Consider the following 70,732-nt stretch of genomic DNA (forward strand, 5'->3'; position numbering starts at 1 on the left):
AAAAAAAAAAGGGCAGGGGGGACTGCAAGGCTAACATGACTCCAGATACATTTCAGGCCCAGCGAACAACTTGACAGGAAAATGGAGGGGGCCAGAGGAGAGGGAGAGAGAAAGAACAGAAAGCTGCCCATACACTCTCTCACACACAAACACACACACGTACACACACGAGGGCAGGCTCAAAAATGCTGGTGAATGGTTTGACCCTTTGAGAATTCCCCAAGTCCTAACTCCAGAGACGTGAGGAAAAGACGCAAAAGCCTGTTGGTTTGGGGCGTTCCTGAGGGAAACGACGGAGAACAGGGTGAGGGAAGCGTGTCTCGCTCCCCCGAACCCCACTCCCCACCCCATCCCCTTCCCCGCTGTCCTTCTCAGCACCTCTTGAATGAGAATGGACGCGGATGTGGAGATAATGGACAGAGGCTGTTTTGCCATCACTCTATAGGCACTTGTGTAAGGAATGTAAGCTCTCTGGTGAAATCCTACCCGCTTGACACTCTGCTCCCTCCCGAGGTCACCCCCAAGCTAGCTCCCTACCACGCTCTGGCATGGCCCAGCTACCTGGATCCACGCCGACAGGGTCCCGGCTGAGGAAGGAAGGAAAGACGGAAGGAAAGAAGGAAGGAAGAAATCACCCCACGGTCCCTACGGCCTGTTCCAGAACTACCGTTTGTGCTCAATTCCACTGATGTCTTTTAAATGATGTGGTCAACAGAGAATTTTTTTGCATAGCGTATCGGTGTCTCAAAATGCTCCTTGAGGGGAGGGCTAAGGGACGCGGGGAGGGCCAGCCCTGTCTCCATCCCATGCGGGAGAGATCGCTAAGGGACGTCTACCAAGGGAAGCGTCTTCACACGGACAACTTGTTTGCATCACGGGAACGGAACGGGGGAGAGCTAACTGATGATGGCGCACCAATTTTGCATCTAGCTTTGGGGTGGTTCTGCCCAAACCTCTATGATTTGGTTTGTAATAGAACCAGCCTGAAACCCCGGGGGTGAGGACTGGGTCCGAGAGATCCCTGGGTAGTGGCGGTTGAGGCGGGGGTGGCGAGGGGGGTGACGAGAACGCTGCACGGGCCCCAATTTTGTGGTCCTGCCTGCTCCAACATCCAGAACCAGCTGGGGCCATGCTGAAATGGCAGAAGGCCCAAGCAGGGCCGGAAGTAGTTCTGGGCCTCCCATCGGGTTGGCACTCGCACTCCCCTGCAGGCAGGTTCTCTCGCACTTGGGCAGTTGTCCCAGTGGACTGTTGGGATGCGGTGTTCCAACAGTGGTCTGGAACACCTGGACATGGGAGTGAAGCCCACAGAAAGTGCAGTTGTGCCCCTCTGCTGCCTCAGTCGTGACGCCCGAAACCTGAATTTGCCACAGAGATTGGGGGAAGGATGCGGGGAGGGTGGCTGGAGGGGTTCCAATCTCAGCTGAGTTTTCAACCTGGTCCCTTGGGATCCATAGGACCCAGAAGACAGGCCTGGCCTGTGCTGGGGTCTTCCTGGGGAGTAGATCACTTGGATCTGAGTCCTGCCCCGAAGGCCCGGGTAGGGATTCTGGAGAGCGCCTGTGATTTAGTCTGGACTTTCTGGAGTCCTCAGGGCGATAGAATCCTCGGTCCCCTTCCCCTTCCAGAAGAGAAATGGTGGCAGGGTCATTTCCAGGTCCCGCATGGGTTGCACTGCAGCTTGGGTGAGAACTGGGGTCTTGCCATCAGCCCCCATCCCCATCTGGGCAGCCACAGGCCATGAGCGGTGCCCAGAGACGTGCCCAGGTGGGGAGGCCCGAGGGAAGGCGCAGGGACGTCACCTGGTCTCCCTGCGGATGCCCCCAGTGCCAGGCTGGGGCGCCTTCTGCTCTCCCTGGAGGACTCTGCCCTGCCTCTTTACCAATTATAGAAAAAGGGAACACACATGCACACACACACCCCTCTCCATTTCCCATGCATGAAACTAGGAATTTAAAAAAAAATCTATTTTGTGTAAACAACAGCAAGAGCAAGCAGCAAAAGCTACTGAGACCATGTGCAGGACATGCTGGAAACTGGGCACGTCATCAAGAGAATGGAGAGCAGTGTGTTCCAGGAAGGCAGGGATACGTGTGCTATGCGCAGGGAATGGCAGGGGGAGGAGGGAGAGGGAGGAACCAGAGGGCCGGGAGAGAACATCCCGCCCCCATAGTGACTCGGGAGGGCCCCTGCCCTGGCAATCCCCTCCCCGAAAGGACAATCGCCTCCTCCCGCTCCGCTGGGTGTCCAGGATGAAAATTCGGAGGAGGGGAGGCTCATCTGAAGATTTTGGCAATGGACTCAAGTTACTGTATAAAAATAACATTTAGTTTTCTCTTTTTTTCTTCTTTCAGACGTATCTTTTGTTCCAAGATATCCCAGAAAAGAAACGTTCAAATGGGGGAGACTTTACTGCCATGGGACGTGGGGGACCCAGGGGTCAGAAATGGCATTTTAAATAACACGAGGAGTGGCTGGGGGGCGGTGAGGGGGCGAAAGGGGGTCGGTGCACAGGGGAGAGAGGTTCAGTGTCAGCAGCTATTCCACCTGTCGCAATCTGAAAGTGCAAACGTCTTCAACGGGTTTTTAACCACCTTGAGACGGGGATCTCAAAGCAACCACGGACGTGAACACCAGCTCCTTCGGATGCAAAATAGCTGTCACCACCACCACCCCAGCTCCCAAGGGGTCACGTGGGGTTTGGGGGCATCCCCCCCCCCCCCCCCACCTCCCACCACCCACCCCGGAGGGCACAAAAAGATGGCATTTCTGCAGCAGGACAGCGAAGGCACTGGGGCGCCCACGGAAACGGCCGCAACGGGGTCGGTCGGCTCTCCTCCGGCCCGGGACGGAAGGAAGACGGGGTCGTGTCAATTCTGAGCTAAGTGCCGTAGTGCCTGACATCCGGAGGGGGCCGAGAGGGGCGGGGAGACACACCGGGGCCGACGGGTCAGGAGGTGGGGGGCGACGGAGGACCGGAAGGGGCAACCCAAAACGCTAGTGTTAGAATTTCCCTACGAACTGCAGATTCCGATCCCTTTCAAACATCTCGTATCCTAAAACATTAGTTTGGGGTTGGGGCTCTCTCTATCTTTTTCTTTAGACAAATCTACTCTTTTTCCGATTAAGGCGCTAAATATCCTTCCCTCCTCCCACCCCCTTCCCCAGACCGACACCTCCCGCCCCACCCTCTCCCCTCTAAAACAACAAACCCAAACCTACCGGCATCTGGTGGGGGCGGCCAGTGGACCTTAAAGAGACCTCACAGCCCGAAGTCTTTAGTATTGCATTGGAAATGAAAGCCTGTTGGCGATGGCCCCTCTCCCTTTAAGACCTCTCTGTTCGCTGGGTCAGGGGTGGATGTTGTGAGAGACGGAGGAAGTGGCTTTTCTGGTCTCAGACTGGCGGCGGCTGGTCACTGGTGGTCTGGCTCTCCTCCCTCGCCTCCCCCAACACCCCCACTCCCAGCCAGCGATACGGCTGTGGCCTGGGGAATTCTCTCCTTAGAAAATGAGGTTTCCCCAGGCCCCCCACCCCCCTCAGCCCACCCCCTGCCGCGCACCCCCTCCCCCCAAAGCCACTTCCCGGTGGTTGTGTCGTGATGGCTCCTTCGGGTCTGAAAGCTTTCTTCTCTCCAGTGAGGTAACGACGTTCGGCCTTTCAAGCAAAGTACATGGTGCGCAAAGTGTCCTGGTGAACCTGCACGGCTTTGGCCAGGGCCTGGGGGTCCCGCCCGTTGCTCTGCCCGGATATGTGGCTGCCCTCTCCGCTGGGAAAGCAAGCGGGAAAGAGCCCTCCCGCTGTCAGCCGATCTGCTCCCGGTCCGGGGAGACCTGCCCCTCTCTCCCGCTCCTCACCTCCCCTGCCCATCCTTGAGCTTCAACGCCCTGAGTTTGCTCTGGTTTTCCAGCCGGGGGCCGGAGCAAGATAGTAATAATGATAACTAATAATAACTCTGGTATTTGTTAAGCGCTCACTGTGTGTCAGGCAATGTACTAAGCGCTGGACTGGATACAAGCAAATCAGGTTGGACGCAGTCCCTGTCCCACGGGGCGATCGCAGTTTTAATCCCCATTTTAGAGAAGAGGAAACGGAGGCAGAGAGGTGAAGTGACTTGCCCAGGGTCACACAGCAGACAAGTGGTGGAGCTGGGATTAGAACTTGCAACCTTCTGACTCCCAGGCCCTTGCTCTACCCTCTACGGCACGCTGCTTCCCATAGAGTCTGCCAAATAATGGCCTCTGAGCAAGGAGGAGATAACCCTGGAAGAAAGAGTCATCTCCAACCGTTGGCCTCCCAGACCTGTTTCTGAACCCTCGGCTCCTACCCGCCTTCTAATAATAATTGTGGTATTCGTTAAGCGCCTACTATGTGCCGAGCACTGTACTGAGTGCTAGGGTGGATACAAGCATCAGGTCAGGCATTGCCCCTGTTCTCCCCAGGGCTCACGGTTTAAGAAATAGGGTGAAGAGGTATTTCAACCCCATTTTACAGATGAGGAGACAGAGGCCCAGAGAAGTTCCGTAACTTGCCCAAGGTCACACAGCAGGCACGTGGTAGAGCGGAGGATAGAAACCAGGGCTTCTAACTTCCAGACCCGCTCCCTCCAATGGGCCATGCTGTTTCCCAGACACAGCGGCTCCCTCCTTCATTCATTCAATAGTATTTATTGAGCGCTTACTATGTGCAGAGCACTGTACTAAGCGCTTGGAATGGACAAATCGGCAACAGATACAGTCCCTGCCCTTTGCGGGGCTTACAGTCTAATCACTCGCCTTTAAGGCATGACTAGAGGTTATCTTCACCTGGTAGCTCTTCAAAGTTCACCCTAGTCGTTCTCCCAAACTCCAGCCCAATCCATACCCCACCTCCTTCCCCTGAACCTCCTCTTCCCGTTTCAGAATCTGTGTGGGCATGTTCAGCCAGAGTGCTTGCCCTGCCTTCTCAACAGACTGTGAGTCTAAGGCCTAGGCTCTAACATGGACGCCAAGCACCTTCTGGCCAACGCTATCCACCCCATGGGTCCAAAGGCTTGTTGACTGACTGGCTGACGCTCCCCGAGGACGACCAACTGAAGCCAGATCGAGGGAGAGAAGCAACGTGGCCTAGGGGAAAGAGCAGGGGCCTGGAAGTCAGAGGACATGGGTTCTAATCCCGGCTCTGCCACACGTCTGCTGTGCGAAGTCACTTCACTTCTCTGGGCCTCAGTTACTTCATCTCTAAAATAGGGATTAAGACTGCGAGCCCCATGTGGGAGCTTGACTGCATCCAACCCGATTACCTTGTATCTACCCCCGTGCTTAGAACGGTGCTTGGCACAATCTAAGCACTTAACAAACAGTATTATTATGATATTACTCGTTGTGGGCAGGGAATGTGTCTGTTTATTGTTGCATTGTATTCTCCCAAGCGCTTAATACAGTGCTCTGAACACAGTAAGTGTTCAATAAATAGGACTGAATGAATATTATTATTAGAGCGGGTGACTGAAGTCAGCTTCTGCCCAAACCGAGGCCCCACGTCCCCCACTTGCCCCACTCCTCACCTGTCATGCTCCTTGTCCACCAGGTGATAGCGGGCCCGGAAGGCCACCAGGCGGGCATAGTAGGCAGGGGCGGGGATGGAGACGGAGCGTGTGCAGCGCACGTATGTGTGGCACAGCTGGTAGGTCAGGATCTGCAGCTCGTCTGCCGTGAACCGATTGTCGTCCCAGAGGACGTAGTAATGGGACGGCCGGCTTGTACCCTAGGAAGGACGGGGATGGGGGAGAGGAAGAGCATCAGGAAGACGTTCTAGGAGGTCTGGGCTACAGGTCTGAGCGCGTGCGTCCTCGTCTCGCCGCAACCGGCCGACAGCAGCGAAAGAGCTGACCCCATCGGGATGGGGGAGGTGAGTACTTGGGATTGTATTGACAGAGACCCCCCGACCTGGCGCTCCAGGCAAAAGCAGGTTGCCCAGTGCATTAAATATACGCCCGGTGGGTGGCTCCTGGTTAGTCGGAGGGGTGAGAGAGGGTGGGGAGAAAGGAGGGAAGAGAGAACAGGAAAGGAGGAGGAAGAGTACCTGAATGCCTGCATGACTGCACAGGTAGAAATCAAACTCGAAAGGGTGGGTGATATTGGTGTCCACAGTGGTTCCTGCTGGGATGTTTCCACTCTTCCCAATCTGTACAGGGGACACACAAGATTGGCCCGACCCTAATGGGGACCCACAGAGGTGTTAACCACCATCCGGCCCGTACCCACTGCTTGCCTCAGCTCCTACTCCATGAGGGTGATCTTAAAGCAACCTTGCAGAGAGTCACCAGCCTGGGGCCCGCAGAATAGAATGGGGAGTCACTGATTTGACAACACTGACAATTGTTTAGTTCTCATCTGCAAAGCTGGGGTATAACAGGTTTTCTCCTCTGGTAGGTTGCCCGCTCATCCTCCTACCGGACACCTGTACAGATTTTTCACCTACATCAGCAGATGTACCCCAATATCCAGCCCCAAATTCTCTGGAAGGCAAGCGGGTGCTGGGCTCCGGAGGGATCTCAAAGACCAAGCAAAGGGGATCACACTGGGCTCACACTGACCAGGGCCACAGAGGTACCTGCCAGGATGACCTAGTGGAAACAGCACTGACCTGGGAGTGTGAGGATCTGGATTCTAATCCCACCTCTGCCACTTGCCTGTTGTGGCTCACCCTGGGCAAGTCATTCTCTGTCCCTTAATTTCCTCATTTATAAAATAGGGATTAAATACCTGCTCTCCCTCCTACTTAAGCCTGTAAACCCCATGTGGGACAGGAACTGGGTCTTGTATCTACCCTGGCACACAGTAATAAAAATGACAACTGCAGTATTTAGTAAGCGCTTATTATGTGCCAAGCACTTAATAAGATAATCAGGTATCATACGGGGCTCCCAGTCTAAGAAGCAGAGAGAACAGACATTCAATCCCCATTTTGCAGATGAGAGAACCGAGGCCCAGAGGAGTTAACTGGCTTGCCCAAAGTCACCCGGCAGACAAGTGGCGGAGCCGGGATCGGAACCCAGGTCCTCTGACTCCCAATCCCGGGGTCTTTCTACTTGGCCGAACCACTTCTAGTCAGGACTTAAATACTTATTTTGGCGGCAGGGGCGGTGGTGCGGAGGACAGCTGCTCACCCTCTCGTTCTTATCGGCACAGAAAAGGCGTGTGTGGTGGCGTTTCTGGACAACGATGTAGGTGATCCCGGGTTGGTAGTCCTTCTCCAACTTGATGCAGGCGTCGCGGATGGCCAGCAGCTCGTAGTGGAGGATCTGGATGGGGTGTGGTGGAGGGAAAGAGAGATGACAACAGAGGAATCCCATGAGTTGCTCAGGTCTTTTTTCCTGATGGGTCTGTCCCTACTTCTGGCTTTCTATTTGCTCTTCTTCTGACTTCCACTCTCTGTATTTAATTTTGGTCTGTCTCCCCCGCATTAGGATGTCAGCTCCTGGAGGACAGGGAATGTGTATTTTGCTTCTGCTGTACTTTCTCAAATGCTTAGTACAGAATCTAGCTCTCAGTAGGCTCTCAATAAATGGCACTGAGTGACTGAATGAGAGACCGTCAGAGCTCCTCTATAATCTGTAATCTCCTTGTGGGCAGGAAACGTGTCTACCTTCTTTACTGCACTGTATTCTCCAAAGCGCTTTGTCAGTGCTCTGCAAACAGTAAGTGCTCAATAAGTACCACTGATTGAACACCAGGGATCCCGGGAGGGAAGAGGACAAGAAAGACCAAACGATTTTTATTGAGTGTTTACCATGTGCAGAGCGCTGTACTAAGTACTTGGGAGAGTACAATATAACAAAGTTGGCAGACATGCTCCCTGCCCGCAAAGAGCTTACAGTCTCGAAGGGATCAGTCTAGAAAGGACCAAGGACCAACCAACCAACCCCCAAAGACCACTTTTATTTTAGACAGAATCCCAGTCCATTAGCTCCTTTCCTTATTAGGCTGGATATCCCTGGGTGTCATCAAAAGTGGGGTTCCTTCAACCAATCCGCCTGCCGTCTTGTAGGTATCTTAGAAAACTTCCATTAGCTGCTCCTGCAACTTTCTCCCTCTGGAATTTTCTCTATGACTGGCAGCTGGTCCCCGGGGTAAACAAACTCTTAACCTTCCTCCCCTCCCCCACAGCTGCTTACAATGCTCTGTACCCCGTGGGCACTCAACAAATAATCAATCAATGGTATGCACCGAGTGCTTACTGTGTAAAGAGCACCGTACCACGTGCTTGGAAGAGTACAGTATAACAAAGTTGGTAGACAGGCTACTTGCCCACCATGAGTTTATAGTTTAGAGGCGGGGCGACAGACATTAATATAAATAATTTACAGATATGTACATAGATATGTAAAAATGAGAAACAGCATGGCCTAATGGACAGGGCACAGGCCTCAGAGTCAGAAGGACCTGGGTTCTTATCCCAGCTCTGCCAACTGTCTGTCGTGGGACCATGGGCAAATCACTTTACTTAATAATAATAACGTTGGTATTTGTTAAGCACTTACTATGTGCAGAGCACGGTTCTAAGTGCTGGGGTAGATACAGGGCAATCAGGTTGTCCCACATGATCTCTGCGCCTCAGTTCCCTCATCTGTAAAATGGGGATTAAGACCGTGAACCCCGTGTGGGACCCGGGCTATGTCCAAGCTGATTAGCTTGTATCTACCCCAGCACTTAGTACAGGGCCAGGCACATAATAAACACTTAACAAATACCATTAAAAAAAAGAATGTCATGGATTGATTGAGGAAGACGGAATGCCACTCAAGACCCTGGGATTTCTCCTCAGCTCCTTTCCTGATCTCTTACCATGGTTTGGTCCCCACTGCGACAACAGGAGCGAGTTTTTCTCTTGCTGGGAGACCAGAGCCTCGGGGTGCTAGGTGGGAGTGTTACTGGGGGCCTCTTGCTCACCTGGGGGAGCTGACCCTCAGGGACTCCATCTCGGTAGAAGATGATGCGGGTGGGTTTGAAGCGGGTGGATTTGTAGAACTGGATGAGCAGCTCCCGCACCATGTAGGACAGGTCCTCGATGATCTCCTGCCGCGGCCGCTGGACGCGCACCGTGGCGCAGTACCGGCTCGGGTGGGCGTCCATGCTGCCCACCACCTGCCGCACAGACATGGCCGTGCTCGGGGACCAGCTTAGCGCACCCACGACCTCATCCCCCGCCTCCTCAGACTCCCGCGCCCACCACCCCCCTCAGGCGACCGGGCCCCGGGAGGCTGCGAAAGAAGGAATACGGCCATGGGGGAGAGGTACCGGATACCACAGAAACCAGGAAGGAGGGTGGGGAAGGGGAAGGAACAAGGAAGGGAGGATCACTTGGAGAGATAAATGGAGCTTGTTTCCCTTTGTCCCCATGGGTACCCTCCTGACCCAACCCACACCTGCCTCTGAAAGCCAGTTATAAAAGACCCCCTGGCCCCCCAGAGCCAGAGTCCTCCACACCAGTCTTTGTCACTCAGCTTCAAGTAGGGTGACAACTGAGCATCACAGACTCCTCCACCCAACGGTTGGACAGTCTAGGCAGGACTGGAGTTTACTTTTCCCCCTGGGGACACAGACCCTCCAGGGGTGCGTGGGCCGGGTCAGGAGAGGGAGAGGAGGAATAGGCCAGCCGTCTTTCCAAGGAACTTGGTCCTTGTATTTGTTACTTCTCAGAATCCGGGAGCGGGAGGGAGATGGGGCCTGGTTGCCTGGCAACCGACTGAGGTGAATCGGAGAGCCCCGGGCGTCAAACCGGGGACCTAGGCCGAATGACAGGGGGTGGGGGTGACACAGAGGCCAGAGAAGGGGAGGAACCGAGCCCCGAGTGAGTCACTGGTGAGCTACGCAGAGACCCCGATTCCACTGGGGGGAAAAAAGGAGGAAGCAGGAAATGGGCTGTAAAAACAGTGAAGGGGGTCCTTCCATCCCCTCCAAGGATAGAGAAAGACATCACAGGCTTTTCAAAAGCGAGAGAGATTAGGCGAGGCAGCTGATACAATTTCCCGATGCCCAGGTGCCAATTTCACGCAGCCTCTGACTTATGATGCACGGTGCCAGCTCCATCTTCCTGCTGTAACGCTACTCGGAGCTGGTGGACAGACGCCGTTCAGGCGCGCATTTGTGGGATCTTAATTTCTGATAAGTGGAAATCAAGAGTTGGAGATGTTTCAGACTCGAAGGAATACTCCCCCGCAGTGGGTCAAGAACAGGACTCCCATTTTGTTTTTTTCGTATTTGTTAAGTGCTTACTGTGCAGCAGGTATTGTATTAAGACCTGGGGTAGATACAACCTAATGAGGTTGGGCACAGTCCGTCCCACATGGGGTTCACAGTCTGCATCCCCATTTTACAGTTGAGTCAACTGAGGTGCAGAGAAGTGAGGCGACTTTTGCCCAAGGCCTCACAGCAGACAGATGGCGGAGCCAGGATTAGAATCCAGGTTCTTCTGACTCCCGAGCCCATGCTCTACCTACTAGGCCACGCTGCTTCTTATTAGAAGTACCGTCCCCACGTGCCTTGACGTGTTGTGACTTCCAGTGCGAGGAACACCTGGGGTGAAGGAAGAAGGCTGGCTGGGGAAATGCCACCCCTGCAGATTTGAGAAGAGAGACCCACCTCTAGACCATAAACTCGTTATGGACAGGCAATGTGTTTGTTATATTGAACTCTCCCAAGAGTCTAGTATGGTGCTGTGCACATATTAAGCTCTCAATAAACACCACCGACTGACTGACTGATCTGTGGGGGCAGAGAGAGTGGGCATCCGACCCAAAGGCAGAGGGAGGGATGTAATGAGCTCTGAAGGCTCCTGCTAGCTGTCTTGTGTTTTCTGCACCTGGCTGAAAATCTGGGGTCTGGTCTGGCCTGACCTGGTTCCTGTCTGTGCCAAGTCCAAAGAGGACTCTTCTCTGGGCAAGCCCAGCTCCCTGGTGCATCAGCTGAAGCCCCACCAGACAGGAAGTTAGCCCAGGCCAAATCGGAAGTGGCCTGGATTTCATTTCCAAGCGGAAGGTGAGGGAGGGGGCGGAGGAGGAGACACTTGCAATTGTGCCCGTGCCTCGGTGCCCCCAGATGTACGTCTTGGATCATTTCTCATTTGTCAAGTCTCTCTTCCGGTTCGTCATCGTTCTGGGTTCAATCCTGCAGCATCCCCCTGACTGAAATGGAGGAGGGGAGAGGCTGCTAAGGACCGGTTAAACCAGGCCTTTGGTCAGCCAGAGGCAACCGGATCATGTGAGTCCTCAGGAGGCCCGGGGCGGTGGTCTAAAATTGCGAGGCTCAAAACCAGTCACCCCTTTGCACTGCCTTGGTCCCCCTTGCCACAGCTCAAGGGCTGAATCCAGCATCCCTAAAACAGGAAGCCAGTGCCCGATTTGGGGGCGGGGGAGTCGTGTGTGTTGAGGTGGAGATGGAGAAGGGGAAGGGGAGGGGCCGTTTTTCATGAAGTGTGGGGACTTTTCTGCCCCAAGGTGACCTGTTTGGTTGGACGATCTACCGGCTTGCCCCGAGGACATTATCACCAGCTTCTCCACTTCAACTCTGCCAGGCAGCCGGCCTTCCCGGGCGGCCCCGTTCCGGCTGAAAAGGTGGGAAGGGGGCCGGCGACAGACGGAATGACCCAGCAGCGGCCCAGAGGCCGCTGCGCTGCAGGAGAGAGCGGGGCCGGCCTGACACACACACCCCACCTGCTGGCGGCTTCTTCCACTCGCCACAGGGACACATTTCACAGTGCTCTGCACACAGTAAGCGCTCCCTCTCCCAGGGGCCGAAAGGGTCTCGCCCTCCAGCCCCTGGCCCCAAGCCGCTCTCCTTGCTCTTGCTGCAGCACCCTCCTCCCCACAAGGGCTTGGGGTCACAGGCCACCAGCCCGAGCACGGAGGGAGAAGAGAGGAGAAAGGGACTTCGGGATGAGGAGGGGGGTGCCGGACAGCGGTGGGGATTGGAGACCCTTGGTCATCATGGGGAGTATTTCGGCGGCGACCACGGGTCCCAGGATAGAGAAGCGGCGAGGCCTAGCGGATAGAACTCGGGCCCAGGAGACGCGAGAACCTGGGTTCTAATCCCAGCTCCATCACTCGTCTGTTGCGTGACCCCGGCCAAGTCACTTCACTTCTCTGTGCCTCCGTTTCCTCGCCTATACAATGGGGATTAAGACTGTGAGTCCCACGTGGGACAGGGACTGTGTCCAACCTGATTTGCTTGTATCCAGCCCAGTGCTTAGTACAGTGCCTGGCACAGAGAAAGTGTTCAACAAATACCACTAAAAAAGGTCATGGGAGTCAAGATACCAACCTTCTAGTCCCAGTTCTCCTGGTCTATGGCCAAATCATTTAACCTCTCAATGAATACTTCCTCATCTGTGAAATGGGGATAAGATACATTCTTCCTCTATCTCTTGGACTGTGAGCCCCACAAGGGCCGGGGATTGCATCTGACCTGATTCTCTCGGATCTTTATCAGCCATAGCAAAGCGCAGTGCTTTCCTACACGGTAAGCGCTTAATAAGTTCCACGACAACAATAATTAGCATTACGGGAGGCGATTTTCTTGGTTGCGGGGTGAGGGCAGGTTACTCACGGCGGTGATGGAGGGCTTCTTGCCGTCTCCCGCCGGGGGGTGGGTCACATCCGCCCCCAGGAATATCACGGGCTGTTGGAAGACGGCGGAGCTGAGCGGGGAAGAAACAGAGGCTGTGAGGGGTCTGGAGCTGCCTGGTCCCCCACCGCAGGGGCTGGGCCCAGGTAGAATCCTTAGGGCCTGTTTGAACATGCCAAGACCCTCCCCAACAATTTTAGCTATCGCTTGGCAGGATTAGCCCTTTAGGTTGCCCTCTGACCCTCAGGCCCAGCCACCCTGAAAATCCCCTTGGCAACCGGAATGGGTTCCGGGAGGTTTGGCGGGGGGATGCTTAGAGGAGATACTAGAGTAAAGGCATGTGGGAGAAGAGAAACAGAGGCTGTGGGGAAGTCAGAACAGAGATGAAAGCGAAGGCGGGGGAAGAGAAAGGAGAAGAGCAGGATGCTGGGGATGCCCGGGAGGGAGAGAAGGAGGGCCTAAGGGGATTTCTTTGCCTGTGGAGCCTGGCCGCAGAGCAGAATTGCACTTGCAGCATAATGATCAGACGTGTCAACATTACTTTGGGGTAATGTTTGGGATGACGCGCAACTGGTGTTCTCCAAGCTGGGCCCTGGCCCCACCCCTCCTTCTCCCCTGAGGCTTCCCGGTTTTCCAGAGTATGTGTTCCCTCCTGCCTAATGGGCCCAGGAGAACGCTGAGCAGAGCCTAAACCCCTTCTTCTCCAGGTGGCATCCTGGGAGCCGTGACTAAAAAAAATGGTCGGTCTCCCTGGGTTGGGTTGGAGTCGAATGGATCTGCTGGCGTCGACCCCTTCAAAGCCCCTCCCTGCCCCAGGCCTCCCTCCGGCCTGCACCCTAGTCCGGACAGATGGCGGGGAGTGGGAGAGCCCTGGCTGGAGGCTCGAAGCTTTGAAAAGAGGAAGAAAAAAATATCCCAGCCTAGCAAAGTCTTCCCATCTCCCCTCCCCTCGGCTTCGCCCTCACCCTCCCTGGCCCCGGGGGGCCTCTTGGCAACTGCTGGGACCAGACTGGGCCCAGAGGCTGCTGGGAAGTCGGGGGCAGGGACACACTCTGTGGCAAGGGGAACCAGCCTGGGGCTCCCTCTAGCTAGGCTTTGTCTTCTTCGCCCCTCCCAGCCTCCCACTTCATAAATATTAAATCTCCACCATCTGCAGAGGCAAGAGACAGAGGGAGGAGACAGGAGAGGGAGGGAGGGAAAGGACATGGGACACACACACACAAACACACACACACACACAGAGCGCCACTGGCTGGACTCCCTCCTCCAAGGGGTGGAGGGGGAAAAGGAAGTGGTTTGAATGCTGGTGGCATCTCAGGCCCTGGGGGACACAGGAGATGGGAGCCGGGTGGCAACCCTGGAGTTCCAAGCTCAAAAAACATCAGAAGTGGTGAGGCACGTGGCAGGCAAACTCCCCCCCGCCGTCTGAGTCCAAGCTCTCTGTGTCTGGAAAAAATCAGACCAGCTCCCTCCATCGTTTACGTTCCCTGCTTATCCCCTCCTAGGGCATCGGGTACCTGGAGCCCCTCACAGAGCAGCACAGGCCCCCGATTTCAGGTCCTTGCTGAGCTGAAAGGAAGTAGCAAGTTCTCGGCAACTCGTGCTTTGATGCTCCCCAAAATTTGTAAAACCAACCCTTCTACGCCCAAGTCTGGCCCAAGGCCGGAGTCCCAGCTTAAGGCCAACTTCTTTGCACGGATCCAAGTCCACATTTCTGGGGCTCAATTTGGGCTAGTACCTCAGCAGGATTCTCCCAGCACCTGCCTCAGTCCCCCTTCCCCGCCTCCCTCGACGGGACCCTGGACCCCTATCTCTCTTTATTCCCAGTGACCCTCCCACGGGTGGCCGGCTGAGCCTCGGGAAGCTGGTGAGGCTCTTAAGCGCCCTTCGGGAAGGAACTAGGTGAGGTCGTCCCCGGTGACGGTGCCTGGAAGGAGCAGGGACAGTGGGAGAAATGGGGAGGCCCTACCGCTGATGGGGGACCAGGATGTTGTTGATTCCCCCAAGCTTGACGTTGATCTTGAGGCAGAGGTTGGAGAGGGTCTGCGGGGAGGTCTTCACCACGTTCTTCACCTGCACGCACTGCGTGGCCATGCCCAGGAGCGTGTCCCCAACACGTTTCACCTCCGCTGGGGGTTGGAGACAGAGGGAGGGGCCTGAGTTTCCACCTCCTGCCACAACTCCAGAAAAGCAATCCCCTCTGAGGTAGACGGGGTGGCCCGGGGCAAGAGGTTCTACAGTCTGGCCCACACTGTCCCCGGCCACGAATCAGGATTGAGAAAACCGATCCTTCCCGGCCCCCAGGGCTACCAGCTCCTGTCCCGGACTCCACCTCCCTTTAATAATATTTGCGGTACTCGTAAAGCACTTATGTGCCTATCGCTGTACTAAACACTGGGGCAGAGACACAACACATTCAGGTCAGACACAGTCCTTGTCCTATATGGGACTCATAGTCTAAGAAGGAGGGAGAACAGGTATTAAATCTCCATTTTACAGATGAGGAAACTGGCACAGAGGAAGGGAAATGACTTGTCCAAGGTCGCAAAGCAGGAAAATGGTGGAGCGGGGATTAGAACCCCAGACTTTTGACTCCTAGGCCCGTACTCATTCCACTAGGCCATGCTGCTTCCCTCTCTTCTTTCACCTTTAGGTCCCAGCCAGCTCCAGGAAGCCCTCAGGGATTACCTGCATCCATTCTCCAACCCATAAACCCAATACCTAGCTCCCTCTTCCTACTTAACCCATTCTTTGAACCGTGTCTGATCAGATAACCTCATATCTACTCCACAGTTTAGCAGGTATTAAATTTCAAAACTATCATAATTATGACAGGATAAACACAGGCAAATAGCATTATTATTATTACTTAGTGGTAACTAGTAAATGCTTGCCTATGTGCCAAGCAGTGTGCTAAGCACCAGGGTAGTTATAGGATTGATAATCATATGGTTCACAGTCCACAATCCTCATGGGGCTCACATGGGTAGGAGGAATGAAAGGCAGGTATCTCATCCCCATTACAGATGGGGACACTGAGGCCCAGATGGATGAAGTGTCTTCCCCAGAGACACCAAGGAGATCAGGTGCAGAGCTGGAATTTGAATCTAGACCTTTCACAAAAGCTCCTCTGCCTCCTGGAGACTATCCAGTGATCCCGGCCTCCCCTCCAGCCAACCCAGAAGAGACAAAATCCTCTTGGCAACTTCACCCTTTTCCGTCCAGTTCTCCGGGCAGGGGTCTCACCGTAGACGGGGGTTTTCCCCGGAAGGATGACGATGATGAGCTGGAGGCCCGAATAGGTGTTCTTTAGGTGGCGGAACATGGGCTCCACACTGTCGGCGCCCTGGGCGTATTTGCAGAAGCACGGCTGGCCCTGGATGGGCATCCCCGCGTCCTTGGAGATCTTGCGCAGCTGGTCCGTGAAGTTCCTAGGGTGACACAAGCGCTGTGAGACGGTGGGAAGGTCTCTACGGGTTGTCCTCCAAAGCTTCCAGGGTGTCTTACGGAGGGCTGTCAGTCACCCAGGGTCCAGATTCCCCGGGAGCTGGGAGCTGAGGTGTGGCCCTGCCAGGCTGGGTTGGGGTGGGGGGCCGCTGACGACCCTGGGGAGGATGGCCGGAGGCCAAGATCAATTAGAGCAGCTCTGGCTCCAGCCAAGCCACGGGACTGCCCCGTGAGGCACGATTTAGGGGAACGAGATGCCCGGCATCAGCCAGGGGAAGACGTGTGGGGAGACCCAGAGCCCAGAGAAGCTAATGGGAGACCTGGCCCAGTCCAGTCCTCGTGCCCCCTGGCCCCGTCTCACTGCTCCTTACTTCAGCACTTCCTCCCGGCATTGCTTCTGGGGCGCAAAGCAGGCGATGGCCCAGACCTTGATCTCAATCCCATTGTAGAACTGCTTTCCCCGCATGTCCCACACACCCTGGTTGGGAGTGGCGATGGCACGGTTCTGTCAGAAAGAAGGGAAGAGGCCTGGTTAGAACCCTGAAGGACAAACCCGATTCCCGAAACCAGAGACCAGATTCTCTCCTCCCCCTGCTGCAGGTCCCACTGCCTCCTACCAGAACCCTGAGCTCAGACCGGAGGGCAATGCAGGGGGATAATTACAGAGGATATCAATATCTGGGATTTAGTTTAGTAAATTCCCTGCTAGACTGTTAGATCCCTGAAAGCTGGGATCATGTCCGCTGATGGCCCCCCACCTCGGCATCGAAACGGAAGCTCCTCAACAATGGCTTTAGGCCCCCACTCGGCTCCTATCTTACCTCGCTGATTTCTTGCTACAACCCAGCTGGCATACTACACTCCTTTCAAGCCAACTCGATCTCATCTATCACTTGATCTCATCTATCTCATCGCCAACCCCTTGTCTACGTCCTCACGTCCTCCCTCTGGTCTAGAATGCCCTCTCCCTTAGTATCTGACAGACCACTACTCTCTCCATCTTCAAAGCCCTTCTCAAATCACAATCTCCTCCAAGAAGCCCACCCTGATTAAGCTCTCGGTTCCCCTACCTACACTTACCTTCTGTGTCACTTCCCCATCTGCCCTCCCTTCTGCATCACCAAAGCACTTGTGTCTGTAACCCTTAAGCTCTTTGATTTTTCACCCCGGCCCTACAGTATTTCTGTAGATATCCAACTGTAAATTATTTAATGCCTGTCTCCCTCTAATAATAATAATTATAGTATTTATTAAGCGCTTACTATGTGTCTAGCACTGTTCTAAGCACCGGGGTAGATAGAAGGTGATTGGGTTGTCCCACGTGGGCTCACAGTCTTAATCCCCATTTTACAGATGAGGTAATTGAGGAACAGAGAAATTAAGTGACTTACCCAAGGTAACACAGCAGACAAGTGGTGGAGCCGAAATTAGAACCCACGTCCTGACTCCCCAGCCCAAGCTCTTGCCACTGAGGCAATGCTGCTTCCCTCTCCAGCCTGGAAGCTCCCTATTTTTTTTTTAATTGTATTTGCTAAGCACTTATTCTGTGCCAGGCTCCATTCTAAGTACTGGGGTCGATACAGAATAATCAGGTTGGAAAGGTCCCTGTCCCACATGGGGCTCACTATCTTAATCCCCATTTGACAGGTGAGGTGACTGATGCACAGAGAAGTGAAGTGACTTGCCCAAGGTCACAGAGCAGACAAGCGGTGGAGCCGGGATTAGAAACTAGGTCCTTCCAATTTCCAGGCCCGGGTTCTCTCCTCTAGGCCATGCCGATTCCTTGCGGGCAGGGATCATGTTTACCTACACTATTGTTATTTCCACTCCCAAGCTCTCAGGACAGTGCTTTGCCCACCGTAAGAGCTCAATAAATACCACTGATTGATAATTATACTGCACTTTCCCAAGTCCTTAGTTCTTAGTGCTCGGCACGCTGTAGGTGATCAACAAAATGCACTGTTTGGTTGACAAAACCTTCCTCCCGGCCACTGTGGGCCTCCCACTGCTCTGATGCAAGCTGCGGCTCCCAGCAGCACCGGCCTTTGGCAGCCCCTTGCCCCCAGCAGCCCCTTTGCCCCGTCCCTCCTTACGCCCTCCCACCCCCGCTCACGTAGAGCCGCCCACTCACCCGGCCCCCATACTGCAGGATCGGCGCTGGCAGCACCCGGCCCGTCACCTCCGTCATATCGTCCTTCACCTTGATCCCAAACTCCTGGATGTAGGGGTCCAGGTTGTAGCTGGCATTCTTCATCTGAGAGGGAGACGGAAAAAGGGGAGTCACCACAGCCGGGCACCACCCGGTCACCGGAGGCCCCTGGAGAAATCGGGCAGCTGGGGAGAAATCAGGTCGAGGGCCTAAAACTCTCTGCCTCCCCGACTCGCATTTAGGTTTCTCAGGGACTCTGTGCAGCGGGGAGGGAGAGGACTGTGTGGGGGTCTGCTGCATCAGACTCTGGTGGGAGGAAGCAGGGTACCTGAGTGATGGGGGTCCAGCGGGGCACCACGAGAGGGGTGCCGCTGGACATCGAACCCAGGGTTCCCGGAGCTCAGATCCGGACCCTCGTCACACCGCCTCCTCCCTCCCCAAGCCGCCCCCACCCTCACCCGCCCCGGGGCACTCGAGATCCCCCACCTCCCCCACCCACCAGACGGCTGATCTCTTCCTGCCTGTCCGGCGCAGACCTCGCTGTCGCCTTGATCATGGTCGACGTCTGATTGTCCGTCAATTTCTTGATGCAGCGCTGTCCTGCCACAATGTTACAGACCTGGGCGCCGGGCCCACACATTAAACGGGGTGGGAACCCCACGGCCGGCCCCACGGGCCCCCCCCCCCCCCCCCCCCGAGGGGAGAGGGCGTAGGGCGGGGTCCGAGCACGAGGGCTCACCTCCAGGGGCAGGTAGGTGTGTTTCTGCTCCTGGCCCACCTGAAGACACGGTAGGTGGGGATACTTGAGCTGCAGGTTGTATTTCTGCTTGAAGTACTGTGCCACTGTGCACTCCACAGTCTGCCCACTCTCTAACTGAAGGGGGAAACTGGAGGGGGAGAAGAGGTACAGGGAAGGGAACCACAGCCCCGGCCAGCCCCTCCCCACTGCCCCCCGGCCCCTCCACAGACTTTCTCACCGAGGAAGCCCACTCCCGGGAAGAGAGCGTCTAACCCTGCCCCAACTGGAGAAGCTGAGGGGACACCACGTTGGGGTGTGGAAGGGGAGGCAAAGAGAGGGCATGGGAGGTGGGGGAGATTGCCTCTTCCTGCGAGTAGCTCCTAGAAGGAAGTAACACCCTCACCCTCCCCTAGCTGCCACCACACTGAAAGAGCACAGGGATGAGTGGAAGGCAGTGGGTGGGTGGCACAGAGAAAGCCTGGAGAACAAAGGGAGATGGGCGGGCAGAGACAAGCTCAGGACAGGCAGGGGGGTGGGGGATCGGAAGCTGGAGGCTGGAGAGGGGTGAGGGCAGGAGAACGGTGGGGCGGGGAGGTGAAAGGACAAGGGCCCCGGGCCTGGATAGCGCTGAGGCTGCTGAGCCGGCCCGGGATGGGAAGGGGAGGAGGGCACCCGCCCCAGGCTGAGCTGAGCCCTGAGGGGAGATTGGGAGGCTGGAAGGTCCACATGGGATATCAAGGCGGCTGGAAGGGCTCGGTGGGGGAGGGCGGGGGAGAAGGGAAGGGATAGGAGAGACTCCCCTGGTTAGACAATTTAAATTTCCACTCCAATCTGGACTCACACTAAGCCTGGGGCGGACCCCCACTGCCCCACTGGACCCCATCTCTGGGGCCCTCAGGGAAGGGATGAGTCACCTGGGGATTGAATCTGTCAACACCCCCTCTCCCCCCAGGGGAGCCGTCTGAGCCCCCAGGTACCCCCTCTCCCCTGGCCGCCCCCCGGCCCACTTTCCCAGCTACAGAAGGGCTCAGGAAGCTCCCTCCCAGGGTCCGAGCCAGGGCCCCGCCCGCTCCTCGCTTACGTCTGGTGGCTGGCAGGCCGGCGGGTGACGTTACACACTCGATATTTCCGCTTCATCTGCCCACAGTGCGTCACCTCTACCTTCAGGCCTAGTGGGGCCAGGGGCGGGAGGAATTTAGGCGGCTCCAAGAGGGGGAAGCGCCCGGGAAGGTGGATCCGCTGGCTGCCGCCCGCTCCCCACCATCCCCGGCGCCCCGGAAGGGAGTCGGAGGGGTGGCGGGAAAGGGGTCCTTTAACCCCGTGGGGAGAGACGGCCTCCCTGCTTTCCTCCCCCGGCCCCCAACCTGGGGCTGTGTCCAGCCCAGACTTCCCATCACCTTTGATCTCCTTGGTGAAGCGGACACGCTGGGAGTCAGTCAGAGGCTTGGGCTGCTCGTCAATGTTCCGGATGTCCAGCACCTCACACATGAACTCGATCACTGGCTGCGCCTTATAGAAGGCCGTGGCCGAGACTGGGGGCGGGGGCCCCGGCGGGGGTCAGGATAGGCTCTGGAGTTTGTTCCACGGCTCCCCCCGACCCCCGGCACTTTCTGGCTGGGGTGAAGGGGGTGAAAATGGGGAGGAGCCCCTCCACCTGGGGACCGGGTCGGGGGAAGGGATCCGGGAAGAAAGAGGGAAGAGAGAGGACGTTGACCTGAAGGTCAGGGGAAAGGGGAGGAAAGATGGCAGAGGAGAGATGCCCTTCTCTCTGTCGAAGCCCGCCGCTCCGTCCGCCCCCCGGGTAAGAGCCGACTGCCCCAACCCCGCCGGGCCCTCTCACCATCGATGTTCAACATCATCTTCCACATGGCTGGGCGAACGGACTGGTGAAAGCCGAACCAGACCTCACGGCCTCCACCCAGCGGATGGTAGTAGCCCTCGGGGGGTGAGAAGAAGGAGCGGCCCACGGGTGTGTACCTGTCAGCACGGGCAACATGCATATGTGGGAGGGAGGGGGCGGCCACAGAGTCGCTCAGCACCCGCTCTGATCTCCAGCCCAGCCGTGCGGATACTCACAGGCCCGGCAGAGAACGGGAGCCTAGAACTCTGATAGCAATTAGTAGAGAGAGCACTCCGTGCCGTGAGTCAACTCTGCTCCACTCCAACCTACTGTAGGACCTTGGGCAGTCGCTTACCCTCTCTGGGCCTCAATTTCCCCATCTGTACAGCAGGTGCAGTAATCCAGGTTCCCTTCTCACCCCATACCCGGGTCTCCCTCTCCCGCCTGGGTGCTTGGGTCCATGGCTGAAGCCATCTCCCTACCCCCATCTCCCATCCATACCATGGACTCCCAACACCTGTAGGGGATCAGTAAGGACCTATGCAGTGAAAATGGAGCAGAGATTTTGTTTTCCGAGAGAAACCCAGTGGGGAACTGGAATGCATTTCCCACATGCAATCGGGGCTGGAGAACCCAGGAGAGGGCAGGTAGTAAACACCTCTACTTAACTGCAAGGATGGCGTGCCAGACTCCCAAACTAGATCCCCCATCTCTGGCCTACCTCTTCCCCACCCCAGGGCACCCAACAGGGCCTTCCTCGGGTACCCCTTCCCCCCGCCCCGAGTACCTCATGGATGCCAGGTGGCGCATGGCAACGTCCAAAGCCTGCACAGACTCGAGGGGGACGGGGATCTGGCCACTGACCAGCGCCTCATGCAGCATACGCCAACTGACGATGGCCATCCATTTGATGGAGACCTTGAAGATCCGGTCCTTCCCCTCCCCTGGGATCGTCACCTCAAAATCCACCTGCCGGAGACACCACACCAAGCATCAGGCTCCTGCCTGCCCCTAGGCACTTCCACCAAGCTCTCTTTTTTTTAATAGTATTTGTTAAGCGCTTACTATGTACCAGGCACAGTATTAAGCGCTGGGGTAAATATAAGCTAATCGTGTTGGGCAGAATCCATGTCCCACATGGCGCTTGCAGTCTAAATCCCCATTTTACAGACGAAGGAATTGAGGCACAGAGAAGGTAAGTGACTTGCCCAAGTTAACATAGCAGATAAGCGGCAGAGCCGGGATTAGTTCCCAGGTCCTTCTGACACGCAGGCCCGTGCTCTATCCATTAGACCACACTGCTTCTTGTCTTGTTCTCTCGCCCCCCTAAACCCCAAAAGATGTTCCCTGATCCAATGCAAACGTTACTGTCTTGAGCTAGCAGGCCTTCCCAGGGCCATCCCGAACATTCCCCTGCCTTCAGGCAGGATAGTCCCATAATAATAAATTATAACTGTGGAACTTTTTCAGTACTTTCTCTGTGCCAAACCCAGAGGTAGCTACAAAATAATCAGATCAGATACAATCTGTGTCCCACACGGGGTTCCCCACACTGTGTCCCCACACAGCCTATGGGGGAGAGAGAACAGGTATTTAATCCCCATTTTACAGACAAGGAAACTGAGGCCCAGAGAGGTGAAGTGACTTGCCAAGGTCACAGAGCAGCCATGTGGAGGAGCCCCAACCCCCAGGAATGGAATGGGGGAGTCTCTCGAGCTCCAGAGAAGGAGACACTTCAACTTCCTTCCCTGATTTCTATTCCAGCATCTCCCTCTCCTCATTACCAGGTCTTTTCCAGACTACCCTTAATCCCACCTGCTGCAAAGCAGGTTCTCCTTAATATGCTTTCTTTATTTGGAGGTTAGAAGAGTGCAGGAGGGAGGTGGGACCTTTCACACTCTGAGCCACACAAAACCAAAATCCAGCTGTGGTTTTTTCATCTCCAAACCTCCCCAATCCCGAGACCTCTCCAGGCCCCTCACCCTCTCATTGCCGATGGGCAACGCCGTGACCGTGTAGATGTTCTTCTTCCCATCGTACACCGGCTTCCGGTCGCCGAAGATCTGTGGCTTGAAGTGCTGCACCATGTATTCCACCACCTCCCTGCAGTTCGGGGGGTGCGGGGGAGAAGAGGGGAGAGAGGGAGAAAGGAGCTCATAGAATCCTCAGGCTAGAAGGGCCCTCGGAGGGTCGGTTCGTCCAGGTCCCTGCCTCTGCGCCTGGGGAGAAGTCGGGATGCATGAGTCGGGGAAGAGGAGGCAGACCTTGACTGGGTTCCTGATCCTTCCCGGACCCCCGGGATAAGGCTACTTATGCCGAGATTCTTACAGACTATTTCAAATGATGCCATGGATATATCTACATCCCACCTGTGGGAGTCCCTCAAGGCTCAGTTCTAGGTCCCCTTCTATTCTCCATCTATACCCGCTCCCTTGGAGAACTTATTCACTCCCACGGATTCAACTACCATCTCCACGTGGATGTGATTCTCAAATCTCCATCTCTAGCCCTGATCTTTCTTCTTCTCTGCAGTCTTGTATTTCCTCCGGCCTTCAGGACATCTCTATTTGAATATCCTACCCTCAGCTCAAACGTAACATGTCTGTAACAGAATTCCTCATCTTCCCATCCAAACCCTGTTCTTCCCCCTGACTCTCCCTTTAATAATAATAATGGTATTCGTTAAGCATTATGTGCAAAGCACTGTTCTAAGCACTGGGAGGGATACAAAGTGATCAGGTTGTTCCAGTGGGGCTTGCAGTCTTAATCCCCATTTTACAGATGAGGTTACTGAGGCACCGAGAAGTTAAGGGACTTGCCCAAGTTCACACAGCAGACAAGTGCCGGGGCCAGGATTAGAACCCCGGGTCCTTCTGACACCCAGGCATTTGTTCTATTCATTAGGCCATGTTCCTTCTCTATCATTAACTGATGCTCATTGTGGGAAGGGAATGTTTCTACCAACTCTGCTATTTTGTACTCTCCCAAATTCTCAGTATAGTACTCTGCACACAGTAAACGTTCAATAAATATGATTAATTTATTGATACTGGGCATGGGACCCTCATATCTTAATTTTGATCTGGTACTCTTCACCTTTTTCCTCACCCCAGAAGACGTGAGGCTTGCTGTAGGGTAAAATTAGGAGGATTGGTTGTGGGGGGAAGGAGAGAGACCTTCTAGCGGGAAGGGACTGAAGGGGAGGGGCCAGAATACTTGCCTTACCTGTTGACTCTGCGAGGACACTTGTCTGGCTTGATGTCCACCTCATAATGGTAGACGTCAATCTTGGGGATGTCCACCTCAAAGTAGTTGGCCAGAAGTTTGATGGGCTTCCCTACGGTACCTATCCCGGGCCGGCGCGGGGCCTGGAACACCTGCTGCAGGGGAGGCAGGTAGGTGCCAGCAGCTATGGAAAGAGAGAAAGGATAAAACATGCTAACATCAGATCAAGGTCAAGATCCCTGAGGTCACTGGGCCTGCCATCTGCCCCCTCACCCAGCTCTCTCAGATAGGGGCTCCCTGCACCAGAGGTTTTTGGGAGGAAGAAGCCTCCCGTAGTTCTGTGTCTCCTGCCCTTTTGATCCAGATGTTTAACTTCAATCCCTCTTGCTGCAAGGGATGCCCATTTCCTCTTAGAATGAAAGAAAAAAAAGTTTCCCACACTTTTTTAGAGACTTGCGTGGGCCAGAAATCTGAGTTCTGATTTACTCTAGAGTCCCCAGGGAACACTAAAGCAGACTGGAAAATAGCCTGGGTCAAACCAGGAGAAGGACTGAACTCTTTTCTGGGAGGCATTACTCACCAAGAGCAACTGCCCCAGGGCCTAATGGGGGATGTAGTCTTGGCAGGTCAAAGGACTCCTAACTCATAAGACCATAAAAAATGCCATTTTGAGGTCAATCATTGGTTCACTCAGTCAACAGGATGCTTGGTGAAATAGTGCCCGGGACAATGGGCTGAAACCCCCGAGACCTCTGATTCAAACTTCCAGAGAGTTGTGGGGGGTCTGGGAGTCCACATGAACCCAACCCAGACCTCTCAGACTCGGAATGGAACTTGCAAGGATGCATAGCCTACTCCCTCCATCTCGGGATGAGCAGATCCACATTCCTGGCAAAACTGAAGACCCTCAGCCCTTCCAGAGAGGGCCACCAAAGTAAGGAGTGAGGGAGGAAGAGTGGGGTTGACCTGGGTTTTTCAATCAACCAGCAAAAACCTGGGACTCAGACACAATGTCAGTTCCACTGATTCATTTCACTGAGTGGACCACGGGCTAGCGATCGGAAAAGGGGTAGAGGAAAGCTGAGACAGGAAGGACTTATGTATATATCTGTAATTTATTTTTCATATCTGTAATTTATGGATTTGTATTGATGTCTATCTTCCCCCTTCTAGACTGTAAGCTCTTTGTGGGCAGGAAATGGGTCTGCTTATTGTTGTACTGTACTCACCTAAGCACTTAGTACAGTGTACTGCACACAGTAAGAGCTCAGTAAATACAACTGAATGAAAGGAAAGTTGGGAAAAGGCAATTGGGGTAGGGTCCTGTTGGAAAAGGCAAAATGAGGGTGGGGTGGGGAGGATAGATAGCTAAAATGGAGAGGGTAGACAGCTGAGGGAGGGGGGAATCCCCTGGGGATGGGGGAAGGATAGAGGAGAGGCCTTAAAGGGGAAGAGACTGGTTGGGAGGGAACCAGAAAGTGGAAGGAACTAACAAGAAATATGTCTGGGTTGGTACAGAAAGGCCGCTTTATCGATCCCTCTCGGCCAGCTCCAACATTTTTTTTATGGTATTTGCTAAGTGCTTAGTGCTAAGCGCTTACTAAGGGTCAGGCACTGTACTAAGCGCTGGGGTAGATATACGCTAATCAGGCTCGACACAGCCCATGTCCCACATGGGGATCACAGTCTTATTTCCCATTTTACAGATGAGGTAACTGAGGCCCGGAAAAGTGAAGTGATTTTTGCCCTAGATCACACAGCAGACAAGTGGCAGAGCTGAGATTAGAACTCAGGTCCTTTTAATTCTCAGGCCCATGCTCTTACCACAGGGGCATGCTGCACGGCTTAATGGACAGTGCACAGGCCTGCGAATCAAGAAGTCACTTGTCTGCTGTGTGACCTTGGGCAAGTCACTTCACTTCTCAGAGCCTCGGTTACCTCATCTGTAAAAATGGGGATTGAGACTGTGAGCCCCATGTGGGACGGGGACTGTGCCCAACCCGATTTCCTTGTATCCACCCCAGCGCTTAGTACAGTGTCTGGCACATAGTAAGCACTTAACAAATACCACGATTATTATTATTCTCTCGGTAGACACGATTCCTGCCCACTTTGCTCACTCCTCCACAATATGACAAACAAAAAATGGACATCCTCACTTTAGCCCGGCCCCAGCACCAGGCACGGAAAGATCTGCGTTCTGCACCCCCCCACCCCCGCCCCGCCGTCCATCCTGGGGGAATTCCCAGATAGTTGGGGGAGGGGGAGGGAAGAGAGAAAGGCAGGCAGGGTCAAGAATCAGGCTCAGACCTCTGCTATCTATTTCCCTTTCTCTTCTCTCCCATGCCCTGCCCAGAGCAGCGGCTCTGTCCCCCATCTGCACAATGGAGGGAGGGGTATCGATTCGGGCTCCAAGAGAAGGCCCCCTCTGGGAGATGGGGAAGGGGAACTCTAGGTCACGTCTCCAGGGCCCCGGCTGCTCTGTCTTCCTTTCTTTCCCCCAGCCCAGCCGGGGAAGGGGGAGGTGGGGGGCCGGGGTGGATGGGCGGGGGGGTGGACCAGAGGGGAGCAGTTGGGCTCTGAGGCTGCATTGTTCTCCCTGTGTGTGTTTTTTTTTTTAATATATTTCACTTTAGTCCAAGAGGCCAGACACTTGGGACCTGCAGAGAGAGTCATAAATCTGTCAGGCGCTGGGATGCTCATATGGACGCACATGCACACAGAGAGACAAACGCAAGGGCACGCAGGCATCCAGAGTTCAAGCAATAAATGCACCGGGAGCTAACATGGTGACTGGGATCCATACAAGGCCGGGGAAAGAGACAATGGAGACAGACCCCCCAGACAGGCCTCCATCCCTGCCTCTTTGCGGCTCAGTTCACTGATTCTGGGAACCAAGCCCCCTGTCTCTCCCTCCTTCCCCTGGGAAGCCCCCCGCTCGGGGCCATCTCGCCTTTCAGGCGCAGAGAATGGCACCTATCCAGTATCCATCCCCATTTTTACAGATGAGGTAATTGAGAAGAAAGTGACTCGCCCAACATCCCACAGCAGCCGATAATAATAATAATGGTATTTGTCAAGCACTTACTATGTGCCAGGCACTGTAGTAAGTGCTGGGGTGGACACAAGCAAATTGGGTTGGACGCAGTCCCTGTCCCAGGTGAGACTCACAGTCTTGCATCCCATTTTACAGATGAGGTAACTGAGGCTCTGAGAAGTGAAGTGACCTGCCCAAGGTCACCCAGCAGACAAGCGGAGGAGCCACGATTAGAACCCATGACCTCCTGACTCCTCATTTCCCTTCTTTGGCAGTGGCACCAGCCCACCACCAACCAGCCCCAATATCCGGTCCCTGGTTCCAGCCCCCAGCCCCAGCATCCAGCCTCAGTTCCTTCATCTGTAAAATGGGGATTGAGACTGTAAGCCCCACGTGGGACAGGGACTGGGTCCAACCTGATTTGCTTCTACCCACCCCAGCGCTTAGTACCGTGTTTGGCACATAGTAAGCGCTTAATAAATACCTCAATATGGGAAGCAGCATGGCGCGGTGGATAGAGCATGAACCTGGGAGTCAGAAGGTCGGGGATTCTGATCCCGGCTCGGCCACTTGCCTGCTGTGTGACCTTAAGCAAGTCACTTCACTTCTCTGTGCCTCAGTTACCTCATCGGTAAAATGGGGAATAAGACTGTGAGCCCTATGGGGGGACAGGAACTGTGTCAAAACCGATTTGCTTGTATCTCCCCTCGCGCTTATTACAGTGCCTGGCATATAGTAAGCGCTTAACAAATACCATAAGTATTATTATTAATGATCATTATTATATTTTAATCATCATTATAATGATTATTAGTCTCAGCCCCCATCCCCTGGTCCCAGGCCTTAGCCCTAGCCCCGGAGGAAGGGGAGGGGGCGAGGGGTCAGGCAGAGTTCGACACAAAGGAAGGCCAGGCCGCCCCCTCCCCCATCCTTGTCCCCTCCCCTGGGGGCGGGGGCGAGGGACCGTCCACACAACTGGCCATTGTGCCCCGGGAGCCCGAGACGTGACAGGCGGAGCCGGCCCGGCCAGACACCCACCCGGCCAAGGAGGAGGGGCAGGGGGCAGCTGCCTCCCTTCCAGGCCTCCCCCCACTGGGACCCCCCAGCTGTCACCCACGCCTTGGCCTCTCCTCTCTCCACTCCAACGACAGGAGGGGGTTAAACCTCCGGGGGCTGGAAGGCTGGTGGGGGAGGGAAATAATAATAATAATAACGATGGTATTCGGTAAGCGCTTACTGTGTGCCAAGCACTGTTTTAAGCCCTGGGGTAGACACAAGGTCATCAGGTTGTCCCAATTGGGGCTCACAGTCTTAATCCCCATTTTCCAGATGAGGGAACTGAGGTACAGAGAAGTGAAATGACTTGCCCAAGGGGCGGAGCCGGGATTAGAACCCACGACCTCTGACTCCCAAGCCCAGGCTCTTTCCACTAAGCATCTGTTAAGTGCTTACTATGTGCCGGACTACTTGTACTAAGCGCTGGGGAGAATACAAGCAAATCGGGTTGGACACAGTCCCAGTCTCAAGTGGAGCTCATGGTCTCAATACCCGTTTTACAGATGAGGGAACTGAGGCACAGAAGAGTGAAGAAACTTGCCCAAGTGGCAAGTGGCAGAGCTGGGATTAGAACCCATGACCTTCTTACTTCCAAATCTGTGCTCTATCCACGACACCACGCTGCTTCAATTGCAGCAAAATAGGGGGAATTTGACTCCTTAGCTCTCAATTAAGGGCTCTGGCTATTGAAATGGTACAAACACACTCCCACCCCTCCCCAAGTTCAGAACAGGAAATCCAGCTGCTGCCCGCATCCCTCCCAAGAGGCCCAAGCCAGCTGTTCCATGGCCATCTAAATGGGGAGGGGGCATGGAAGGGAAAACGAGCTCTTGCTCCCCTTTCCCAGTATGTGTGTCCAGGCTGGAGAGCCACAACCGGAATGGGGAGTAAGAGGAAAAGGGGACAATTATGGAGTTATGCTCAGACTGAGTTTGGGGCGGAGTGAGGCTGGGGCCAGGGAGAAGGAGCAAGATCTGGGGAAAAAAAGAAATTAAAAAAAAGGGATGGGAGGGTGACTTCCCTCTGGGAGGGTCAGTGATCAGCCAGCCCTCAGCCCCCCTTCCCAGCCCCCAATAACTGCTGTGTTTCTTAACAAGGACATCTCATAATGTTAGAAATGAAAAACTTCACACCGCAGAGGTTCCTCCTGAAAACGTCCACTGCAATTTGGACAAAAATTAGTGAAGTATTTCAACAAAAAACTCTGTGCAGCACATCCCCCAAACCTGAAACCTCTTTACAAACAAACACACACTTTTGGCCAAGCAAGGTAGTCAGTCCTGGGAGGAATTACAGGAAAGAGATGATGATTACATGATCTCAGGCTTTGGTATAATGTAAGCCTTGCAAAAAGTCCCCATTATCTTAAAGAGCCTAAGATTGTGAGCTCCTTAGGACCAGGAACCCTTCCTAGTTTTCATCCATGTACTTTTTCCCAGAGCTTAATAATTATTATTACTAAGGCATCACAGGTAATATCCCCTGATTTTTTAACAGTGCTTTCTCCAGAGTACTTAAACATCGGTCATCTCACTTTATCCTTACACCATCCCCTGAGAGGTTAGGAGGTCTTCCCCAGATTTGGAAACTGAGGCAACGAGAGATGAAGTGATTTGTCCAAGATCACACGGCAGGCCAGAGGCCAGATCGGGTCTAGAACCCAGATCTTCTGAGTCCCAGACTCATGCTTTTTCTACTAGACCACAATGCTTCCGGGATGCAAGCTCTACTTTCTTCGTCTTGGTTCTCTTTAGGAGCAATCTCTAGCCTGTTCTGGGAAGAGCTGTGATTGAGTATCTCCTGGGGCTGGACCTCACCTAAAAAGATGGGCATTTTGTTCTAAATTTATTTTGCAATGGGTATCCTGGAGAGCAGTATGGCCAGGTGGAAAGAGCAAGGGCCTGAGAATCAGAGATCCTGGGTTCTAATTCCAGATCCTTCACTTGTCTGTCTGCTGTGTTGACCTTGGACAAGTCTCTTAACTTCTCTGTAACTCCATTCCCTCAGTTGTAAAATGGGAATTAAATACCTTTTCTTCCTCCTACTTAGACTGTAAACCCCACGTGGGACCTGATTAGCTTGAATCTACCCCAGTGCTTACTACAGTGCTTGGCACATAATAAGTGTGTAACATGCTACATTTTGTTAGTAGTATTATTCTTATGGCCTGGGGTATAGTGGAGCCTTTAGTGGAGACGCAGGAAAGCTGGAGAGAAAGAGATCAGAGGGAAATCATAAAAATAAGATAATAATAATGACATAATAAAAATTGTGGTGTTTGTTAAGCACTTACTATGTGCCAAGCACTATCCAAAGCCCTGAGGCTTAGTATTATTAATATCTGTCTCTTCCACAAGACTATAAACTTATTATGGGCAGGGAACCTGTCTGCTAATTCTGTTGTATTGGGCCCTCCCAAGCACTTAGTACAGTGCTCTGCACATAGTACATGTTCAATAAATACGACTGATTGGGGCAGATACAAGTTGATCGGTTGGATGCAGTCCTTGTCCCAGATGGGCTCACAGTGTAAGTGGGAGGGCGAACAGATACTGAATCCCCATTTCACAGATGAGAAAACTGAAGCATAGAGAAGTTAAGGGACTTGCCTGAGATCACAAAACAGGCAGGTGGCAGAGGCAGAATTAGAACTCGGGTCCTCAGACCTGGGCTCTTCCACTTGGACCACGCTGCTTCTGGATGCTTCCCCTCCAAGGGCTCCCCTCACCCTCCCAGATCCCTGCAAAAGGCCACCCCTGCTAGGCAACACTCCCAGGAACTTCTAGACTGTCGGCTCATGGTGGGCAGTGAATCCTAGCTACCAACTTCATTGCATTGTACTCTCCCCTGGGCATTTTACTGCCGGGCTCCACCCACAGTAAGGGCTCAATAAATATCATCGATTCCTTCTGCTACTCAGATAGGCCTGGCCCAATATGCTGTTGCCCTCTAGACTGTGAGTACGTTGTGGGTAGGGAGTGTCACTCTTTATTACCCTATTGTACTTTCCCAAGCACTTAGTAGAGTGCTCTGCACACAGTAAGCACCTAATACGATTGAATGAATGAATCCAGCTCATTCTTAGCTCCAAGGGGAAAAGGACAGAGAAGACAGGGTGAGAAGAAAGGTCTGGGGGGCTGCCTCTTCCTCACTCGCTGTCTGCCCCGTAGTTTTCAGCCTAGAGAAACAGAAGCTGTGCGGTTTGGGGTCTTTCCCTGCCTTTCAAAGACACTGCCCCCCTCCCACTCCCCTGCAGGGGAAAGAGCCAGGGCCAGCTGCCATTGTGTCGCTCCAGACATTCCCTGTCTCCCTGGCCCCGCCGCCAGGGAGAGGTGGGAGGGAGGGGAGGGTCCTGACAGAGAGCTGAGCAGGCCCCAATCTGGCTGAACACAGGGGCGTTCCACCCAGTTCCCTGCCCCCTCCCCTCCACATATCTGGCTTCTCCATGGCAAAGCCCCCAGGCCCTCTTTGTCATGCAGATGAGAGGCTGGGGCTGGGGGCCTCGGTTGGGCAAGCCCACCACAAAGCCAGAGCCACGTGGAGAGCAGGGGAGGGAGGGCGGAGGCAGATGTGTGAGAAAAGAAGATGAACAAGGACCCCCCCCATCCCACCCGCAGCATTCCCTTCAGTCCCGGTCCCACACTTCCTAATGCAGAACGATGGCAGGCCTCCAGGGTCCCTCTTTCCCTCTGCCTCAGTTAAAGTGTTCGGACCGTGGGGAGGGTAAACAGGGCACTGTGGGCTTAGAGCTTTCTGGGAAAGATGGGGCAGGGCAGCACCAGGGTGACCTGAACAGCACTCTGACAAGAGTCCTGGCAAGCAGCCTTTGCCTCCTTTCCACCTGCAGGTTGCCACCGTCATCACAATGAAACTGGAATCTGCACGCATTCGCACGCGTGTACACACGCTCTCGCTCGGATAAATGCAAACCCTGACAGAAACACACTCGCACTCATATAAATGCAAACGTCAGGACAGGTACACACTCATAAATTGAAACAGTTACAGACACACAGACACACCCACAGATAAATGCAAACACTGACACCCAGAAAAACGAAAACACACACACTCTGATAAATGCAAACTCTGACACGCACACACTCACTCGGATAAATCCAAACACTGACTGACACTCTGATAAATCCAAACACTCACAGACACACTCACTCCGATAAATCCAAACACTGGCTCTCAGATAAATGCAAACACTAACACACGCTCACACTCAGATAAATGCAAACGCTGACACAGACACAAATATGGACATCTCTCCTGCATCAGAGCAGCACAAGTCCTTTGGGAGTGGACAGAAAGGAATGGGAGAGAAAACTCTGCGAAGCAAAGAACTCGAGCACCCCGTTCCCTAGGCCTGACTGCAACTCTTGATTCCCGGGCCTCTGACCTCAGCCTTTTCCCCGTGCCAGGTGAGCGATCCGGTCCCCACGTCACCTCCTCAAAGACTCCTGAGCAACAGACACCTGTCTCCCTGGCGTCTGATTTCGCAGCCCCCGGGCCCAAAATAACCACTGAGACAACTGGGAGGAATGGCCTTCTTTGGGCAAACCGGTCTCCACAGTCACCACTCTGTTTGACAATGGGGGAGGTGACTTCAATCAGTGGTATTTATTAAACACTTACTGTGGCAGAGCACTGTACTAAGCGCTTGAGCTTATCTCGCCAGGCCTTATCCACTTGTTTCCTATCCCCCCGGCACTCCCCTCCTCTCTCTCTCAGCCTTTATAGGGACACACACACCCTCCCTTTATTTTTAGGGAAGTAGAGAGATCCAGGGGAAAGAACCCTGAACCGAAAATCAGGAGACAAGTGCCCGCTATGTGCCAAGCACTGTGGTAGGTATAAGATAGATTAGACACAGTCCCTGTCCCATCTAGGAGTCACAGTCTGAGGGAGAACGGGCACTGAATTCCCATTTTACAGTTCAGTGATGTCCAAGGTCACAGTGGATAAGTAGCAGAGCTAGGATTGGAACGCAGGGTCCCTGACTCTCAGGTCTGCACTCATTCCATCAGGCCACACTCCCAACCCCTCCATCACTCTGCTGTGTGAACTCGGTCAGGTCACTTACCCTCCCTGGGCCTCCAGGACCCTCCCTATCTCTCCAGAATGTTGGGAATGTAAATGAAGCTCATTTGGAAAATAAAAAGTGATGAATCCCCAAGATGGGGAGGATCTGACAACCCCCAGGAAAAACACTGATTCATTCAATCATATTTATTGAGCGCTTACTGTGTGCAGAGCACTGTACTAAGCGCTTGGAAAGTACAATTCAGCAACAGACAATCCCTATCCAACAACGGGCTCCCAGTCTAGAAGGGGGAGAAAGACAACAAGGAGACAGGCATCAATAGCATCAAAATAGATAAATGGAATTATAGCTATAGACACCTCATTAATAAAATAGAATAAAAAATATGTACAAATATACACAAGTGCTGTGTGGGGCGGGGAAGGGGGTAGAGCAGAGGGAGGGAGTAGGGGAGATGGGGAGGGGAGGAGGAGCAGAGGAAAAGGGCGGCTCAGTCTGGGAAGGTCTCCGGGAGGATGCGAGCTCTCAGTAGGACTTTGAAGGGGGGAAGAGAGCTTAGTTTGGCGGAGGTGAGGAGGATCTAGTGGAAAAAGCATGGGCCTGGACGTTAGGATCCCTAGGTTCTAAACTCCTTGTGGCCAGAGATAGTGTCTACCATCTACACAGTACTCTCCCAAGTGCTTAGTACAGTGCTCTGCACCCAGTAATCAATCATGGTATTTATTGAGTGCTTGCTGCACACAGAACACTAGACTAAACTCGTGGGAGAGTACACAATAACAGAGTTGGAAGATGCGTTTCCTGCCCACCAGGAGCTTATAGTCTAATACCACTGACTGACTAATTCTAATCCTGGTTTCACCACCTGCCTGATTCAAGTCACTTCATTTTTCTGGGCCTCAGTTTCCTCATCTCCAAAACTGAGATTCGATCAATCAATCAGTGGCATTCGTTGAGGACTTACTGTGTACAGAGCTGCAATCGCTGTCCACAGGAGTTAAGAGTTTATGGGGGGAGTCAGACAGTAAAACAAATTACAAATAGGGGAAACAGTAGGATTCAATACCTATTGCCTCTCCCCTTTACAATGTGAACCCCATGTGAGATAGGGAACTGTGCTGACTTGATTATCTTATATTTATCCTAGTGCTTAGTACAGTCCTTGGCACATAATAAACACTTAACAAATACCACAATTAACCTTGAAGATGGTTGGAAGTAGACCAGTGGGCCAGTAAGCAGTGAGGCCTAATGGAAACAGCATAGTCTCTAAATCCCGGCTTCACCACTTGCCTACTGTGTGACCTCGGGCACGTCACTTGACTTCTCAGGGCCTCCGTTTCCTCAACTGTAAAATGGGGATTAGTCAATCGTATTTACTGAGTGCTTACTGTGTACAGAGCACTGTACTCAGCGCTTAGGAAAATACAATATAACAGTAAACAGATACATTCCCTGTCCACCATGAGAGTACAGTCAAAATACCTGATCTCGTTCCCCCCACCATATCCTGTGAGCTCTATCTGCCCATCAATTGTATTTATTGAGCGCTGTGTGCAAAGCACTGTACTAAATGCTTGGGAGAGTACAATATAACAATATGAGACACATTCCCTGCCCACAATGAGCTTATAGAGTAGGACAGGGACAGGGACTGTGTCTGATCTGACTGCATCATATTTATCCCAGCACTTAGCACAGTGCTGAACAAATATCACTATTATTATTATTAAATCCAGAATGACGGTGGAGCCGTCTATGACCTGGATGGATGCAGGCTGGGAATGTGAGCACATATGTATATACCTGTAATTTACCTGTTTGTCTATTTTTTAATTTATATTAATGTCTGTCTCCCCCTCTAGACTGTGAGCTCCTTGTGGGCAGGAATGTGTCTGTTGTTATAGCGTACTCTTCCAAGCACTCCGTACAGTGGTTTGCACACAGTATGCGGTCAATAAATGCAATTGAATGAATGAAAGTGAGGGGTGCAGGGCCTACCGGCGTGGGGCCGTCCCGAGTGTTTGCCACGGCATACGTCAGGGCCCTATTTTGAGCTTCACAAGCAGCATCAAATGAATGTGGCAGAGTCTTGTCAGCAAATCTGGAGATGAAATGCCTCCCGCAGGGCCAACTGAGAGCACACCCCAGAAAGGAGTCGGGGCTCTAAGGAGATTCCCAAACAGCCCAAGCCCTGGCTCTGGACAAGGTCTACCTAGCTGGGGCCAGCCCCCACCCCCCTAGCACTACCAGCACACCTCCCCTCCCCACCATGGGCTGCTCAGCTCTCTGCAACCATAGGAACCCTCACTTCATCTCCTCCCCAGCTCCACCTTCAACTTCTTCCTCCTCGCCCAGGACGTCCACCGGCCAGGGAGACTTTCAGAATTGGTGGAGAGAGAGAGCCAGGGAGTTGAAAGAGCCCGAGAAACCAAAGAAGCTAAAGAAAACCTTCACCCAGGGTCTAATCCAGATAAATAACCTCCCGTCCGAGTCTCTGCCTTTCTGACCCAGGGTCAGGAAGCTCCCTCCTCAAACACGTTCAGATCTAACCTGCTTCTGGCCTCTTTGAAAAAACCTGCCCTGGTCCAGAGAACCACATGGCATCTCGGGTTTCCTAGAGACAGACAGGAGGGGAGCAGACAGAAAGGGGGAGGGAGGGGAAGAGAATGAGCGAGGGGAAGAGGAGGGATGAGCTCCCAAGTACAGCAGGCCAGAATCAGGAAGAAGGACCCAATCTCTCAGAGAGAAAGAGGGGCAAGAAAGGAGGAAGAGGGAAAGAGAGGAAGGAGGAAGAGAGGGAGAAAGGACGGAGAGGGAGAAAGGACGGAGAGGGAGAAAGGAGGGAGAGGGAAAAAGGAGGGAGAGGGAAAAAGGAGGGAGAGGGAAAAAGGAGGGAGAGGGAGAACGGAGGGAGAGGGCAAGGGAGAAAGGATGGAGAGTTAAAGAGGCCAAGCCAGAACCCAGAAGATACCTAGACCCCTAAGCCAGTGACACTTGATCCCAGCCTGTGACACGCCCAGGGTTAGAAAGGCCGGGTAGCCTCTCTTACAACTTTCCCCTGAGCAACTGAGGCCACCAACCTCCCCTTCAGCAAGTGGAAGACACAGGCCAGCAGGTCCTGACAGCCCCATCCTTACAGCTCCCAATTCAGCCCCCAAGTAGTGAGACCAAGGTGGGAGAGAATTGTCGCTCCAGACCACTTGGGGAGAGGAGGGACACTAAAGGAGGAGAGACAGGAGAGCGGGGAGCCGAGTGGAGCGGAAGGGAGTGGGAGAGGAGGGGTCAATTTTGACATAAGGTGGATTGCCAAGGGAGGAGGAGAGCTGCACTGCAAAAAGGCAAATTTTCAAAGTTCCTTTGGGATCCTTCCCCTCTTGAGACAGGGCGCAAGTTGCGGTAGGAGGCCAAGGACACTTCTCCAGACTTAAGAGAGAAGGGAATAGAGAGGGAAGGTCTGCAGAGGCAGGGAGGGAGCCTGGGGGGCGGCTTCCTATGTCTATTCCTTGGCCAGTCAGCAATCCCGGTCCTTGTGCCAGCCCAACTCCCCAGGCCCCTTCAAAACCCTGCAAAACCCTTCGGAAAAGGTGGGAGTGGAGAGGGGATGGGGAGGGGGATAACGCAGCCCCAGTGCCTAGAAGTACCAAAGTGGCACATTGAATTGGAAGCCAGGATTCCTGGGTCATTCCTCAGACCCCTACCTCAGTTTCCTGCAGGAGAGAGAGGGGGCAGGGCATGTGTGCCTCCTTTCTGGGGAAAGAGGAGGCTGGGGAAGTTATCATAAGGAGGAAGGAGGGCAAGATAAAGATCTCGAGGGGCTTCCTCTAGAGGACTGTAAGCTCCTTATGGACAACGAATGTGTTTCCCAACTCTACTGTATCTTATTCTCCCACGTGACAGTGCTCTGCACATAGTTAGAACTCAAATAGGATTAAATGAATGAGCCCCCGAATGTCCCCCCTTCCAGCCCCACACAACCCACTCCTCTCAGGCGGCCTGTCTCTGGGCTAAAATTAGCTGCTGCCGATTAAAACTACAAATTCTTCTCCCCTCCCCGTGTGCCCCCACAAATGATGGCAAGCACGTCGTCCGTTCCCCCCCGAGAGTCCAAAGGTGCCCTCCTACCCTCTTACTTTCCCCCCTCCCTCGGCTGGTGGTGGGGATGAGGCGACAGCACTGGGAATTTAGCCCCCCGAGGACCCCCACTTTTGTCTGAGCCACTCTGCAGGTCGCAGGGATTGTTCTGTGCCCCTGACAGCTGCTCCTTTGCTGGCGAATCTCAGCTCTCGGCACAGCGTGGGGGAGGGGAGCTGGGGGCCTGCGGGGCGGCTCCAGACCTGGGATGCGGGCAGTGGCATAAAGGGGGGAGTTGGAAGGTGGCGGGGAGAAAGGAAAACGGGATTTTTGTTTTGTTTTGTTTTGTTTTAAGACCAGACCCGGCAGGGGAGGGAGAGAGCCCCTGACCGGCTCCCACAGCTGAACAAGTTTCGCAGGGAATACCCTTTGTACTTGGACTTACCCGCCCCCTGCACCCGCTGCACCTCCCTAGCCCCCTCTTTTTCACTCTCCTTCCTAGAGAGGCCTGGGAAACGCTCCCCATCCCACCTCTTCCCCGACACGGGCCAGGAGAACGGACCCAGCTTCTGAGGGAGCACAAGCTGAGCAGGACACAGGCCGGGAGAGAAGCGTATCCAGAGCTGTCCCATATCCTTCCTGAGGTGGTGTCGGCCCCGGGAGAGGACCGGGAGGGGTAGCCCCTCCTGCCCCCTTCCCCTCGACAGCTGGCGCCACGGAGGTGGAGGCTGAGGAACCCTGTTTAGGCTAGACACGTTCAGGAAACCAGAAGGGGTTAGGGAGACTTTGGCCCAGCTCCTCAGCCAACTTGACACTTTCCAACGCACCTCGGTCCACTGGCGCTGGGGCTAGGGAGGGAGGCCCAGAGGTGCAACTGCTCCTCTCCTCTGCAGGTGGATCTCACCTGTCCACGGGTAGCTCTTCTAGATTGTGAGCCCGTTGTTGGGTAGGGATTGTCCGTGTGGCCGAACTGTCTTTCCAAGCGCTTAGTCCAGCGCTCTGCACACAGTCAGCGCTCAATAAATACGACAATGAACGAATGAACGGCCAAGGCCCCACGCAGGAGGACACGAGGTGGGGACAGTCACCCCGGTCCTCATCTCTCGGGGAGACCATGACAGTCACCAAATCCTCCCCTAACTTCCTGGTCACAAGCATCCTTCCCCACCCCTAAACCTGGGAGAAGGGAAGGGGGTGGTGAAGGAGAAGGGACGCAGCTCTTTCCACCCCCACCTATCCATCAGTCCATCAAACCAGACCTAAACCTGGCCGGGGGAGGGGGGCTCCGGCCGGCGGGCCCCACCTCGGGGGAGAGAGGGGCTTGGGGGGGTGGGGGCTGCAGAGACAGGGCCCCTGGGTCCATCTGCTCTGCCTCTCCTCTCTCCCCCAAGACCCTCCTCAGTAGAAGCCAGATCTGCATCCCTCCCAAGTTTCCTCCCGCTGTCCAGGGCCTCCCCCCGGACCAGCTCAGCTGTTGCTAGCAGGCATCACGGTTCCCTGCTGTCTCTCTCTCTGAACCTTCCCGCCCCCCAACTCCAAGCCCCACAACTCTGATGGGCTGACTCTTTATAAGCGGGAATGCACAAAAGTCTCCGACAGTTGTTAGGGGGGGAACATCAGGATGCACGGGGGTGACACCGCCGGCCCGGCCTCCGGTCCCTCTCATCCATTCTCCGCCATCACGCTTAGTTGGGACTCTTCTCCCCCCCGAACCCTCACCGACCCCAAAGCCGGGATCCTTGCCTTTTGATTCTCCATCAGTATTAGTTTCTGTGTGCGAGCGGAGACCCCTCCATCACCTCTCCCCCCCATCCGGAGCTCCCAGACACCTGCTGGGAGTTCCCGCCCCGCGCCCCCAGACCAAGCCCCAAACAGCCCCCCATAGAGAAGCGGCGTGGCTCAGTGGAAAGAGCCGGGGCTTGGGAGTCAGAGGTCACGGATTCGAATCCCGACTCTGCCACTTGTCAGCCGTGTGACCGTGGGTAAGTCACTTCACTTCTCTGCGCCTCAGTTCCCTCCTCTGTAAAATGGGGATGAAGACTGTGAGCCTCACGGGGGACAACCTGATGACCCTGTATGTCCCCCAGCGCTGAGAACAGTGCTCTGCCCAAAATAAGCGCTTAACAAATCCCAACATTATTATTATTATCACCCCAGCTCCCCCCCACTACTGACACCTCTACAGTAGAGAAGCAGCATGGCTCAGTGGAAAGAACCGGGGCTTGGGAGTCAGAGGTCACGGGTTCGAATCCCGGCTCCGCCACCTGTCAGCTGGGTGACTTTCGGGCAAGTCACTTCGCTTCTCGGTGCCTCAGTTCCCTCCTCCGTCAAATGGGGATGAAGACCGGGAGCCTCCCGTGGGACAACCTGATGACCCCGTCTGTCCCCCGGCGCTTAGAAGGGTGCGGGGCACATAGTAAGCGCTGAACGAAGACCAACATTATTATTACCCCGACGTTGAACATTGCATAATCTCATCGCGCCCGGCCCGACCAGTCCCTCCGGGTTCCCCCTTCGCCCCAGACACGGCCCCCCCCGCCCATATTGCACCAGGCTCCGCTCCGGCCGCCTCCTGTTGACCCCCCCCCCCCCCAGCCCCGTCCCGGCTCTCCGTGCATGGTTCCCCGGGGCGGTCCGGCACCGCACCGAGCTCCGCACCGAGCTTCGCACAGCTCTCCCCACCCCGTTGCACGGCCCCCTCCCCCTTCCCCCCGCCACCTCACCTGCTCCCGAGGGTCCCGCTTCCATCCCATACACCCCTGGATGGTCAGGCAGGCCGGACCGAGACTGGCGTTAGGGCGTGGGGGGGCCCCCGCCGCTCCGGCCTCGGTTTCCCCCCCCCCGCCCCCCAACCCGAGATCAGCTCCCGCAAGCCCCGACCGCTAAGTCCCCGCTGGCCCCCAGTGCGCAGGCGCGCCCGGCCCCCGCCACCAACAAAGGCCAACGCTGGGGGAGGGGCGGCCGGGGGGGGGGGGGCGCCCCTCCTCCCCGCACAGCGCCCCCTGCCGGACCGACGCCGCCTCGCTCCCACCCCCTCCGGCCCGGGACCGCCCGCTCGCACCCTCCTATTTCCACATATTCATCATCCCGTAACAGTGGTATTTGTTCAGCGCCTCCTCTGTGCAGACCACCGTCCGATTTGTACCTATTAATGACAGAATAACAGGGGTATTTGTTCAGCGCTTCCTCTGTGCAGACCACCGTCCGATTTGTACCTATTAATGATAGAATAATAGGGGTATTTGTTCAGCGCTTCCTCTGTGCAGACCACTGTTCTAAGCGCTGGGATGATAACAGGGGTATTTGTTGAGCGCTTCCTCTGCGCAGACCACCGTCCGATTTGTACATATTCATAACAGAATAATAGTGGCATTTGTTGAGCGCTTACTCTGTGCAGAGCACTGTCCTATTTGTACATAGAATAGAATAATAGTGGTATTTGTTCAGCGCTTACGCTGTGCAGAGCACTGTCCTATTTCTATATATTAATAATTGAATAATAGGGGTATTTGTTCAGCGCTCACTCTGTGCAGCGCACTGTCCTATTTCTATATATTAATAATAGAATAATAGGGGTATTTGTTCAGCGCTCACTCTGTGCAGAGCACTGTCCTATTTGTACATAGAATAGAATAATAGTGGTATTTGTTCAGCGCTTACTCTGTGCAGAGCACTGTCCTATTTCTATATATTAATAATACCATAATAGGGGTATTTGTTCAGCGCTCACTCTGTGCAGCGCACTGTCCTATTTCTATATATTAATAATAGAATAATAGGGGTATTTGTTCAGCGCTTACTCTGTGCAGAGCACTCTCCTATTTGTACATAGAATAGAATAATAGTGGTATTTGTTCGGCACTTACTCTGTGCAGAGCACTGTCCTATTTGTATATATTAATAATACCATAATAGTGGTATTTGTTCAGCACTTACTCTGTGCAGAGCACTGTCCTATTTGTATATATTAATAATTGAATAATAGTGGTATTTGTTCAGCACTTACTCTGTGCAGAGCACTGTCCTATTTGTATATATTAATAATACCATAATAGTGGTATTTGTTGAGCACTTACTCTGTGCAGAGCACTGTCCTATTTGTATATATTAATAATAGAATAATAGTGGCATTTGTTCAGCGCTTACTCTGTGCAGAGCAGTGTCCCATTTGTATTTATTAATAATAGAATAATAATGGTATTTGTTAAGCACTTATTCGGTGCAAAGCGTCAGACTGTTTGTATATATTAATCATTCATTCATTCAGTATTTATTGAGCGCTCACTCGGTGCAGAGCACTGGACTGTTTGTATATGTGAATCATTCATTCATTCAGTACTTATTGAGCTCTAACTCGGTGCAGAGCACTGTCCTATTTGTATATATTAATAATATAATAATAATGGTATTTGTTAAGCACTTACGCTGTGCAGAGCACTGTACTATTTGTATATAATAATGTTGGTATTTGTTAAGCGCTTACTATGTGCAGAGCACTGTTCTAAGCACTGGGGTAGATACAGGGTTAATCAGGTTGTCCCACGGGAGGCTCAAAGTTAATCCCCATTTACAGATGAGGGAACTGAGGCACAGAGAAGTTAAGAGACTTGCCCACAGTCACACAGCTGGCAAGTGGCAGAGCCGGGATTCGAACCCATGAACTCTGACTCCCAAGCCCGGACTCTTTCCTCTGAGCCACGCTGCTTCTCTGTATGTATATATATACATTCATTCTTTCATTCATTCAATAGTATTAATTGAGCGTTTACTATGTGCAGAGCACTGTACGAAGCACTTGGAATGTACAAGTCGGCAACAGATAGAGACAGTCCCTGCCCTTTGACGGGCTTACAGTGTAATCGGGGGAGACGGGCAGACAAGAACAATGGCAATAAATAGAGTCAAGGGGAAGAACATCTCATAAAAACAATGGCAACTAAATAGAATCAGGGTGATGTACATCTCATTAAACAAAATAAACAAAATAAATAGGGAGATAAAGATATATACAGTTATATATGTCATTCATTCATTCAGTATTTATTGAGCGCTTACTCTGCCTAGAGCACCGGACTATTTGTATATATTGATCACTCATGTCTCCATCTGTCGCCGAACTGTACATTCCAAGTGCTTATGACAGTGCTCTCCTTGCAGTAAGGGCTCACTAAATATGATTGAATGAATGAAGCAGTCTTAATAATAATAGTAATAATCATAGCTTTTTACTAAGCGCTTACTACATGTCAAATCAGGTCGGACGCCGTCTCTGTCCCACATGGGGCTCTAGATGGGAGAAGGGGTATCGAAGGGGTAGGACAGTGCTAAGCTCTTAGTACGTTGCTCTGCACTCAATAAATACGAATGAATGAATCCTCCATTTTACAGATGAGGAAACTGAGGCACAGAGAAGTTAAGTGGCTTGCCCAAGGCCACACAGTGGTAGAATGGCTGTGAGACCCTCGGGGGACAGGAACTGTGTCCAACCCGATTTGCTGGTACCCATCCCAGAGCTTAGTACACTGCCTGGCACATAGTAAGCACTTAATAAATACCATGATGATGATTATTATTAGAACCCAGGTCCTCTTGACTCCCAGATCCCCGCTCTTTCCACTAAGCCATGCTGGTTCTCAAGGAATCGATAGCATTTTTTGAGCTCTTCCTCTCTGTGGGGGACTTAGTAGACACAATCCCTGCCCTCAAGGAAATCACAGTCTAGCAGGGGGGGGACAGCTATTAAAATAAATTTCAGGCTTTGTGTGGTGCTTGGGGGGGTGAGGCCCCAGATGTGAGAGACTCAGAAATAGTGTGGGAGATTAGATATTGGTCAGGAAAGGCTTCCTAGAGCTGTGATTTTTTTTAAATGATATTTGTTAAGTGCTTACTATGTGCCAGAGGTCAAAGGCAAGAAACAGGAGACCAAGGCATAGAGAGGAAGCTGGGATTAGAGTAGTGAAGTGTGTGGGCTGAGGTGTAGAGGGAGAAGAGAGAGCTGATGGAGTGCCTTAAAGCCGATGGTCAGGAATCTCTGCTAGATGCAGAGAGGCACAGGCAAGTATTGGAGATTTTGGGGGGATAATAATAATAATAATTGATGGGAAGGAGAGGAGCAGGGACTGGGGCCATGAAGGATAAGGGGAAGGGGCCGGGGCATTGGAAAGCAGAGAAACACTGTGGCCTGGTGGAAAGAGCATGGGTCTAGGAGTCGGAGGACTTGGGTTTTAATCCTATTCCAAACGCTTAGTACACTGCTTTGCACGCAGAGAGAGCTCAATAAATATGACTGAAGGAATGAATGAATCCCGACTCTGTCGCTTGTGTGCTGAACGACCTTGAACAAGTCACTTCACTTCTGTCACTCAATTTCCTCATCTGCAAAATGGGGATTAAGATTATGAGTCCTATGAGGGACACAGACTGTGTCCATCCTGGTTATTTACCCCAGCGCTTAGTACATAGAATTCCTGGCCCATAGCACTTAAATACCATTTAAAAAAATGTAGGAGGGGCTCCGGGGACACTAGGAAGGCAGAAACAGGGCCTTGGGAGGAAAAGGAGCAGCTTCTGAGGGCGGAGAAGGGCACGGGGCTGGAATGGGGGAAACTGACAGAGCAGAAGCTGGGACAGCAGCAAAAGCCTGGGGTGGAGAAAGTTTCACTCGTGTCAACAGAGGCAGCAGAACTGTTTAGACAGCCTGTAGGAGGGGAGCCCCAGAGCTTTCTGCCAGCCCTTTCCCTCCCTAAACTACTTCCCTGGCTCCTGACTTGTTTTAAAATCTCTTGGGCTTCACTAAATCCGTTAATTTGAATTTGCCCTTTGGGCACTTGGTATTCACCCCACCCTCAGCCCCATAGCAGTTGTGTACATATCTATAAATTATTTATATTCACGTCTGTTTCCCTCTCTAGACAGCACTTCTGTAACTATCTATAAATTATTTATATTAAGGTCTGTCTCTCCCTCTAGACTGTGAGCTCACTGGGGATATCGTACTCACCCAAGCGCTTAGTACAGTGCTGGCGCACAGTAAGCCCTCAATAAATACCATTGATTGATTGAACTGTTTTCTATAGAGAGACCAAAAATTAAACAATGGTATTTATTGAGCGCTTACTAAGTGTAGGGCACTGTACTAAGCACTTGGGAGAGTACAATAAAAACAGAATTAGCAGGAGGAGGAGCAAAAAACGACAGCCCTCTGGGAGTGGGATGGACAGGAAAAGGGTGGGTTTATTACCTACCTTTCCATTCTCTTCTTCTACCTATCGGTACTTTATCTGTCTTTCCCCCTGCACATCCTGGCTTATAAACTGTGAGAGGAGGGGTCCTCTCTTTCAACTCTGTCCCACTAGCCCAAGGGCTCAGAAGAGTGAGCCGCAGGTAGTAAGGAAAGCATTCCCTGCTGTTAGATTCCACCCCCGATCATGTAGGCATTTTAGCCTGGTACACAAACATCTTCCTCTTATAGACCTTCCCCAACTAAGCCCTCATTTCCTCTTCTCCCACTCCCTTCTGTGACACCCTTGCATTTACATAGACATCCTTAATTTCACTTAATAATAATAATGTTGGTATTTGTTAAGCGCTTACTATGTGCAGAGCACTGTTCTAAGCGCTGGGGGAGATGCAGGGTAATCAGACGTGGGGCTCACAGTCTTCGTCCCCATTTTACAGAGGAGGTAACTGAGGCCCAGAGAAGTGAAGTGACTTGCCCACAGTCACACAGCTGACAAGTGGCAGAGGTGGAATTCGAACCCATGAGCTGACTCCCAAGCCCATGCTCTTTCCCCTGAGCCACGCTGCTTCTAATTGATTGAGGCTCCACTTCTGCTCTCCATTTATTCAATTGTATTTATTGAGCACTTACTGTGGGCAGAGCACTGTCCATCTCTGCTCTATGTCCAAGAGCTTCCTCATTGCAATCAATCATTATCAACTATTAATTAAGCTCCCACTTGGTGCAGAACACTCGACTTGGGAAATGATCACCATCAAGGGTACTTAGTGAATTCTTGCTGTATGTAGAGTTCTGAATTAAGTGCTTGGGAGAGTATGGTACAATAGAGATGAAGCTACAAAACGAAGTCTGCCCAGTTCCATTGGTGCAGAGAAGCAGCAGGGTGTAGTGGATTGAGCCCTGGCCTGAGAGTTAAAAGGACCTGGGTTCTAATCCTGCCTCAGCCACTTGTCTGCTGTGTGACTTTGGGCAAGGCACACCTCTTCTCCGGGCCTCGGTTACCTCATCTGTAAAATGGGGATTGAGACTAGGAGTTCAACATGGGACAAGGACTTTGTCCAACTCGATTTGCTAGTATCCATCCTAGTGCTTAGTACGGTGCCTGGCACATAATAAGTGCTTAACAAATACTATCATTATTATTATTAGGTAAAGGATGATTTTACGGGTTGAAAGACCAACAGCCTTCCTAAACCCTCATTTTTCACCCACTCCCTTCTGCATTGCCCTAATTTACTCCCTTTATTATTATTATTCTTCACTATCTTTCCACTCAGCTCTGCCGTACTTAACGTACATATCCGTAATTTACTTATATTAATGCCTGACTCCCCCTCTAGACTATAAGCTCGTAGAGGGCGGGGAATGTGTCTATTACATTGTTATATTGTACTCTCCCAAACTCTTAGTACAGTGTTCTGCACACAGTAAGCATTCGATAAGTACGACTGAGGGATAGATAACAGCCACCTCAAAGACGGTGACTCCCAAACCCATCCTATATATCTTGCCTGTATATCCAATAAGGAATATTCGGTCTTCCAATTTCACTCATTCCCCGGCATTCAGGGCCTTCCAGAGAACATCGCATCAACCTTCCCACATGGCTCTCTCTCCTGGAGGGTGCCTGGAAACTCCACATTCATTCTCACTCAACCACTTTGTGCTTCACACTCCACCTATAAGGACAGAAGTAAAGTCATTATAGGGTCGGACCACTGTACCATCCAACCTGTTCGTCTATCTCCATCACCATGGATTAATTCATCTCCAACGGTGGAAACAGGATGATTGGAAGAACAAAGTGACCTCTGCCCGTTCTAGCGTGCCTACCAACTGATACATTTTATGCTCAGAAGTGTTTAGAACAGTGTTCTGCACACAATAAGCACTCAATAAATAGAGATGATCGATTCCAATGGGAAGCAGTGTGGCCTCGTGGAAAGAGCACGGGCCTGGGAGTCAGAGGAGCTGGGTTCTAATGCTGGCTCTGCCACTTGTCTGCTGTGTGATCTTGGGCAAGTCACTGAACTTCTCTATCCCTCAGTTTCCTCAACTGTAAAATGGGGATTCGATACTTATTCTCCCTCCTACTTAGACTGTGAGCCCCATGTGGGACAGGGACTGGGTCCCACCTGATGATCTTTGCATCTACCGCAGCTCTTAGTACAGTCTCTGACACATAGTAAGTGTTTAAAGAATACTGTAATTATCATCATCAGTATGGACCTTCTTAACACTTTCATTTTTCTATCATCCGGTGGTTTATCTAAAACTACAGTGAAACTACTGATATTTTCTTCCGGCACAATTTGAAAAGAATTCCATAGGCTTACCTCTAGCTGTGCAAGGTAGATTTTCTTTTGTCAAGGTTTTCTTTTCCACCTTCAAGCTTCAGTAGATGCCCACTCATCCAGGTCTTGTGATCCACAATTGTGGGTTCCTCTTACCCACAACCATCATGTTCTTTGTTGTTGTTTCCTTCCCCGCTGAGCCTTCTCCATGTCTTCTTTCTAGGCTCAAGAATCCTAATTTTTTCAGATTAACCTGCAAGACAAGCTGTTCTATTCCCTCCAACCCCACCTCCCCCATTTTAGCTTCCCTTCCCTCTCGTGTTCTCCCTCTGGAAGACCCTGGTAAGTGGAAGGGCAACGCTGGATTGTAAACTCCTTGAATGCAAGGATCACGACTACTCATTCTATTGGACTCTCCTAAGCACTCAGTACAGTGCTCTGTCCACGGTAAGCACTCGATAAGTATCACTGATGGATCAACAAGGAAGCAGGAGGAAACCAGAAACAACATTTGTGGTGACAGAGAGGGGAGGTCACTGGAGGTGGCAATTCAACTTCTCTCGGGGTCAATCTAAGACGCCGCAGTGGTCAGGGGCAAGGACGATGGAAAAGGACAAGAGGGGAATGTTGGGAAGTTTTCTCTCTAGTTGAAGTTCACACAGGGGCCAAGTAACACATTTTCCATTTCCCAACCAGCCTGTTGGGACATGAATAAACCCTGGGTTAAATGGCTGAAAAACCAACCTCAGACAGGGATCTAAGAAGCAGTGGAGGAGTGGGAGAGAATCCAAAATAGCCCCCAAACCGGCGTGTGCCACTCTATCTTTAAACAGCCAGAGGTTAGCTCTTCTCGGAGAAAAGCTGAGAGCATTAATGGTAATAAGCCAAACTCTTAATCCCTCGTCCCTGTCCTTCACCCTTACAGTACGAATCAACCTGCTGCCTCCTCATTCTGACAACTCTTCTAAATAGGTCTACTGCTGCTCGCTTTCACTCCTCTCTTCCTCACTGGCCTTTACTGCCTCTGAAACAGCTAAGCACTCTCCTGCCATTTCAGCACGACATGGTTGACAAGCTAATTTTTTCTTATAACAAAGGGCTGGGGTCAGCTGGTAGTCAGCGCACTCGTCCCCATTTCTTTGGCTTCCCTTTTACGGAATGGGGTTGGGTGTACCGGATGGTAGAGGACAGAAGGGAGGCCAAACCAACAAGCGAAAGCCGCGTGGCCTCCTGGAAAGAGCACGGGTTGGGGAATCAGAGGACCTGGGTTCTAATTCTGGCTCTGCCTCGTGCTGGCTGTGTGACCTTGGGCAAGTCTCAACTTCTCTGTACCTCAGTTACCTCATCTGTAAAATGGGGATAAAGACCGTGAGCCCCACATGGGACAACCTGATTACCTTGCATCTACCCCAGTGCCTAGAACAGTGCTTGGCACATAGTAAGCACTTAACACCATTATTATTATTATTCTTCGTGCCTCACTTACCTCATCTGTAAAATGGGGATTAAAGCTCTGAGCCCCATGTGGGACATGGACTGAGACCAACCTGATGTACTCGAATCTACCCTAGTGCTTACTACAGTGCTTGGCACATAGTAAGGGCTTAAATACTATAAGCGAAAAACAAAAAACCAAAGTGAAACCGCCTGGCTCCGGACACGTTCGGTAGGCACCACCAGAGCCCCTTGAAGCCCAAACCAGCCATCATAATTGTCACTGAAAGAGAATGCTCCATCTTGTACAATGCCATCGGGACTGTGGGTCGCACATTTATAATCACGCACACCCCACCCCCATCAGTGAAGCCTTCCCGGGAAAAGGACACCTATCGATAACCTTCCCCCTTTCTTGCCCCCACAAACCCTGACTGTTCCCAACGGCCTCCCTGAATTATGCAACTATAACCTCTCCCTCCCTCTGGGCATAGACTCAGAAGGAACATGGTTAAGGTGCCTTTCCAGTGGAGAACCTGGGGGGAAAGGAAGAACAGAGAATTGGCTAAGAGATAAAAGCCACTGCCCTCTTTGCAGGGGAAGAAAGGGGGTTTGGACCTCACCTCTGGGACCTGAGAATTCATTCATTCATATTAATTGAGTGCTTACTGCGTGCAGAGCACTAAGTATTTGGGAGAGTACTATACAACAATAAATATTCCCTGCCCATAATGAGCTTACAGTCTTGGGGTGGGGGGCGGGGGGTGGAGGGGACACAGACATTAATATAAATTTCACATACCTAAAAAAAAAATACTATGGGGCTGGGAGGGGGGATGAACAAAGGGAGCAAGTCAGTGCAGTGCAGAAGGGAGTGGGAGAAGAGGAAAGGGGGGCTTAGTCAGGGAAAGCCTCTTGGAGGAGATTGGTCTTCAGTAAGGCTCTGAAGGTGGGGAGAGGGCCTTAAGCAGTCTGAAAATGCTCCATAAGCCAGCTGACATCCCTGCCCAACCATTAACAGTAGCCAATTTGCCACATCAGACCTAGGCCAACTGACAAACGGGCCCAAAGACGATCACCGGAAGATGCCACCATCTTTAGAAAATTGTGGAAACAAGTCCTGGAGAGGAGTTCCACAATTTACAGCCATTATTCCTAGGACACATAACATCACCATAAAGTCCCCCTATCGTAAGCCCGGAAGTTAAGAGTGTGTTCTTGGATTTCACTAAATAATTTTTGCCAAGAGAAGCAACATGGTCCAGTAGACAGAGCCCAGGCCTGACTTCTACTCCCAGCTCTGCCCCTGGTCTGTGTGACCTTGGGCAAGTCACTTGCCTTCTCTGTGCCTCAGTTCCCTTTTCATTCATTCAATCATATTTGAGCGCTTACTATGTGCAGAGTATTGTATTAAGCTCTTGGGACAGTACAATATAACAACAGCCATATTCCCCGTCCACTACGAGCAGAGATTCTAGAGGAGCCACACACTAATATCTAAACTGTAAAATGGGGATTAAGACTCTAAGCCCCATGTGGGACATGGACTGCGCCCAACCCGATTAGCTTGTATTTTCCCCAGTGCTTAGAACAGTTCCTGGAACAAAGTAAGAACTTAAAGCACCTAAGCGCTTAGTACAGTGCTCTGCACACAGTAAGCGCTCAAATACGACTGAATGAATTTAAATGCCATTAAAAAATAAAATCTCCGAACCCAAACTCATTTAGGAATTAGGATACCCTGAAGATGGCGAATTCCATTTTCTACCGAACCATCAGGTTATCAAGTGGGTCACCTGCTTCTCTTGCTGCTCCTTCCATATCTATGCCAAGGAGCCAAGTATCCAATGTCCAGGCAATGTCAATATCAGTCAGCCCTGACCAGCGTGCAATTGCTCTCCTCTCCGGAGGCCACTGGAGGCCACAGCCAGGCAGCCCTCTTCCCAACTTGGAGTTGGCACCACCGTCGAGGGACCCACATGTCATGGGCTTTGGAGTCAGGGCTCATGAGTTCGAATCCCAGCTCTGCCACTTGTCGGCTGTGTGACTGTGGGCAAGTCACTTAACCTCTCTGTGCCTCAGTTCCCTCATCTGGAAAATGGGGATTAAGACTGTGAGCCCCACGTGGGACAACCTGATTCCCCTATGTCTACCCCAGCGCTTAGAACAGTGTTCGGCATATAGTAAGCGCTTAACAAATACCAACATTATTATTATTATTATTACTCACATGTGGAGCGGCAGATAAGCAGATCCAGATTTTCAAAAGGGCATGTTTCTGAACCTTAAGGGGAACAGATCTTTTAGAGGAGGAAGTTTTCGGTTTCTCTTCCCTCCCGCCCCCTTTCCAAATAAATCACCAATTTAAAGAAGTTTTTTTTTTTAAAAGCAACCATATCTGTTGCTATCTCTGTACATTGCATTTTATTAGACACTTAATTAACAAGAAAAACAGATTATTTGGCACAAGAATGCCAATTTATTTATTTTTGGACACATGAACACAAAATATCCCTGCAGGCTAAAAAAAACAAACAGAAAAAAAAACCCAAAACGTTGGAAATTTTTAACAACCAGCATCTTACCGCAACATGGGGCTGAAACCCTCTTTTATAGTTTAGAAAGTACCTCGTATTGCTAGAGACATACATCCAGTCCAAATTTAATAAAATACCATTTGAAACATTACAAGTCTAACAATATAGAAACAAAAATTACATCATCAGTCAAATGAACAAATGCAAACATTTTACAATGAGGTTTCAGCCGCTAGACATAGAAAGATCATGAAAACGTCAATAGCAAGGGATAAGAAAGATTCTCTTTTTTTTTTAAACGTGATTAACAAGATCTTTCCTCAAATCTCACAAGGAAAAAACCTTGTAGTTGAAACAGTATTGATACAATGCCCTCACACTCCACTTTCTTAAAATGAAAGTAGAGCTACTGCTTGCTATTGAGCAAGAAAATCCTACAGCACATCCACAAGGGTAGCTGGGGAGGGGCAGAGAATGGAGGGGTGGGGGGTAATTTGTTAAACACTGTATCTGAACAAAGGGTGCCTTTTCCCCCGCAGGAAGGTTAAGGCTGCTGAGATAAATAAGCTCTGACATTTGCGTCTGGAAGGAGATCGCAAGATACGTACTCTGCTGCGTGAAACATGTTTGCCTGGAAATCACCACCTCATTTGCCCTTTGGGACCTGGGTCACAGGTACCACAGCAGCATGTAGTACTTAGAGTAAGAATAAATACAAGTTTGTCTACCCAGACTCCTAGGCTGCTACAAACCAGCCAGTCCTTACAAGCTTGTTCAGAATTCCACAGTTAACAAAAACAAAAGCTTAACTGGTTCCATACTAGGGTCTCTGCTGCTCTCTTAAAAGCATCCCTGTCCCCCTCCCCCCCCACCCCCTCCCCCCCAATCATTACTCTTTAATGCTGCTACATTTAAGTCTTTCACACCACATAACAGTGCCCAACAGGCTTTATTTATTCAAAAAAGAAAAAAAATTAAAAAAACCCAAACACCCTAAAACTACTTCTACAGAATGCACACCTCCCATTGATTGACACATGCATAACGAGTCAGTCAGTCCCAAGGGGTTCATATATTCAAATGGTCAAGCTGAAAATTCAAATTCTGCTTTCAGACCTAAACAGTATTTCTGCAACCCTTGATCCTGCCAGCAATTGCCTCTTCGAATGACCCCAATGCAGCTGTTTTCGTCCAAGAATTCTAGCCGCCAAACTCCCTTCCAAGGCGATCGGGGTCGCGCCCACCTCGGCCACTTTATTCCAATGGAGCCAGAACTCCCTTCCCACACGCCAAACACACTGGTTCTGTGTTCGGCCCAGGCTCTCGGGCGAGCTGGTGGGGGGCGGGAGGGGAGTCTTCCCATCAGAACGGTTCTGAGGAAACCCATCCGATCCAACCGCAGGAAGGCGAGCTAGTGTGAGCTTCTCCCACCATTCCATCTGAGCTACCAAGTTACTCGACAGGAGGAAAAATTGCTGGCAGAGGGGAAGGACCAACTTTCTTCTTGTGCACCTTCCGCTAGCAGAATTGTGTCACCAGTCTCCTGACCGAAAAAACCCATCTTCTGTTCCTACAACTCAGGGGTGCTCAATTTTTCCTCAAGGTGCCTAAATTCTCCTTCCGCTAGGTCAGAGTACATGCTGAAGGGTTTATTTCTGTGCTCTCCCTGAACAAGTATTAATAAAAGCAGCCATCTAAGCTGAAGCAGCAGCCAGCCTCTCACCGACATGTCCTGATTTTTATTATCCAAGTGAGGTATTTTTCAAAAGAGGAAAAGTTTAGGAAATAACAATAAAAAAAAAAGGAAGAATCTCAACTAAACCTGCCTCCCTGTGCCTCAGGAGCCGAGAGCTTGCTTCAGTCCTGTTTTCGACAGAGGAAAAAAAATATGGTCAAACTCGGTATGATGAAACTACTCCGAAAGAAGGTTATAAAACTGCTCTGAAGACTGGTTTCAGCGCCTACTAATGTGCTGAAAGACAGCATTTAGAAATGTAAACTTCGATGTATTTACAAGCTTGTTTAAAAGACTGGGTTAAAAAAGGGTAAAAAAACCCCAGCTTTTTATATAGCTGAGCTTTAGAGAAGGCTAGTTTACAAATATTTGAACTGCTAAGAAATTTTAGCAGATCTACTGGTTTTGGACAACTGCAATCTCAGGTAACAGTTTCCCTGTTACGTTGTGTGGCCAATATTAAATATAGCAACAAGCTCAACTTTCTTTTTAATGCTGGTTTTAGATCAATTCCCTTTGTTTTTTCTTTTAACATGAAAAAGAATCCAATCTCAATGTTAGGTTTGTAGGAGCCGAAAGCTGCAAGTGAAATCAAGCCTCTCTCTACAATTTTTAGCCTAAACTGCCAAGCCAAGGAGGTGAGGGGTGTGGGGGGGAAATCAAGACTCAAGAATTATTTCTAGGCTGGGACAGGATCAATAGTTTAAATGTACATTTTTTTTTTATCTTTTTATCTTTTTTTTTTTTTTAAACATGCCATTTTATGTCATTGTGGTTGCAACCTTGATTTTGGGAGGTGGGGGCGGGGGAAATGTTTTAAAATGCTGGTACAAGTCTTCAGGTTGCTATCACCACAAAAATACATTGAGAACTGTACAGATTGGCAAAGCCTTTCCAACGTGCAACGCCCAGGTTGTAGCTTATTTAAAAAGAAGTAGTAGACAGGACACCAACAGTGAATATAAAACATGTAAAAATAATTCTTAAAAAGGCATGGAAGTGCGTCTTTTCTGATTGAGTTCAGAAATTGCCAGATTGTGAAGTCACAAGCAAAACCGGATCAATTCATGCACAACCCTCCACTAGAAAACTACATCGCTGGGGATGGGTAAGGGATGTTTTGGGGATGGGTGGGGGGAGGGGGGCTTTTAAAGAAAAGTGTTTATTGCCAAAGTTAACCTCCTACAAGAAAAGTTTAAAAATCATTTAGATTTATCAAACCACACAGCAGCATAAAATGGGCACTTCTGTAAAACTTGGAAAAATATCTAAAAGCTAATTTTTTTTTTAAGGGGGGGAAAACGTATGATTACTTTTAACCATCCTATGGCAGTGTTATCTGTAACCATTATAATAATTAAAACCTGCTCACAGGTGTTACTATCTGGTTATGTTACACATTCACAGGTTTACCGAACAAGAACCGCCTATTTGAATCTGCAGTAATATATATAGTGCAATTGCTTTGCAGCCTGTACTTGCACCAGCACAAGTCTGCAGAGATTTAAAAAGATAAACTAGTAAAACCGACAAGACTGCAATACCTTCTGAAACTAATGCTTGACAAAGGCATTTACAGTAGTGAAGTCTAAAATCTCCGTTAAAAAGTCTATGGCCCCACACAATAGAACTGTGTTAAGTTGAACTGAAGTTAAATGATTCTGTGTTTTCTTTTTTCTCCCGCTTATGCGTTCACCCTGCTTGGTGAGTATGGACTACCAGGGAATAACTCCATCTCGATGTACTACGGGGATGAGGTGATCAACTTAAACTGTAGCTAGCAAAATATTCAATAGAAACCTTTCATGCCAAGTCCTTTAAAGATTTCAGAATGATCAGCCTTAATGCTTTGAGGTAAAAAATTCAGTCCAATGCATCAGAAAAGACAGTCTATGAATTTCAAAAACAACGAAAATGAAAAAAAAAAAACAACACCAAAAAACCAAAAACCCATAAAACAAACGAAAAAAACCAAATGGCTCAATTCTGTTGGTGCATCAGACATTGCCGTGAAGAGTAGATTCAGTGCGACTGTTCAGAGCTGCTGGTAGGAAGACCGTCTGAAGTCAACTTGGCCCTATCCAGAAGCAGTAGGCATTCCAAACGTTTCGGGAGCGCACGGTGTGCCAAGATCCCCTGAGCCTCCTCAGAGGCTCTCAGGCAAAATACATCGTGTGCTGGGTATCGTGGTGGATTTGCACTGCTTTGGCCAGAGCCTGGGGGTCGCGGCCATTGCTCTGTCCTGACACATGGCTTCCCTCGGCGCTGTGAAAAGATGAGAAATCAAGCATATCAGGTGAAACGGGGGGTCTTCGCCAACGACCACCAGAATGTCTCTCGCTGCCACGGGGTCTGACCTGACCTCGGCCGGAGACCCCGGAGGAGCCTCTGCTAGTCGGCAGCTGAATTTCTGACTTGGGGCAGGGCCCAGAAACTGTCAGTCGGGTCGTTTGGAGGAGGAAGTGAGAGCGGAGAACTCGTTTGGCTACTTAACAACCGAGGAACACCTCAAAATGTCTCCTAGCGTACTGGCTGCCGTTTAGGTAACTCTCCTTGGGGCAAGACTTTATTTGGCATAATTTCCCCTACTGCGCCCCACGGTGCCATTTTCCAAGCGCAGTAAAAATAACTCAAACAAGGCGGGCTGGGGTTCCCTGGAGTTGGGGGGGTTGGGGAGAAGCAAAGAAAGGGCCTTTGGCAGAAGGCAACTCAATTAGAGTTTGAAATGACTACTCTTTCGCAGATAAAGTCATCATCCAGTGTTTTCCTCCTCAACAAAGACAAGGGCAGCCAGCTTGTGTAATTAGGTAACTCGCTTTTTCCCCAACAATAACCCACAGAACCCGACTGCCTCTTAGACTTTGGAAAACGCTCGAGCGGAGAGCAGCCTGTTCCAACCTCAGGCTACTTTCGTAGGGCACACAGGACGCCGTCATGTAAACGGAGCGAGTATCAACTAGCATCCCAGGTTTCGCCGTTTTGCTTCCCTCCGCCAAAAGCAAAAAAACTTGGTCGGGTCCCAATAAGGCTCTTGGAGTTTAAGGGCCTGGATGGAGGTTTTAATTTCCCAAAAAACTTTTCTAATGGTGGATCTTTATTTAGTTACGCGATGTTAAAACGCGATGTTAAGGCAGGAAGACATTTCCCTGCGCCAAAGAACTTCACCTGTCATGATCCTTATCCACCAGATGATATCTTGCCCTAAACGCTACCAGCCGAGCATAGTACGCGGGGGCTGGAATGGAGACCGAGCGGGTGCAGCGCACGTAGGTGTGACACAGCTGATAGGTCAGCAGCTGTAGTTCATCCGCCGTGAAGCAGTTGTCATCCCACAAAACCTGATAGTGTGAAGGGCGGCTGGTTCCCTAGAGAGAAAGGCAGAGAGAGGCACATACACAAAGGGAGACAGAGTTAAAATGCATTTAGAAATTGGACAAGTTTGACCAATCAGTTGACCTTAGTGAGGGCTTACTCGCTCTTGGGAGGGTACAATCCACCAGAGTTGGTAGACACGCTCCCTGCCCACAGAGAGTCAAAAGAATTTCGGGTTTTCCCCACCTCCCTACCACTCACTTTTTAAAAAAATGGTATTTGCTAAGCACTTACTATGTACAAGGCACTGAACTATGCCCTGGGGTAGATACGTATTAATCCCGTTGGACACAATCCATGTCACACGGGGGACTCCCAATATTCATCTCTATTTTCCAAAGGAGGTAAGTGAGGCACACAGAAGCCTTGCCCAAGGTCACACACCAGATAAGTGGTGGAGCCGGAATTAGAATCCAGGTCCCTCTGACTCCCTAAGTACATTTCTAAAGCCAAGGAGCCTGGCGAAGGAGAAAACCATTAGCACCAGTTTGACTAAACACTATAATTTATGAATAAAAACAAGTCCACTCAAGCCGTAATAGGAGCTGTTCGCACCACGGAAGTTTGCACATCACGCTATCAAACTAGAGATCTTGTCCAGCTTCCAAATTACCTGAATTCCTGCATGACTACAGAGGTAAAAGTCAAATTCAGACGGATGTGTGATCGTGCTGTCCACAGTCGTGCCTGCGGGCACATTGCCACTTTTCCCCACCTATTTAAAAACAGATCATTCGCTATTTTAGTATAAATGATGGCCTTCCAGCCTTCTTTCCTTTCACAGTTTTTATTTGGCAAGTGGATCCTTCAGGGAGGTTAGGTATTGACTGAAACGGGGGTTTAGAAGATTCCTCAAGCTCGCCAATTCACACAGCCTGGCGTTTACTTGAGCAAACCGCATCTTTTCAGACTCCTCAGGGGGTTACAGCCCAAAGCCGATTGGGGCCCCTTAAATCACCCCCGGAGAAGGGGATGCAAAGCTTGTCTAAAAACAAATTTCCATTCTGATGTAAAAAGGGGTTGGGGGGAGTGACGGGGGAGACATCGCTCCATCAGAAAGTTGAAGGTTTTTCAGTTCTACCGTTTAAGGGGGTAACAGAGTAGCCACAATTTCAGGAAACGCCTCCAGGTTGAGATAACTTTAATGGGCTAATAGGAAGAGTGGGATCATTTCTTGCTTTCCTTTAAGCAACAAAATAAGCAAAGACGTAGAGGCGAGTGGGTGGGCGAGAGGGTAGAGGAGCCGCGTTTCCAAACTGGGGAGGGGATTTTGGCCATTTTTGCTCTGTGTGGATCTCCCGATGACGGTTGCTGAGCTTGGCCCATCAGCCGGGCGGCAACGGCTGGGGTTTCGTGCTTTCCCTGAAGCTGGTCCACACTCCACTTACCCTCTCCGTTTTGTCTGCGCAGAAGAGCCGGGTGTGATGCCTTTTCTGCACCACAATGTAAGTTATTCCTGGTCGGTAATCTTCTTCCAGGCTGATGCAGGCTTTCCGAATTGCTATTAGTTCTGGCCAAGCTACCTGAGAAGCGAGACGATGAAGAGAGGTTTAGAATTTCCCGACTGGCCTAGAATTTGCATAGCTCGTCCCGAAAAAGGAACTCTAGGGAAGGAGCGTGGCTTAGTGGATAGGGCAAGGGCCTGGGTGTCAGAAGAAGCTGGATTCTAACCCCGGCTCTGCCACATGTCTGCTGTGTGGCCTTGGGCAAGTCACTTCACTTCTCTGGGCCTCGGTTCCCTCATCTGTAAAATGGGGATTAAGAGTATGAGTCCCTCTTAGGGACTGGGTCCAACCTGGTTAACCTGCATCTACCCCCGTGCTTAGAACAGTGCTTGGCACATAGTAAGTGCTAACAAGTACCACAATAATAATAATTATTATTATTATTACAGGCGTCTGGACTCCTTCTGGACGAAGGATCGAGGGCATCCTCGAACCTGCAGAGAGAGACCCGGGAACGGGGCTGTCGGTACCTGTTTCATCTGGCCCTCGGAGACCCCTCCCCGGTAATAGATGATGCGAGTGGGTTTGAAGCGTGTCGATTTGTAGAACTGGATCAGCAGCTCACGGACCATGTTGGTCAGGTCCTGGATCACTTCCTGACTGTACAGGAGCTCCTGGGAGGTCTCCTGGCGAGAGGTCTGCACCCTTACGGTGGCGCAGTACCGGCTGGGGTGGCCGTCCATGCTGCCCACCACGGCCGCGATCGAGGGCTTCTTCCCATCTCCGGCTGGGGGGTGAGTGACGTCTGCTCCCAGGAAGATGACGGGCTGCTGGAACACCGAAGGCCTGCTCGCGGTGCGAAACAAGGACAAGAAAGACTAAGCTCGACGAGCCACCGGTCACGTTCACTCCCACAATGGCAAACGGGGGAGGAGGGGGAATAAGGAGAACAGGGAGAGGAAGAGGACCACGTTGCTTAGCTGTGGCCCTAGGACACATTTCCAGTGTTGCGCCAATCCAAAGAAGCAGGCTGATCTCCATTCAAATGAGCTGGTGGGACCATCTCAAAATCAATACGGGGTCAAATCCTTTTTAAATCAGTTTTAGTCCACAGCCCGGAAGCCGGAACCCAGATGCGGGCTAGTATCTGGGCATTGTAGAAGAGAAGTGACAAGCTGCTGCCTAAGTGGACGGAGCATTGAATCTGAGTGAGGAAACTCGGGTTCGAGCCCCAGTGCTACACCAATTGTGTGTTCCCTGACTAGCCAATTTCTTGCCCTGGGCCTGTTTTTTCACATTTAAAAGGGAATGAAAGAAATCTGGAAGGCAAAGAACACATGCTTTTCATTTTAACTTTTGGTAAAGAGCATCCACAGTCCCAATATGAGGAAACAGAATTTGAGAATCATTTCTTAAGACTGGGGGCAGGGTCTCCCACGGTTTTTCTTCACATCATGTGGCTCAAGGTCTAGCATTTATTTTTGTGGCCACACTACGTCACGACTACCGTCCTTTGGGCGGTAGCCACGGTGCCCACATCTCCACCCCCTTGCCTGTTGGCACCTCTCACCGCTAATCTCTCTTCCCCTGGAACACTTGCTCTCTTGCCACTTCATCATCCCTTACTTCCTCTCATCTCCTCCCAGGCCCTCACTGGGAACCCCTGCTCTCCACCACCTTCCCTTCCCGTGGGGCACCCGATGCCCACTTTGATCCGTGGTTCTCGGCCACATTATGGTTTTGCTTTGCGTTTCTTCGGTTCCTGAGGTTTGACCACCCCTGCCCTGGGATAGCCGTGGCCAAATTCCAAAATTTGATCTACCAATACTAGACTAAGGGCTTTGGGATGGTAACTCAGAGCAAGAAGAAATTTGAAGTAGCTGACATTCTGGTGGTCCGGGTTCCAAATGACTGGGAATGTAAACTTCGGTCTGAAGGAGACCGGGAGGGAACCTTACCTTTGATGAGGTACGAGGACATTGTTGATTCCGCCGAGCTTTGCATTTATTTTCAGGCAGAGGTTGGAGAGGGTCTGGGGAGAAGTTTTCACTACATTCTTCACTTGGACGCACTGCGTGGCCATTCCTAGGAGGGTGTCCCCAACCCGCTTCACCTCCGCTATGAGACAGAAGAGTAATAAACACAGTCTCCTCTTACAGAGGGCTCTAGCCTCCCGAGAGTAAAGCACAGAATGAAATTTAAGCATCTCGGTTTTACCTCCGCTACCGCCTAAAGGGGCAGACTAATAATGATCCTCCGAAAAACAACACGATACAGCACGGGCCTGGGGTTAGAAGACTTGGGTTCTAATCCCAGCTCTGCCACTTCTCTGCTGTGTGACCTTGGGCAAGTCACTTCGCTTCTCCTAGCCTCAGTTACCTCACCTGTAAAATGGGGTTTAAGACTGAGAGCCCTATGTGGGACAGGGACCGTATCCAACCTGATTAACTTTTATGTATCCCAGAGCTTAGTACAGAGCCTGGCACATAGTAAGCGCTTAAATGCCATATAAAAAAATCAAAAATGAATTTTAAAATGCAGCTCCCCTATTCCCTGACAAAAAGGAATTATTTACGAGTCCCCTCCTCCCCGGACACTGAAGCTGGCTGGAGAGCGCATACCGTATACAGGGGTCTTTCCAGGGAGGATCACCACAATCAACTGCAGACCGACGTACGTCATCTTCAAATGTTTGAACATGGGCTCCACGCTGTCAGCGCCCTGGGCGTATTTGCAGAAACACGGCTGGCCCTGGATGGGCATCCCTGCATCCTTGGAGATCTTGCGCAGCTGATCCGTGAAACTCCTGGAAAGAGTAAACAATCCCCAGATCATCCCCCTGGGTTCGATGATAACAAGTAGGCAGTTACAAAGATGCTCTACCCTAGAAAAGTTGCTTTTGTACTCAAAATTCAATTCAATCCTGCTGTTTCCCGGAACTAGATGAACTGTAGGAGCACTGGAGTGGCTTGTTATGGAGGTGCTCCATTCTCAGGGTCGAGACTGTTAAGGCAATTATTAGGATGAGCAATTTCAAGGGACTGATTAAAATAGTTTTGGGAAATGTGTGTCTAGACATGGAAAAAAAAAAATACCATTTACAAGAAAGGTGCACTTAGAGAAGTCTAAATGGGAAGCAGCGTGGCCTAGTGGAGAGAACACGGGCCTGGGAGTCGGAAGACTTGAGTTCTAATCCCAGCTCCGCCATCTGTTTGCTGTGTGACCTTGGGCAATTCACTTCACTTCCCTGTGCTTGTTACCTCATCTGTAAAATGAAGACTAATACTGGGAGCCTCTATATGGGACACGGACTGTGTCCAGTCTGATTAACTTGTTTCCACCCCAGCACTTAGTACAGTACCTGGAACACTGCTTAAATACCATTTAAAAAAAAAAAGTCAAACTTGCTCTAGCCCTGGGGCTTGGGGGATAACCAAAATTTTGAAAGATTTCTAAACATTCCAAATACATGCTAAATCCATTTCAACTTTAAAAATTGGACCCCAAAATCCAACTTGGCATAGGATGGTGGAGGAGTGGAAATATCATATTTTCACCCCACTCATGAAGCTATCAGAAGCGCCTTCGAGGAGTCAGCCTTTAAACATCCCATTCCTCCAATTCTCTTTTTCTCCTCATCTCATGAACATTCTCTCAAGAATGCACGTAAACATGATCTTGACAAAGCACTAATTCTAGACAAGTCCCTCAGTGAACTCAAGTGTACCTTGTAGCATGACGAAGAGACCTAAAATTGGTCTGGGATAATAATAATGTAGTATTTATTAAGTACTTACTATGTGCCAAGCACTATATTAAGTGCTGGGATACATACAAGATAAATCAGATCCCACATGGGGCTCACAGCCTAAGTAGAAGGGAGAACGGGTGTTGAATACCCATTTTGCAGATAAGGAACTGAAGCACAGAGATTCAGTGTCTTGCCCAAGGTCACAGAGCAGGTAAATGGCAGAGCTGGGATTAGAACCCAGGTCCCCCGACTCCCAGGCCAACACTCTTTCCCACTAGGCCACACTGTTTCTCGGAAAAATGAACTTCCTTGGACAGAGGTCTCAGGGTGCTACTAAGGTGACTGTACACTCTCCACCAATCGTATTTATTGAGTGCTTACTACGTGCACAGCACTGTACTAGAATGTTGGTATTTGTTAAGCGCTTACTAGGTGCCGAGCACTGTTCTAAGCGCTGGGGTAGACACAGGGGAATCAGGTTGTCCCACGTGGGGCTCACAGTCTTAATCCCCATTTTACAGATGAGGGAACTGAGGCACAGAGAAGTTAAGTGACTTGCCCACAGTCACACAGCCGACAAGTGGCAGAGCTGGGATTCGAACTCATGAGCCCTGACTCCAAAGCCCGTGCTCTTTCCACTGAGCCATGCTGCTTCTCCAGCCACGCTGCTTCTCCAGCCACGCTGCTTCTCCATAGTTGCTACTAAGTTGCTCCATAGTTGCTACTAAGCAACTGGGAGAGTATTACACAATGATATAACAGACACATTCCCTGCCCCTTTCTCCACATCTGCAGTTCTGAGGGTTCGTGGGCAGGGAACATGTCTACGAACTCTGCTGCACTTTACTCTCTCAAGTGCTCTGCACACAGTAAGAGCTCAGTAAATACCACTGATTGATAAGAGTTGTCAGATTCTGAATAAACTCCTAGATTTTTATTAGTTTATGACAATACAGCCCTCCCTCAAGGAAGCGTCACATGATACCACTTAAGGGATGAGGTCATTCGTGCCGACGTTTAGCGTTCACGCGGGCCCTCGTTAATATCAACTTTTCATATCGGAAAGCTAGCTAAGGAATCTAATTCCGGGGTATCCGGATACTCACTTCAACAGGTCTTAATATCAACTTTTCATATCGGAAAGCTAGCTAAGGAATCTAATTCCGGGGTATCCGGATACTCACTTCAACAGGTCTTAATATCAACTTTTCATATCGGAAAGCTAGCTAAGGAATCTAATTCCGGGGTATCCGGATACTCACTTCAACAGGTCTTAATATCAACTTTTCATATCGGAAAGCTAGCTAAGGAATCTAATTCCGGGGTATCCGGATACTCACTTCAACAGGTCTTCTCTGCATTGTTTCTGGGGAGCGAAACAGGCCACGGCCCACACTTTAATTTCTATGCCAGCGTAAAACTGCTTCCCTCGCATATCCCAGACCCCCTGATTTGGTGTGGCTACGGTTTTATTCTACAAAGAAAGAAAAAGAGAGAGGTGGTTTAAGTTCAGAGAGCACTTTATTGTAGGCAAGATGATTGGCTCTCTGTAAGCAGTATGCAAGGAAGTGCAAAGGCCAGCCGGATGACCAGATGGGATGGGAACACCTGGGTGATGAAAACAAGAGCTCACCCGGCCTCCATACTGCAACATAGGTGCTGGGAGCACCCGGCCCGTTAGCTCGGTCATTTCATTGTGAACGACGATACCAAACTCCTTCAGGTAGGGGTCAGGTCCACCCACCATGCTATTGCTCTTGACCTAGAGAACAAAAAAAATTGCTGAATCCTTCAAAGCTCCTCCAGTTGAATTAAACACATGGACGTGTCTGGCGGATCTATCTTTACTCCAGTGCGTAGCACATAAGTGCTTAATTTCATTATTATTATTAATAAGATTCCCTCCTATTTAGACTGTGAGCCCCATGTGGGATGGGGACCTGATTTTTGTGTCTACCCTAGCACATGGTACAGTGCTTGGCACATAGTACATGCTTAAATACCATTAAAAGAAAGAACAGAATGGCTCAGCTCAATATGCCTGATCCAAGGAGGTAGCTAGTCTTACGAGTAATCTACTCACTGTTCCGCGACGTCGCCTGCCTTGCCACCAACCCCTTGCCCAAATCCTCCCTCTGGCCTAGAACGCCCTCTTCCTTCACACCCGACCTGCAACCACTCTCCCCATCTTCAAAGCCCTAATAACTAAAATCACATCTCCACCAAGAGGCCTTCTCAGACTAGCCCCTCATTTTCCCCAACTATTCACCCTCTCTTTTGCATCATCTGTGCACTTAGGTCTGTCTGTATCCCTTAGGCGTTTTAATACCCTGCCCCCAGACCCACTGCGCTTACATATCGCGCCTTGAGCTCCTTGAGGGTAGGGATCGGATCTATTTACTGTACTGCCCTCACCCAAGCACTTGGAACAGTGCTCTGCACGCTCTAAGAACTCAAATACCATTAGCGGATCAACTGAAAAGTAGCCCACCTCTTGGATGGCTTTCTTTTACCGAAGCAGCTCTTCTAGATTTGCTCAAATGTTTTTTGACTTTCTGCTATAGCTCTCCAATAAAACCATTGGAAGACAAGATCAAACTTTTCTAGGATACAACTCGGCTACCAACTTCAGGAAAATTCTCTCCATTCCCCTCAGCCCGTATCTGTCATTTTTCATGAACCAGAGTCTGTGCTACTCACTAGTCTACTGATTTCCTCCTGTCTGTCGGGAGCTGATCTTGCCGTTGCCTTGATCATAGTGGATGTCTGATTGTCTGTTAGCTTCTTGATACACCGCTGTCCTGCCACAATATTACAGACCTATCAAAGGTACAGGAGAAGCTAGTTTACACCAGAATTCCATGGCTCCGATCTGTTCGACTTACACTTCTAATCTCCCACAAAAAATAGAAACCCGGGTTACAGTGTTATTACAACGCTGAACGTTATTCATTGAGGTACTGATCTGAATAAATGCAATAATTAGAGTGCTCAGGACTAGCTAGAGAAGGTTGAGCCTTGCTTACCTCAAGTGGCAGATAAGTGTGTTTTTGCTCCTGTCCTACTTGAAGACAGGGAAGATGGGGATACTTCAGTTGAAGGCTATACTTTTGCTTAAAATACTGGGCTACTGTACATTCCATAGCTTGACCGTTTTCCAGCTGGAGGGGGAAACTAGAAAGAACAGACACTTTGAGTAGCAAGTTGTTGTTTTTTTACTGGCAGGATTTAAAAAAAGTACACAAAAAACTGCTGGATCACATCAGGGGACCACTCATCGGAGCTCAAGTTACAAACATTTGCGTGCTTGTTTAACCGGGACTACTCAAACAGGGTACCGGTAATAAAAAACAAAGGAGTATCAAACTTGGATGTAAGTGATTTACATACGTCTGGTGACTAGCTGGCCTTCTGGTCACATTACATACTCGATATTTCCGTTTCATCTGTCCACAGTGGGTAACCTCTACTTTGAGTCCTGTCAACCGAGGAAATGCCAAAATAAAGACGTTAGCTGCAGTACAACTGACTCGAGTTCCCCGCCATGGGCCATTTTGTAGACCAAGCTGGAAAATTCACTTTCAGAGAATGGAGGACTACCCACTATGGGAAACCGACGCCATTAAACTGGTCACTTAGTTCTTCCAGAATACAGAGCTCCGGACAAGCCTCAAACGAGGGAAAACTTGGGCTACAATAGGCACGTCTTGACCGGTGCCATGTATCTGGCCACAACTGTTTCTTTCAACACCACAGCACCCAAGACTAAATAAAGAGATTTCCTAGAACTGTCAATCTCAAGTCAACAGAACACAAGACACCAAACTGGTGAGTGGCAGTCTGAAACACGTAGTTACCTCTGATTTCTTTGGTAAACTTGACGCGCTGGGAGTCAGTCAGAGGTTTTGTTTGCTCATTGATGTTCTGGATGTCCAAAACCTCACACATAAATTCAATGATAGGCTGGGCCCGGTAGAAAGCTGTTGCAGATACTAATTAACAGAAAAACGGCACGCTTGGCTTTAGGAAAGGGAAGGGAACAAACACTTGGCCAAATCGAGCTGGGGGTGGAATTCTGGCCTACCGTCAATATTGAGCATCATATTCCACATGGCGGGTCTCACAGACTGATGGAAACCAAACCAGACCTCCCTGCCCCCTCCTAGAGGGTGGTAATAGCCTTCAGGGGGAGAGAAGAATGAACGGCCCACAGGAGTGTACCTAAAGAAACAAGAGTTTGGGGGTTTCAAGGACAAGGGAGACAGACATTGTTTGGAGGTTTTTGGAGAAGTTTAGTGCGCCGCCGATTTGAAATGGGGATTGAATCAGAAGTCGTTTTGGAGGAGTTCTAACGGAGCCTATTGAAAACGCTTAACCTGAAGGGGAGGATGCCAAACAAGGGTACTTACCTCATGGAGGGAAGGTGCCTTGTGATAACATCTAGTGCCTGGACAGAATCTTCAGGTACTTCATTCAGGTGCCCGGCCAAAGCTTCCAAAAGCAGCTGAAGGCTCACAACTGACACCCACTGAATGGACACTTTAAATGTCTGGTCTTTACCCTCACCTGGAAGTGTCACCTCCATATCAACCTTGAAAAAAAACCCCAAAAACAAAAACAAAAAAACACAAATACACCATGTTGGAAAAGAGATGCTACTGAAGCAAGCATATTTAAAGCTTGTCCCAAACAACACTAATAGGCTTGTCGATATCTATTCAAAGTATTTCAATGGACTCAAGACCTGGACGTGCTTTGATGAAAGGTGGGGGGAGTTGTCCCAAAATTATTTTACAAGTTTGTTGCAATCTTTAAAACTTCTGTAGCAGGTAGAATGCAAGTACAAATGAAGTGTTTTAAGGATGGAGTAAAACAAAGTCTCAGAAAATGCTGCAGCTCAACTGGAAAACTGGAAGACAACTGCTGCAGATAGACTAGCATGATGTACTGCAATCAAGAAAGGAGTGGCTTTTCTGAGTGGAAGCTTCAGAAGAATTAAGACTCACGGAGACATGAAAATAGCCCCAGGCTCTGCCAATAGCAAACACGACAGCACAAGTGACAGTTTTTGTGTGTGCACAATTTGGCACACAAGGTTCCCACACTGGCCTTTTCAGTCACACATGCACACCTATAGATTAATTTCACTGTCAGTTACATAGTTGAGTACAAACACACATGCACAAACACTCCTTATTTCCCATTACTTTTGTGTTGCTTTGCATTCTCTTTCTCTCTATATATATCTACACACACACACATGCTCTATACTCTATATGCATATACAGACCACAAAACAGCACAAAAGCCAAGGAAATAAGATCCATACACAGACCTAGTATTATTGTGTGACTGATTTATTGTACTATGTCTAAGTTTTAAAGCTCTGGATGCTTTAGCCAGGGCATTCAACTTAAAAGGTGAATGCCTTTTAAACAGAAAACCAGTATGGACTAGGGGAAAAAGCAGGGGCCTAGGAGCCAGAGGGTCATGGATTCTAATCCCAGCTCCACACCTGTTTGCTGTGTGACCTTGAGCAAGTCACTGAACTTCTCTGGGCCTCAGTTATCTCACCTGTAAAATGGGGATTGAGACTGTGAGCCCCACATGGGACAGGGATTGTGTCCAACCCGATTTGCTTGTATCCACCCCAGTGCTTAGTACAGTGCCTGGCACATAGTAAGCACTTAACAGCATTTAAAAAAAAAAAAAGTGGATGAGAAAACTTTGAAGATGGCACATCAGTTACAGCCTTTAATCTGCATTTACCTCGGGAAATTTTTATGGAAAGGGAAGCATAAGAGGAAGCGTACAGGCCACATCATACCACGGATGTCCCTTCCTCAACATTTTTTCTCCCGTTGGGATCACCTCTACTTCCGTTGCACCTCTGTTCACATCAGAAGCCCCCGTCCTCTTCCCCTACCCTTGCAATAAGCCACTGGCAAAAGGAAAGGGAACTGCGACAAGAGAGGGAAGAGGATTCTGGTAAGAGAACAGAGAAGCGGCAGAAGCTGCACTGGCAGAAACACCGCTGTGCAGGCATGCAGAGCACCTGGACTCCAGCCTAGATGAGGGGTGCAGAAGCAAGGAAATCCATAATGGGGGAGCCCGAGTTTCCTAAAGTGCACTGGGAACCTTCCTGGGGCACAAGGGCAGAGCTTTGCGCACCTTTCATAACATCTTTCGATATGCAGAATTGGATGGACTCCTGTGAACGTGTGCACGCAAAGTCCCTGAAACCTGTCAGGCCAGGGAAGAGTAGCAGGACCAGGAGAGATGTGCCCGTTCCAGCCATTCAGCAGCAAAGCAATTAAGTGTTAAGACTTTAAAGAGACGGGAGCAGCCCAAGGGGAGTAAGCTTTTCTGGGGTGCACCTGTTGAAAGACCCAAGAGAACCCTAGTGCTGTTGGCTTTCCAGGGGGAGAGGTCATCTTCAAAGAGAAAAACATTCAAAGCTCAGGCCTCTCTCCCCAATTATTCCCATTCCACCCCTGCATCTGAAGTACCAGGTGTAAATGATCACGGGCATGCCATTCAGCTCTGTGACACCAAAACGAGCAGTGGATATTTTCTCTTGCTGCTGACACTTACCCTATCCCGTCCAATAGGCAGCGGGTGGGCTGTATACATATTTCTTTTACCATCATAGCCAGGCTGCCGATCGCCAAATATCTGCATCTTGAAGTGCCGCACCATCGTATCCACCACCTCCCTTAACGGTAACGGAGACACGGGCATTTAACTTCGAGAAACGGTTAGGAAAAGCAACACCGCACACCTAACGACTGGCCCCGTCGAACTCTAGCCAGAATTACAGCAATGGAGAAAGGAAGGGGGCTCCATCCTCAGGTCACTACGGAGGGGAGGCAGGCGACAGGTCAATCAAAGCAGATGCAAGTTCAGAATTGGGGGAGGAGTCAGAGGATGGAGAGGCAGTTTAATGGAGGACCATTTTTAACGAGTCTAATAGTAAGGGACTGTATTTAGAGCTTACTTGGGGCCGAGCCCCACGCCAAACCCCAAGATGGATAGGAGATAATCGGATCAGATACAAACCCTATCCTACATGAGATTTGCAATCTAAGAGGGGGAATGGGTATTCTATCTCCATTTTACGGGTGAGGAAATGAGGCACGCAGAAGATGCCGTGACTTGCCCAGGGTCACACGGCGGGCAGGAGGCAGAGCGGGGGCTAGAACTTGGGTCTCCTGACTTCCAGTTCTATGCTCATTACACTGGGCTACACTGGTTCCCTCCACAATCCCTCTGTTAAAGGCATATGGCTAAATTAAAGAAATGGGATGCTCTTTCACAACGTGAATTTGGGCCATAAGGGCATACCTTCATAGAGCCATTCAACACCGGTCAGGGTCTAAGGATTGTGACATCAGATCCCCCTCATTAAATCCAAGTCAAGTTTTGGATAGAGTAGCACTGTGGCTAACGATTAAAGGGTAAAAATCAGAACAATTCAAAATCTATCTTTCCTAAAACAACAGTCCCGCCCCTCGCTGAAGGTATCATTTAGCTTTATTCTATGTCCGTTATAGGCACTGGGAGCAGGGAACATAGGGAGGAATTTCTTCAGTCCAAGGGGGAAATTAACACCTTTTTTGTTTTGTTTTACACAATAACGCACCCTGTGCTCAATCACACGCTCAAACACATGCCTGGCTCTACTTGAATGTTCTCGCATATATGCAGGATCACACACTACGTGCAAACCCTGAAATAAACACAGCTGCAGACATTTTAGTCTATGCAACTCCAGCTTGGCCTAAGCGTGTGGTCTCTGACAGAGCTTGGAACTCTCCAGTCAAGAGAAAGTCACGTATACTACAAGCCCAGGACGTGATCCCCACTAATGTATGAGACACCCCAACTGCGGGGAATTAATCGCTTCGCACGTGGGCCAGGGACGGACTTCTTGAGAACCGAAACCTGGGTTTCAGAAATAAGCTGAGCAGAAAAATTCTTCAGGTAGAGCGTAGTTCGTAATCCCAGCTCTCCTGGTGGGGGAGGAGATGTTTTCCAAAAAGTAAACCCATCTCCATCCAAAACGGGGGTAGAGGACCCGGAGGGTCACGGTAAGTTGCCGAAGAGCCAGAAACCGAACCCAGGAATCCTCTGCTCTTATCGCTAGGCAGCCGTCCAGCTCTTATCTACAGTAACTTTACCTCTGAAAAGGTACCCCCTCGCCACCGAATCTACCTATAGGCAAGCGATCTCCCCAGTCATGAATAAATTGAGGAGTTTCCTTAAACTGAGGATAGGCCACACCGTTTTACTATCCCGTCCCTACCTGTTGACTCTCCGGGGCCGCTTTTCGGGTTTGATATCCACATCATAGTGATAGACGTCTATTTTAGGAATCTGGACCTGAAAATGATTGGCTAGGAGGCGGATTGGTTTCCCCACAGTTCCGAGGCCAGGGCGACGGGGCGGCTGGAACAGGCTGGTTGGAGGTCCTAAGAAAATGGGAGAAACAACCGATATGCTACCTGGCTTTAAGAAAGGGCAACAGAGAAGGCGGATTGTGCGAATGGCCTACGCTGCTCCACGTTTCCACACCTGCAAGCCAAAGGAAACTGTCGCAACCTTCTAGGAGGTAACTATGAAAACTTATAATGCTACAGTACATCAACTGATGAGTTCCTGAGTTGCTCTCAGTGATGATCTGGGTGACTGAGGAGAGCCCTTCCTCAACACTGAGGATGGAAAGCCAAGCCACCTCCAGGGGCCTGAAAAATCAAAGGCAATACGGATTCTGTTGCTGGGAAGGTGCCGTTAATCCACGGCCAGTCAGACTGAGGGACTATAGCTTCCACAGGCTGGGATCTGTAACAAGGTAATTCAACAACTACATCAGTTTACTTGCAAATTTTGGGAAAAAAAAATTAGGATACTCTTATTTCAGGTCTAAACACATTTTGCTGCTGCCAATTTTTTAGAGTAAACCTTGGATGATCATAATTATAACCGTGGCATTTGTGAGGCGCTTACTATGTGCCAAGTACTGTACTAAGCGCTGAGATAGACACAAGATTAGTCACATCAAATACAGTCCCTGACCCACATAGGGCTAAGCGGGGGGAGAACAGGTACTGGATTCTCATTTTACAGATGAGGAAATGGAGGCACACAGAAATGCGGTGTCTTGCCCAAGGTCACACAGCAGGCAAGTGGTGGAGCCAGGATTAGAACCCAGGTCCTCTGGTTCCCAGGCCCAGGCTCTTTCCATTAGGCCATGCTGTTAGCCCCGCGCCCAGCTTTGGTTTACTTTCAAGTTGCAAAGGCTTTATAGATGAAACAGAAATGCACAGAACTTCCTTTTATTTTTCTGCTACATGGCCAAAAGAAAACCAGGATGCTCTATAGTGGTATGGATACCGTGCGATAGCATGAGGCTAGTGAGTTTCCAAGTGCTCACGACATTTCCATTCACTTAAAACACTGGGCCCTTGGATTGCAATGGGCCTGGGAGCCAGAAGACCTGGGTTCTAATCCCAACTCTGCCACTTGTCTGCTATGTGGCCTTATAATAATAATAATTATGGTATTTGCAAAGTGCTTACAATGTGCCAAGCGCTGCTCTAAGCACTGGGGAAGACACAGGGCAATCAGGTTGTTCCACGTGGGGGTCAGTCTTAATCCCCATTTTTCCAAAGTGACTGAGGCACAGAGAAGTGAAGGGACTTG

The 70,732-nt window shown here is 50.8% G+C and overlaps 2 protein-coding genes across 2 annotated transcripts in view; both read right to left on the reverse strand.

Moving 5' to 3' along the window:
• Nucleotides 1-1,952: 1,952 nt before the first annotated feature.
• On the reverse strand, nt 1,953-40,065 carry LOC100079232 (protein argonaute-1). Its single transcript, XM_029080834.2, is given in 20 exon segments — nt 1,953-3,662; nt 3,664-3,769; nt 5,546-5,745; nt 6,064-6,165; nt 7,151-7,285; nt 8,934-9,128; nt 12,588-12,678; nt 14,575-14,734; nt 15,852-16,036; nt 16,424-16,557; nt 18,184-18,306; nt 18,701-18,820; nt 18,941-19,088; nt 20,022-20,109; nt 20,338-20,472; nt 20,781-20,917; nt 21,568-21,749; nt 22,763-22,883; nt 24,006-24,189; nt 39,946-40,065. Coding segments are annotated over 20 exon segments (2,694 nt in total). The 5' UTR covers nt 39,971-40,065; the 3' UTR covers nt 1,953-3,539.
• A 12,218-nt stretch (nt 40,066-52,283) lies between these two features.
• The window catches only part of LOC100079205 (protein argonaute-4), a 22,233-nt gene continuing 3,784 nt past the window's right edge, over nt 52,284-70,732 (reverse strand). Inside the window, exons 2-18 of the mRNA XM_029081496.2 lie at nt 69,336-69,501; nt 67,625-67,745; nt 65,440-65,621; nt 65,115-65,251; nt 64,888-65,022; nt 64,421-64,508; nt 64,057-64,204; nt 63,731-63,850; nt 62,664-62,792; nt 62,371-62,504; nt 59,901-60,085; nt 59,238-59,397; nt 57,810-58,125; nt 57,223-57,357; nt 56,448-56,549; nt 55,628-55,827; nt 52,284-54,727 (exon numbers count right to left, since the gene is read on the reverse strand). Coding sequence (XP_028937329.1) covers nt 54,619-54,727; nt 55,628-55,827; nt 56,448-56,549; nt 57,223-57,357; nt 57,810-58,125; nt 59,238-59,397; nt 59,901-60,085; nt 62,371-62,504; nt 62,664-62,792; nt 63,731-63,850; nt 64,057-64,204; nt 64,421-64,508; nt 64,888-65,022; nt 65,115-65,251; nt 65,440-65,621; nt 67,625-67,745; nt 69,336-69,501 — 2,567 coding nt within the window. The 3' untranslated portion in view covers nt 52,284-54,618. The remainder of the gene's footprint in view (nt 54,728-55,627; nt 55,828-56,447; nt 56,550-57,222; nt 57,358-57,809; nt 58,126-59,237; nt 59,398-59,900; nt 60,086-62,370; nt 62,505-62,663; nt 62,793-63,730; nt 63,851-64,056; nt 64,205-64,420; nt 64,509-64,887; nt 65,023-65,114; nt 65,252-65,439; nt 65,622-67,624; nt 67,746-69,335; nt 69,502-70,732) is intronic.

Source organism: Ornithorhynchus anatinus, chromosome 16 (genome assembly GCF_004115215.2).
Source record: "Ornithorhynchus anatinus isolate Pmale09 chromosome 16, mOrnAna1.pri.v4, whole genome shotgun sequence".
Classification (NCBI taxonomy): Eukaryota; Metazoa; Chordata; class Mammalia; order Monotremata; family Ornithorhynchidae; genus Ornithorhynchus; species Ornithorhynchus anatinus.